The sequence below is a fragment of the Clarias gariepinus genome, chromosome 20 (assembly GCF_024256425.1).
Source record: "Clarias gariepinus isolate MV-2021 ecotype Netherlands chromosome 20, CGAR_prim_01v2, whole genome shotgun sequence".
Lineage (NCBI taxonomy): Eukaryota > Metazoa > Chordata > Actinopteri > Siluriformes > Clariidae > Clarias > Clarias gariepinus.
The window spans coordinates 26126368-26198456 of record NC_071119.1 but is presented as its reverse complement, the minus strand read 5'-3'; the positions used below and the strand labels follow the sequence as shown (position 1 = coordinate 26198456).

At 35.6% G+C, this 72089-nt stretch overlaps 1 protein-coding gene across 1 annotated transcript; it reads right to left on the bottom strand.

The window, feature by feature from the left end:
- Nucleotides 1–62842: 62842 nt before the first annotated feature.
- Nucleotides 62843–66488, bottom strand: LOC128508561 (putative C-type lectin domain family 20 member A). Its single transcript, XM_053479926.1, has 4 exons — nucleotides 66096–66488; nucleotides 65589–65927; nucleotides 63219–63310; nucleotides 62843–63071 (listed from the first exon to the last, which is right to left on the bottom strand). The coding sequence occupies exons 1-4, from the start codon at nucleotides 66433–66435 to the stop codon at nucleotides 62934–62936; spliced, it is 909 nt and encodes a 302-aa protein (XP_053335901.1). The 5' UTR covers nucleotides 66436–66488; the 3' UTR covers nucleotides 62843–62933.
- Between the last annotated feature and the right edge of the window lie 5601 nt (nucleotides 66489–72089).

The following is a 72089-nucleotide window of genomic DNA, read 5'->3' as shown; positions in this document are numbered from 1 at the left end:
AGTCAACAAAATAAAAAAATAAACCATATTTATTTAATGTGTTTAGATAAGGTGGCTTAAACAAGGACACTTGTGGCTTCTCCAAATGGAAATTACTCTGTCATGTGTGATGTAAATCCCTACTTATTTGTTTGCTTTTTTAAAAATTCTGACAATTTATTTGTATAAATGATTTGCGTAATAGGTGCCAGTTCACCAGTTTACCTATTTAAGTAAAGCTTTCTAGAAGAGAAAGTGTTGTAAGGAACAGGATCAGACTTATTAGATCAGTAAGTATAAATGTTGAATATTTGTTATTGCATGGATTATTGGTTTAAATTATTGGATTACCTGGTTATGGTCATATAGTTCTCTCTTTTATTTAATAAAAAAGTTTATGTAGGGGTGTTAGTATAGTACATATATTTATGATACTTTCTTGAAAGAAGATATTGTAAAAAAGAAATGACTGGCTACATGTCTACAATTTCTAATACCATTAATAAATACAATTTAATATTTTTAAATGTGCTACAGTATGTTGTTATAAGGTGTTGATTGCTATCCTTTCTGAAACTGTGAAGCTGTAAGCAGATATTGTTATGCAAAAAAATCCACAACACTGGGTTAGTGGTTTAGTGATTTATTTTAAAAATGCAGTAATTTTGTCTGATATTACAGCATTTGCTTGCGCTTGTCTTTCGTTCTTGACTAAATGGCCATCTACTCCATATTTTTTCTCAACCACTTTAACTTGTTTTCCTCTGCAGATACTTGTTCATCATGAAGCATACACTTGTTCTTCTCCTATATCTAAGTGGTAAGTGTATTAAACATGCACAATTTTCTTTATAGGCCATACTTTTATATTACATCATGTTATTAAAAAAAAATTAAGTTTACTTTTCTCTCTATGAGCCCCCTCACCCTGTTTTATAGGTATAGTAAACACTTCAGTTTAAAAATTATGGTAAAATATTGAAATGTTTTTCAAAAACAACTTGGCACAATAAATAAATTCAGTGTAAAGTAGCTGAATCAGAAATGTTTAGAGAAAACAACATTTTGATATTAATGTTGCTTATTTTTTTTTGACTAAATCTGAATTAAAATGCATACACGCATGTGATTCCCAGGTGTTTCCAAGCTTATAACAATATTACTTAAGCCACGTTTTAGGTAAATCTGATCCCTGTGGTCTTAGTGAAAACAGTTGCTCTGTTGGTTAAATGTCATGAACAGCTGGTTTGAGCTGGTTGGTAATGTCCATCTACATCTTTTTTTTAACTGTGGACTAGTTGGAATAATTTAGGGAAACTACTGACCAAGGGTGACTACTACTACTACTACTGTGAAACTTGTGGAGTTTAGAAAACAAACTGACATGGATTATCAAAATTATTGATGCACTTCAAAACCATTTTAAGGATAATATGAATGTCAAATTTATTGAAACCCTCTTTAGTTATTATACCATAAGAGAGCATCAAAGTGAAAATACAATCCAAAACAAATGTATGAAAGGTTTTAAGAGAGCAAATGCAAATTTTAACATGTGCAAGAGAAAATTAGAGTGTTAGAGAGTTTGAGTAAGAAAAAATTATGCTAGAGACAAAGAGAGTTTGTGAAATGCAAGCTTGTCATAAACGGTGTTGGAGTGTTCACAAGAGAGAATTTGAGCAGACAATTGAATCTGAGCATGTGTTTAAGTAGGTTTAAGTAAGAATAAATACAGTTTAAAAGTCTATGCAAAAGAGTGCTTGAAAAAGTGTTTAAGTGAGCAAAATATAAATTCAAACATGAAGGAGAGAGTCTGACTGAGCAAAACTAAAAAGAAAAGTGAGAATTTGAGTATATGCAAGCGAGTTTCAGTGAGCAAAAAAAATACAATTTGAATGTGTGCTAGAGAATATTTGAGTGCATGAAATTTTAAGCAAATGAAAAAAAAATGTGCTTAAAAGCGTTTGAATGTAGGCAGAATTGTGTACATTCTATTTATTTTTCTCACATCTACGCTATTTATTTGCCTGGACAGAAGATAAACTTAATATGTATCTGTGTGTGTATGTGATTTTACCTAAGTATCATTACTATTGTATTATACAGTTTTAAAATAAAATCTCTCCAACAGGTCTGATCTCGGTTGCTGTATCCATCGTGCAAACTGTCCCTTACAAATATAGTCTGGTCATGAAATCAATAACATGGTATAATGCCCAGAATTACTGCAGGGTGATGTACACTGACCTGGCAACAATTGTAAATGCTACTGATTGGCTGAAATTAGAAAAAGAGGCAGCAAGCAAATATTTCACAGGACCTGCCTGGATTGGATTGTACAACAATATCAATACCTGGCGCTGGTCTTTAAATGACATTCCACTGAAAATGATCACTTATACCAACTGGTCCCCTTGGTCTAGTAACTATGCTGGCAAAACAGCCTGTACTTTTGTAGGTGCATATTATTACTGGTGGGATGGATTATGTGAAGAATCATATCCTTTTATATGCTATAATGGTGAGTCTTTTTCTAGATGGTGATTTGCTTAATTACAGTGTTAAGTTGTGTGTGATGGGTTACAGTGTGTGATGTTTAAAAATTACATTAAAAGACACATTACATTAAAAGAAGTTCCCTCTTTTAAAATGTACAGTTAAATTACATCCATTTGTCATGAGTTTTCACGACTTTGTTCACCCCAGGCATTTGAACACATAACATAAATTAGAATTTTTTTTAATAGAAATTAGTGTATTTTATGGAACGTTTATACACTTCCGGTCATTGGAATTACACTCCTTTCCCACACTTGAAATGCAGGTGTTTTTGAGCAGACAGACAAACACACGCATACAGGCCCTTCTCAAAAAATTAGCATATTTTATCCGACCAATAAAAATAAATAATTATGTTCAGTTATGCACTTAATACTTGGTCGGGAATCCTTTTGCAGAAATGACTGCTTCAATGCGGCGTGGCATGGAGGCAATCAGCCTGTGGCACTGCTGAGGTGTTATGGAGGCCCAGGATGCTTCAATAGCGGCCTTAAGCTCATCCAGAGTGTTGGGTCTTGCGTCTCTCAACTTTCTTTTCACAATATCCCACAGATTCTCTATGGGGTTCAGGTCAGGAGAGTTGGCAGGCCAATTGAGCACAGTAATACCATGGTCAGTAAACCATTTACCAGTGGTTTTGGCACTGTGAGCCGGTGCCAGGTCGTGATAAAAAATTAAATTTTCATCTCCATAAAGCTTTTCAGCAGATGGAAGCATAAAGTGCTCCAAAATCTCCTGATAGCTAGCTGCATTGACCCTGCCCTTAATAAAACACAGTGGACCAACACCAGCAGCTGACATGGCACCCCAGACCATCACTGACTGTGGGTACTTGACACTGGACTTCAGGCATTTTGGCATTTCCCTCTCCCCAGTCTTCCTCCAGACTCTGGCACCTTGATTTCCGAATGACATGCAAAATTTGCTTTTATCTGAAAAAAGTACTTTGGACCACTGAGCAACAGTCCAGTGCTGCTTCTCTGTAGCCCAGGTCAGGCGCTTCTGCCGCTGTTTCTGGTTCAGAAGTGGCTTGACCTGGGGAATGCGGCACCTGTAGCCCATTTCCTGCACAGGCCTGTACACGGTGGATCTGGATGTTTCTACTCCAGACTCAGTCCACTGCTTCCGCAGGTCCCCCAAGGTCTGGAATCGGTCCTTCTCCACAATCTTCCTCAGGGTCCGGTCACCTTCTTCTCGTTGTGCAGCGTTTTCTGCCACACTTTTTCCTTCCCACAGACTTCCCACTGAGGTGCCTTGATACAGCACTCTGAGAACAGCCTATTCGTTCAGAAATTTCTTTCTATGTCTTACCCTCTTGCTTGAGGGTGTCAATGATGGCCTTCTGGACAGCAGTCAGGTCGGCAGTCTTACCCATGATTGCGGTTTTGAGTAATGAACCAGGCTGGGAGTTTTTAAAAGCTTCAGGAATCTTTTGCAGGTGTTTAGAGTTAATTAGTTGATTCAGATGATTAGGTTAAAAGCTCGTTTAGAGAACCTTTTCATGAAAATCATCAATATTAAAATAATTAAAAGGCTTGAACTACTTCAGTTGTGTGTAATGAATGTAAAATATATGAAAGTCTAATGTTTATCAGTACATTACAGAAAACAATTAACTTTATCACAATATGCTAATTATTTGAGAAGGACCTGTACACACACACACACACACACACTTTATGCCCCTTTTTGGCTGCCATGTCAACCCCTTACAAGAAACTATCAACAATATAATTTTTACTCCCTTGGGAACCACACATGTTAAAATATGAAACTGCAACATTGTTTCAAACATACAACTTTCATGCAGCTCTGAAAAATAAATCTTCTTTGAGGCCTTACAGTTCAGTCTGTGATGGCAGAATGGCCAAGAGATATACTGCTTGAAAATCTGTGGAATTCATATTTGACATTGACAGTGATCAGTAGGAGGGAAGCCAGGGAGACAAAGAGAAGGGTTTAGGGGAGAAAGTGTCAGAGTTCGAGGATGACGTGGAGTACACCAGACTAGGAAGAGTCTGACACTAATGAGGATAAAGACCCAGCTGAAGGTGTGGTTTCCCACCTGAAAGAAGAGGTTGGCTACCAAGAAAAAATGTCATCAGGATGACCCCAGAGTCATCCCTCTTGTGAGTGGATGACATCAAGTCCTGTTTTTAACTTTTAGTCACAGACTTTTCAATATCATCAATATGTTGGACTATAATGGCTTTGTGGTTTGAAGGGAGATCAATCCATGCTCGAAGGGGGATGTAAAATTAAAAGAGGAGACTGTTCCTTGAAGGACTTGGTAAAAACATGATTCATTCTCAGAAGCAACATCCATGCCAACCAGAGAAGGAGGTGGCAAAAGAAAGAGGTGCCAAATGCATGCACCAAAAGAAAAAAAATGAGCTTTATGTGCCACAGATGGTTTATGTTTTTTTAAAGAACAGGCAACGACCTCAGTATATTACTCAACATGCTTATGACAGAATAACACTAAGGAATATTGGGACGACATTAGTCTTTTCAGACCTATATAAAAAAATGGAAATATGTTCATACAGTATTCGTTTCAAGCATTCGTTTGTAATATAGATAACTTTCCCTTGTCAATATTCAGGTTTTTGTTTTCAATAAATAAATCCTACTACTGTACTCAGTTTTGACCGGGAACACAAAAGATGTTATTTTGTGCCACAGTTTAGAAAATTGTAATGGTTTTAAATAATTAATTTGGGAAACATTTCAGTAAAGTATTCTGTAATAAATATTAAAATAGGGTTTATCTCAGTTTTTGTTTAGTCAAAATAATATTTATATAATTTATTTTTTCCTAAAAGATTTATTCTATGAGCTTAGGTAAATGAGGCCTGCAGGACATACAGGACAAATGCCCAAAACAAAAGGTTTACAAGTTGATTTAATTTAAAATGATTGTTTACAAGAGATCTAATACATTGCAATACATATACAATACATAAATAAAATAATAATAGTATATGCATTATTGTGAATGTATTATAATGGAATAAAATAAGTTTAGTCAAGAGTGACCAGGAAAATTATGAGTGTGTGAACATTATAAGAGATTTATGACTCAAGCTTTATGTACAAAGTCTTAAACTTAAAATGAATGTCAATTATTAAAATGCAAACAGGAAAAAAAGAAATAATAAATAAACAAATAACTAAATAAATAGAAAGAGGAGCATTTTTATTGTTTTGTACTGCTAGTATATTTTCAGTGGAGACAGGTGTCAATGACATTCTGTTTATAATTGTATTTTGTCCGATATAAACTATGCTTTTAAACACCATTTCCTGTTTCACAGCTCTAGGCAGTGGTTCAGACAGATTTGTTGGCAGCTCTAGCATACATCTGACCTGGTCTGGAGCTCAGGCTTACTGCCGAACACATTACACAGACTTGGCTAGCTCTCTAAACAGCTCAGACAACACAATTTTGGGCCAGATACAGGATATCCAGGGTTATTCCTGGATTGGGCTCTACAGAGACACTTGGAAATGGTCAGATGGGACAGTTTCAGACTTCCCATGGGCTCCTGGACAAATCACTCATTATTACGGCCTTCTGAATTGTGCAATGGTTTCTAATGGACAGTTCAAGCAAGAAACCTGCACCACTCCGCACTATTTCTACTGTTACACCTGTAAGCCTTTTCCTTTCTGTATGTTTTACTTGTTGCTTGTATTTCATATTACATTTTTATATCCACAGGTGTATGTATGTCTATAAGCTTTTAACACTTGTATCTATACCCTATTAGCTGAACAACTGGCCTTATGTTAAACAGAATGGCAAATTAATTGTCTCAGAGTGGCGATTGTTTAAATGCATATGATGGCCATGTATTGGGTCACACATAACTACAGCAAATTTTTCCATCACAATGTGTGTGTGTGTGTGTTTTATTCCACAGTTCGACCAGAGAGGGAACAGCAGATAATGAGACTGCAGGTGGAGTCTGATGCAAGTGTGTTTGATCCTGCTGTGCAGTCGGTCATTTTAGAGCGGGTAAGTCAAAAGATGCCTCTGAAAATGTGTGCAAGAGAGCCTCCTGTGTGTACATGCACTGAGATTTAATCATGCCATACCCAGTTTTCATGCAATAGGCTCCAGACTCCAACCCTCACATGATAAGCAGCACAAAAATAAAAATAAATTTTAATTGCATTTTTGTTATTAATTTTGGCCTTGTTGGTAACTTTTTTTTATTTCTCTATTTAAACTGAGGAACCTTTTTTTTTTTAGATTAAGCAGAAACTAAAAGAGAATGGCATGTTGGAGAACATTAAGGTAACCTGGCGGGTGCAACCAAGTGGAAACGTCTTCTACAAGAAAATATAATAATGAGTTCTAAGTGTAAATGCTTACTTTCCATTCAGGTGGAATGCAAATATACCAGGGGGCTTTTAAAGACGTAGAATGTAAAGATATAGAATAGATTTATTCTAGAGAGAGGGAGAGAGAGAGAGAAAGAGTTGGCCAAATAAAAAAACACTGTCTGGGATGTAGGCACTGGTCAGAAAGTTCACATAGCAAACCCCCGCAAAGTCACTATGCATATAATTATCTCCTGATTGTGAGAAGGGTATGATAGTAAGGGAGAATATTGTATTGTAATTTTTTTAATTGAACATATTTTCAGAAGTGTTTGATCATTGGAAGTCATCAGTTTCAAGTAATAAATCTTTTAAACTTTTTAAAAATTGTAATAAACAAGTGTATATTTGAAAACAACGTTTGGAGAAATACAAAATATTTTCCATTGATGAGTAGTGGTTTTCTTCACGGGGAAAAAAAAAAAAAAAAAAAAAAGATACCAAATGTCATGCTTTGCTTACTTAATGTTCTCTTAATCATTTTTGTTAGCCTTTAGGTGTTCTTATGAACTATAAAAAAATGGTACAAGATTAAGCTCAATGCCCTCACACACTGTTTAGTGCTCCATTTGCACACAGCTTTTGTGTGTGATTAATGCTTCATAAGGCGGTAAATGAGTGTGAATTTTAACCAGATTACACATTTATAATTTCTCTTTAAATGGAGAAAGAGTGCAGGTGTATGGTTTCATTATCAGTTCTTTCGGGCACATTATAACATTATTAAATCCCTAATGGCTTACTATTAAAACATCATCATGTCTTAACACTTCTTATTGCCTTGTGTTAAAATTCACTGTAGAGTCATATTCATGACCTTACGGATTTATTTAAATCATTAACTGATTGCTACACTTGAAAAAATTTATTTAAGTGGTATTGATTGCGATGACTTTGGCGCCAATTTCAAATCAAGAGACATCGGGTGAGGTTGGTAGCGAATTTAGCTAAGTGGAATTAGACTTAAAATGTATTTTTTTTATTGATGACAATGTTCATTAGACTAATAATGCCATTAAAATTATTTGGCTTCAATCATCAATTCTTTATTCATAATAAGTCTTTGTCTTTAATCAATACATCTTCATATGTCATTATTTTCATTGAACAAGACTTTAAACATTTTTAAAAGTCTTTGTTTTCCAAAAAAAGTTTTATAAGTCTTCATTATCAATCAGGAGTCTTTGTAAGTACTTTCTGTTGATCAAGAACTTTTTGAACAGCCATTTTACACAAAACAAAAGAATGAAATAGGCGAATGAAATTATCGTCATCATTATCATCCCCTTTATTCGACTAATTCTACTAATTTCTTTCATTTAATTTTTAAAGCAGCCAGTGCCAAGAAAAATTATAAATAAGGTTAAGTAAGGTTTGATGTTTATTTATTTCATATTTTACTTCAATTACATGTCGTTTCTAAATGTTTGGATTGTTTTTATGTGCAACAATATGATTGCAATACAAAAATATGACCTTAAGAACTCCATAGTGAATTAAATTGCCTAGGCTCCACTGTACTTCAATGCTAGGGTCATTGTCATGATGCATCACCCAACTTCCACTAAGCCTCAGAGTGTGGACAGGAATAATTTTGCCTGTGAAAAAGTTAGTAAAATGTAAAACGCTTCTTTAAATAATTAAAGGAAAATTCTGCCCTACTCATTTTTTAACATAAAAGGACAACAATTTGTGAAACCATCAATGCCATCTGTGTTTGCCACTCAGATGTCCAAAGAGTGTGAAAAACGGCGTTATGCCATGTTGAGGAAGTAAAGAATTGCTGCAGAGAAAATCTAAATAAAAAACAAACAATAAAAACGATTATGTACACTTAATATGTTTACAGACGGACAAAGGTAGAGAGAGAGAAAGATAGAAAGTTTTATTTAATATAAAAATTATTTTTCCCAAACACACAACAAAACACAATCAATAACATTACCATTTATACAGTAGGTAGTCAACAAGAATGCCTATTACCACCGTGCTCACCACCGCCGCAAAAAAAACGGCAAAAATAAATCCATCGCATTTTAAAGTCATTAATAAAATGACCGCCAGGTGGTGCAAAGAGATATTTTCAGTTGCCGCAGTTTTTAAATGTAATTAGAGCTACAGTCTAAAAAAATTTCAAAATATGTTGTATTGAAAAAATACTACAGTGATGGTAATTTCCACATCTACTGTATAGTTTACTGTTGTCATGGTACGCCAGGTTATGTCCCCTCGAGCCAAACCTTAATCACCTGCGACTCCTCTCCACCTTCGGTTCTGCGTCTTCTGTTTTGCCGCCTCATTCATTCGGCCCGACCACACCTGCTCCGTATTTTCATTAATCATTTTGTTCGATATAAGTCTTGCACAAGCAACCACTCATTGCCGAATTATTGCGTGCTCCAAGCTCTGTGTTTTTCATGTCTGGTGTACTTTGTTTGCCTAGAATACTTTGTTGTGTTACAGGCTGTTGACCCATTTTGCCCCCCTGTTACGTCTCTTTGGGTAAACGATTTGGAATTGTTTACTACATTGCATACTAATTACCCGGCTTTGATCTTTTGCGTTCGTTTCTGATTTCGACTCTGCCTAAACCCCCAGGATTCCTGCAACTCTGATTACAGATGCATGTTTTATGAATAACCAGCGCATCAATTAACAACCTCGATCTCCACAGAGACTCTTGTGTGTTTTGGTGATGTTTTAGTTAAGTTAAGGAACTACATGTCCCTGGATGCACCTCGGTCAGGTGAAGGGAACTCTCACCTGAGCTAAGGTTACTAATTAGTTTGATTTGGTATAAATAGTTTGTTTATGTTGAGCCATTTGTGTAGCATTAGTAATTGTTATAGTTCTTCTTGGTACAGTATGGTTGTTTTCATGAAAGTGTTATATTTAAGTTTTCCAGGTGCTCTAAGTAAAGAGCTTTCGTTTTCTTATACTTAAATATATTTTAAAAAAGATTAACTTGAACTACTCATCTGAGCCTCTGCATTTATGCTGCGCACACGTAGACAACCACAACGTGACAAAACTGTTTTATAGCCTATCTCTGTTTGTATCTGTTCATTGTTATTATATTTATATTATATATGTTCCATATAAAGACATTAAACTTTAAATATAGAAATAACAAAAAAAATACATTCAGGATAAAAAAAATTAAAATAACAAAAATGTAAAAAATAAATGGTCTTACATTTATGTAAATGTTTCATAGGATTACGCCAATTTTTTTTTTCAGGAATTTGTTGTATTAAATCATAGTTATGCAGTATAATCAGGGCTTCTTAATTTGCTCTTTATTCTACAGTAAATACTGTAAATACACAGAAGTTTGTGAAAAACACAAAAACAACCATAATGCCCTACAAAGTATCCAAATCCTCCCCGAATACAAACAAACGTGCGACACAGCCTTGCTCAAGAAAAGAGTTGAAAACTGAATCTTCAAAGATGTATGGATTAATGTATGTTTATTTTTCCTGCCGAAAGTTTAAACAACCATGGTGCTAATTAAAGCAGGCATGCAAAGTTCCACTATGAGATAAAACCCGAGTCGTTAGAGTAAACCCATCCGTAACAGTCTAAGTGAAGCTGGGTAAGATATTCAAACTGAGAGTGTTAGCTGCTTAAATCAAAATATGGGGTAAACTCGATGCTATGAACAGTTAGGTGTCAGATGTAATAATCTACTTTACACAGGAAGGCAAAACATTTCAAGAATTCATTTCTTTGTATTAATAAGTTGGACAGGAAGTTCTGCCATACAAAAGGACACGCAGACATGTACGTGAACTTCAACCTGAAATAATATCACTGATTAAATTATCTTTTAGCTTTTACTCTTTATCCATCAACAAAAGTTACTAATGCTAGTTTTATGTAAGTACTCTACCACAAAAAAAATGCTGCGGTTACTTTGACCACAAGCTGGCAGTATGACTTCATGCCACACAAATCCAAGCAGAGAAACCCAACCTAGAGATGCTACAGATCAAAAAACCTAGATTTAGAGTTAGAAGGTGGGGGTACACTACGAAAGGAGAACTGCAATATTAATATTTATTTAGTAATATGATGTTAGGGTGACCATTATAAATTATGCCAGATATGCCAACCTCCTAGATGGTCATTTTGGCTGTAATAATCTCCTGATTGTGAGGTTAAATGTATGATAATAATAGCGAATAAAGAGGAAGCTGTGTGTTAGTTCACTGTTTATGAGGTTTTATTGTTATGGGCCTGGTTTCCCGGTCTGGACCAACCTTAACTCACTCTTAGTGTTGTTTCAGCTCAAGACGCTAATCATTTTTAATACTGAACAGGTGGCAAACAATTTAGCTCTAAGTGGCTAAGATCGTATAAATGGGTTATCGTGGTGGTGTCCAGAAAGCAAGAGATATGGCAGTGAGATTATTGGATACAGCTGTTGTGCTAAACCAAAGACAGCGCCGTCTGCAGAGCCATGTGGTTCATGTAAATTTTTTCCTTGGGCAAAACTTCAGCCCCTTTTATATTTTGCCTGAAGTGGCTATTTAAAAAAAAAGTTTCGCCTTTCAAGGCAACAGATTATGGAGCTTCTTGACCTGCTCAGACCTGCACTTGCCAGGCCAACGCGTCGTACTTGCGCTTTATGTCCAGCTGTTTGCTGCTTTTTGTTTAAAATATGTTTTATTGATCATCAGGCATCATCCATGACTGGATGGACTTTTCTTTTGACCTGTTTTATTTTATGATGAAATTTGATTTAGTTAAATGAGAAAGTAAAATTGGGAGTTTCAAACCCTGCATCCATTTATTTTTCTAAATGATTGTAATGCTTAAAACCTTTACTCTGTTATCTCATCATATTCATTCCATAAGTGCGCTATACAACCCCAACCACTGACATGCTTCTTCTAAAGTTGTATAGGTCTACACATTAGAATATCTCTGTCAAAAATTAATTAAAGAAAAAGTATAGAAGACCGCAGCTCTTTGTCAATCAAATATGATTGTATACCCAGTTTGTTCGACCACCACTAAGGGTTACATGAAAATATTAGCGACAGTTTGGTGATTTAATTTATATATTTGTCTGTTATGGCATGCTATTGATAAGTTAACCCATGTCAAAATAAACCTTATTGAAAGAATTTTGTACATTGTTTAATTTGCATAAAAAGTTCTGTCTTTCCTAACGTTGTCATGAAAAAGAAGTTTAAAATCGGTTCCCGAGCAATCAATGTCAGCTAATTTAGTACCTTTACTGTAGACAGCGCTTTGTAACGTCGGACGTAGTGGGCGACGAGGCAGTGACTTAAGAAGACTCGTAAGGGACAGTTCGGGAAACAGACTTAGAAAAGTAATCATTTTATGTAAGATATATCTTAAGAGTCTTCTTAGCAGGCTAAGAGCGTGCGTTATTGGGAAACCAGGCCATGATTGTTACTGATTTTGTATCAGTCAGTACAGAACTGCTTTGCATTCCTGCTGTTGTTTGTCTCTGATCCTTTTTCCTTTTTTTTTACATCCACCATTAACCATGGTTCCTTCTGAATTATAAATTTAAACGGACTTTTTCCCCCAGTTTGCTCAGTTCTCCAAAAATCGATCTCTGACACTCTATTATAGCCTTATGGGAGGTAAAAACAAATTCAAATGGAATCTGGAAGTGGAGAAGGCACATGATGGTGTAAACTAAAGATTTGTGTTGTTTTTAATGTTTCCCCAGATATTCATTGTATGCAACAAAACTTAGCTTTTTTTTTCATAATACCTATGAAATTACTTGGGGCAACAACAGCAACAACAGTCATTTGTTATTTTAAGACATCAAGGTCAGATGTTCTGGAACAGTTCTTTAAGAACACTATTATAAAGTGCATTTGTAAAATCACTCAAGCACCATAATGAACCTGGCTTTAATGAAGACCTTCCCAGAAAACCAAGACCAAAAACATACCTCTGCTGCAGAGGAGAAGTTTATTTAAAGTTCAAAATAGATTATGGCATATTTTAGATGCGTTCAGCATTGTTTTACAGTGTAGAAAGAAAAAAAAAAATCAGGAAAGACCATAAAGTTGTGTCCAACTTTAAACTGGTAATGTGCAATATGTACTTCAGTATCATTGCAAGGCAAAATGTTTTAATAAGTTCAATTTTATTCAATTTTATTTGTATAGTGATTTTAATAATGGTCACTGTCGCCAAGCAACTTTACAAAATAAAAAAAATAAATAAATAAAAATGTGGATAAAATGTGAAAAATATTTATAACTCATTACATTTAGAAAGTGTGAGGCCAAAGTGCTAAACACTATGCAATGTTTTAATTATTATTATTATTATTAGTAGTAGTAGTAGTAGTTATAGTAGTAGTAGTGGTAATACTAAATTTTATAATATTATTTATTTATTTATTTATTTATTTATTTATTAAATTAGGCAATGTGTTTTTATTTGTGTATGGAAATACACTAGAAAAAAAACATAGATAGAAAAAAAGAGGGAATATAGATAGAGACTTTAATTGCTATTTAAACTTTTTCCCAGACACACAAATGATTGATATGATATGATATGATATGATATATGATATGATATGATATGATATGATATGATATGATATGATATGATATGATATATGATATGATATGATATGATATGATATAATATATCATATTATACAACAAAAACATCAATAACATCAGGTACCATATCTCCATTTATTTTTCTTTGTGTTCAATAAAACAACATTTTGCAACACTTATCTTTAGTGAATAGAAAATGGAAATTAGTTTCGACCAAATGCCCAAAGGTTAAACCCTTGTGTTGACTTGCCGTCTGTCTTTTATCTCAGGAGCTTGGGTGGCCCTTTATGCCGTGTATAAAGCTTAGGAAAATATTTTATATAATTTACTGTTAGCGCATACCTTTTAAGCAACTTGGTCATTTTTAAAAGATATTTTTTTTTTGAATAAAAATAACATAAAGTAAAACCATTTATTAATTTATTTATTCATCTTTTATCCACTGAAAATCTTGTGTACAGGGTTGTGGTGGGCCTGGAGCAAATCCCAGAGGACTTACTAGGATAAAGAACATGTGACAGACTTACTAGCAGCCTGGAACATGTGACAATCCATTGCAGGCCACACACATGCGCGCGCACACACACACACACACACACACACACACACACACACACACACACACACACACACACAATTAAAAAGACAATTTAAATATTTATGTTTTTGGACTGTGGGAAGAAACCAGAGTACCTGGACAAAACCCACCAAGCACGGGGAGAACATAACTATATCCACTCAGACATGGTGCTGACCACTACGCCACCAGGCCATCTGGGGAAACATAATTGTAGACCAATGACCAGAGACATTATTATTGTTGTTATTATTATTAGTAGTAGTATTTATTTATTTATTTATTTATTTATTTTCTATGAATTATATTCCTTATATTCCAACTCTAAATACATAAAATACCAAAATATATAATGGAAAAATATGGTTGGACAAATTTGACCAGAAAGCAGAAAGTGGGTGCAAGAATATTTAGGTTTAAACAGTAAAACATTGTCTGCCATGAATGATGTAACTCCCCCATTTGTATTGTTTTTAATTCTAAAAATTGATTTGCATAAATAATTTGCATAATAGGAGGCTAGTCACCTGTTTAGCTACTGAAGAAGTGAAGGATTGTAGCAGAGAGAGAGAGTACACCAAGGAACAGAGACAGATTTGCAATTTAAGGTTAGTTTGGATCTTATAAATGTTTTTATGTATACGAATTATTGAGGATAGAAAAAGGGTCTCTGCTCTTCTTCAAATAGTTCTCTCTCCTCTTTAATAAAACTTTTGTAGTTACAAAGATTTATGGTTCTTTCTTAAAAATTTGTTTTAAAATGTATTTATTTGTTCATTTTATTTATTTATTTATTTATTTATTTATTTATTAAGAAATTCAATAGAAAATGTAATGCCTACATGTCTACATTGTTTATATATAAAATGTTTATTACTATACTCTCTAAAACTAAAGCCATAAATAGCTATTATGCAGAGAACATCCTAACATTGAGTTACATTTAGTTTATTAGTGTGGATGTATCATGGGAACTTCATTAATAGTAAAAATTGATTGGAGTGATGTATTTATTTATATATTTATCTATGTATATTTCTGGTGGCATACATCCTGCTTTGTTTTTCTTTCGTTATTCACTAAGCAGCCATACGCTCCAAATTTGCTCTTATCCTCTTTATTTCTCCCCTCTGCAGATATCTGTTTACCATGAACAATAAACATCTCCTGTATCTCAGCGGTGAGTGTACTGAGCACACACACTTATAAATACTTATGCTTTTTTAAATTCAATCCTCAGAATGTAATATACAGGGGGAAGGCAATGTTCTCAGCACTTCATGTAAACCAGTTTCACCATGGTCTTTGCGAAAACAGTTGCTCTGTTGGCAAAATGTGATAAACAGTTGATTTGGTTACACATGTAAACAGTACTAATGTTGCAGTACATGTGTTTTAACTTTGGACTAGTTGGCATATACTCTCTCTCTATATATCTCTCATTATGCAAAAACTTACAGGTGTTAAAGCATTTTCCCTATTGTCCTGATCTCGCTTCATCTGACTTTCAAAAAAACAGACCTATGAGGACGAACATTCACTTTTGATGAAGAAGTGGAGACAGTGGTGCAATCCTAAAACATTTTAGAATGATGGATTATGAAATCATGTTGACTAATGGGCAAAATATTTTGAAAATCATACTATGTTGAAAAAAATTTAAAAAATTTAAATGTATTGAAAATATACAGCCAGATATTTTTTGGGGGGATATATGTGGATATTTTTTAATCATTTTTTAATCAATTAAATAAAATCTCTTCAACAGGTCTGGTCTCAGTTGCTGTATCCATGCTCCAAACTGTCCCTTACAAATATAGTCTGGTCATGAAATCAATGACATGGTCTGATGCACAGAGTTACTGCAGGGTGATGTACACTGACCTGGCAACAGTTGTAAATGCTACTGATTGGCTTAAATTAGAAAAAGAAGCAGCAAAAAAATATTTCACAGGACCTGCCTGGGTCGGATTATACAGTCCTACAAATAACTGGCGCTGGTCCTTAAATAATGTCTCACTGAAAACTGTTACTTATACCAACTGGTATGCTGGCGGGCCTGGAATATTTGCTGGCAATGGACAAGAATGTGTTTTTATAGGTTATTTGCATCTGTGGTGGGATGGATTATGTACACAACCAATGCCTTTTATATGCTACAACGGTAAGTCTATAACTGATTACTGTAGTTATAGTTTTATGACTTTGCTTTTAAAGAGAAAGGAAAACCAACCTTCCTAATGTAAAATAGCTTTATATGCAGCAAATGACAATTGACGAATAATGCATTAGAAAGTATAATGTTTTTGTTCTATATCTGTATTATCTTTTTAGGGAAAATGGGTGCCAATAAATATGTGACAACTTGTTTACAATTGTGTTTTATTCTATATTAATTATAATTTTAAACACTTTTACTGTTTCACAGCTCAAGCCACTGGTGCTGCCAAGTTTGTTCCCTTCTCTACTCCTAAGATGACCTGGCCTGAAGCTCAGACTTACTGCCGAACACATTACACAGACTTGGCCAGCTCTCTTACCAGCACAGACAACAACTTGTTGGGGCAGATAAAGGATGCCCAGGGTGATTCCTGGATTGGGCTTTACAGAGACAATTGGGTGTGGTCAGATGGGACAGTTTCAGACTTCCAATGGGCTCCAGGACAAATCTCTAATTTATATAACAGTAACAATTGTGCAATGGCTTATAGTGGACAGTTCAGTCAAGAAACCTGCACTAACCTGCACTATTTCTTCTGTTACACCAGTGAGTCTTTTGCTTTCATAGCAGCTCTTTCAATATTAAGGCGATGGCACCTCAAGGAAAATGTCTTCTTCCATTAATTTATATATGCAAATGTATCTATCTAAAATGCGACACTGATTCAGTGTTATTAGGTGTCAATGTATTCCTCCATGAAGACTAGATAGCAAGAAATATGATATTTAATGTGTGTGCATGTGTGTGCATGTGTTCATTCCACAGTTCGACCAGAGAGGGAACAACAGATAATGAGACTGCTGGTGGAGTCTGATGCAAGTGTGTTTGATCTTGCTGTGCAGTCGTCCATTTTAGAGCAGGTGAGTTTTAATATGTTTCTAAAAATGTGCATTAAAAATTATAAACAGCGCTCTTGACTATTATAACCTATTGCCAAAGTGTTAATAATATAATAAAGATCATTATAATCATTCCATTACTGGATAGAAGCCTGCCTATTGACATTGGAGGAAGAGACGTATATCACATAGTTCCGCCTACACTCTCTCATATGCACAGGGATATTGCAGCTCAAGTGCACCGACACGATGCTCCGCCCTTTTGTTTTCTTCAAGTAAAGAGAAAAACTATTTGCATAATCTGGTTGAAATTAACACACGTTTACAGGAAGTGGGGCATCTATCACAGCTGGAGCCTTAAAACAAAAATTATTATGAGAAAATGTGTACATGCGCGCAAAAAAAATAGTTTCACAATCATACGCAAAGCACAAACCCACTTTATATCCCGTATCTTTATTCTTCCCTTTTCCTTTCCCCTTCTTTTGAATCAATAAAATCTTATTTAACTGTATTTTTTTCCATTATTATTATCATTATTATTATTATTATTATTATTATTACCTTTGCTTTTTGCTTTCCTTCTAAATTAGTTTTTATCTGGTGTTACTTTATATTTTAACTGTGTTAATATATTATATATGCATATATATTTTTTATCTATTTTTGTTGTATTTTTGTGACTTAATTCTAAGCTTTGGCAGTACAAGTGTACAGTATGCAGGAGCCCTAATATAATCCCTGAGTTCTGTGGCTCCTGCATTCTGCATTACATATCATATTGTGTGCGTTTTGTTGTATTCTTTCGTATTTAAGTGTGTTTCGCCAGAATGTTCTCATGAAAACAAACAGTGATGCACTGTTTTGTCTATGATTAAACTTAATGCAAATAAGTCATTTTCTCTGGTCTTGAAAAATATACAGAAGCTGAGGTATGCAGGGTAAAGTATATGGTTAGTGTTAGACAAAATGCCTGGGCTTGCATGGTGGGGGTGTTGTGTGCCCTTATTTTCAGAACCTCAGTCCAAACTTTTTATTTAAAAAAAAAAAGTGGCTATACCCAAAAGAGGCTATATTTTGCTACCAAATCTAGACTTGATGCAAATTTGTTATGACTTCAGGGGAACTTGACAGAGGTTTTTTTGGACAGATTTTGCATCCATGTGGATTTGGTAGCAAATTTGGCTCAGTGAATTAGGGGTAAAAAAAAAAAAATATATATATATATATATATATATACAAACCGGATTCCAAAAAAGTTGGGACACTATACAAATCGTGAATAAAAACTGACTGCAATGATGTGGAGGTGCCAACTTCTAATATTTTATTCAGAATAGAACATAAATCACGGAACAAAAGTTTAAACTGAGAAAATGTATCATTATAAGGGAAAAATATGTTGATTCAAAATTTCATGGTGTCAACAAATTCCAAAAATGTTGGGACAAGGCCATTTTCACCACTGTGTGGCATCTCCCCTTCTTCTTACAACACTCAACAGACGTCTGGGGACCGAGGAGACCAGTTTCTCATGTTTAGAAATAAACTGTTCAATCGTCTTGGGCCTTCTTTGTTGCACCTTCCTCTTTATGATGCGCCAAATGTTTTCTATAGGTGAAAGATCTGGCCATTTCAGTACTCGGATCCTTCTCCTATGCAGCCATGATGTTGTGATTGATGCAGAATGTGGTCTGGCATTATCTTGTTGAAACTGCAGGGTCTTCCCTGAAAGAGATGACGTCTGGATGGGAGCATATGTTGTTCTAGAACCTGAATATATTTTTTTGCATTGATGGTGCCTTTCCAGACATGCAAGCTGCCCATGCCACACGCACTCATGCAACCCCATACCATCAGAGATGCAGGCTTTTGAACTGAGCGTTGATAACAACTTGGGTTGTCCTTGTTCTCTTTGGTCCGGATGACATGACGTCCCAGATTTCAAAAAAGAACTTCGAATCGTGACTCGTCTGACCACAGAACAGTCTTCCATTTTGCCACACTCGATTTTAAATGATCCCTGGCCCAGTGAAAACGCCTGAGCTTGTGGATCTTGCTTAGAAATCGCTTCTTCTTTGCACTGAAGAGTTTCAGCTGGCAACGGCGGATGGCACGGTGGATTGTGTTCACTGGCAATGGTTTCTGAAAGTATTCCTTTCGGAGGATCGGAGGGAAGCTGGTGCAGTGCGTGGTGTAATTAGCGCAGAGAGGTAAGTGGGTGCTGGGCTATTTTTAGCTTTGTAGGCAAGCATCAGTGTTTTGAATTTGATGCGGGCAGCTACAGAAAGCCATTGCAGGGAGCGGAGGAGTGGGGTGGTGTGGGAGAACTTGGGGAGGTTAAAAACGAGACGTGCTGCTGCATTCTGGATCAGTTGCAGAGGACGAATCATGGACAGAGGCAGGCCTGCCAGGAGTGAGTTGCAGTAGTCCAGTCTTGAAATAACAAGGGACTGAACAAGAACCTGAGTAGCCTGTGAAGAAAAAAATGGGCGAATTCTTCTGATATTGTAAAGAAGAAATCGACAAGAGCGAGTAAGGTTAGCGATGTGTGGGGAAAATGACAGATGATTGTCCACGGTTACCCCAAGATTGCGAGCGGTGGCTGAAGGAGTGATTTGGTTGTTGTCCATGGATATCACAAGGTCTTGAGGATGATAACTGCAAAGTCTTTGCAATTTTTCGCTGAGTAAAAAAAACATTGTGGGAAGTGGTAACCCTCTACCCATCTTGGCTTCTGAGAGACTCTGCCACTCTGAGAAGCTCTTTTTATACCCAATCATGTTGCCAATTGACCTAATTAGTGTTAATTGGTCTTCCAGCTCCTCGTTATGCTCAAATTTACTTTTTCCAGCCTCTTATTGCTACTTGTCCCAACTTTTTTGGGATTTCTTAACACCATGAAATTTTGAATCAACATATTTTTCCCTTAAAATGATACATTTTCTCAGTTTAAACTTTTGTTCCGTGATTTATGTTCTATTCTGAATAAAATATTAGAAGTTGGCACCTCCACATCATTGCAGTCAGTTTTTATTCACGATTTGTATAGTGTCCCAACTTTTTTGGAATCCGGTTTGTATATATATATATATATATATATATATATATATATATATATATATATATATATATTAAATCTTGATTATGTTTTTCAGATCAAGCAGCAACTAAAAAAGACTGGCATGTTGGAGAACACCACAGTGGCCTGGCGGGTGCAGCAAGATGGAAATATCTTCTACAAGAAAAAAATTTAATGAGCCCTATATCTAAATGCTCATTTTCAGATTAAATAGATTACGAACAAATTGTTTAATGTATCAGGGTTTTTCATGGTAATCATGTTAATCATGATAAAGATGAGGTTAGAGTTATAATGAAAAACTAAAAAATTAATGTAATCTTCTATTTAGTAAACATGTTTATATGTACAGTAGGTTTGCAAGATTCAAGGATATTTTAATTGCTATGATTTTATTTATTTATTTATTTATTTATTTATTGCAGTGTGACTTATGTTATTGATATTTAAATAAAAGATTAAGAGCACATTACACTGCCTGGACAAAACAGGTGGACACGCCAAGATTTCTATGGTGCACAGTGTGCTGGTAAAATCATGTGTAAAAATTGTGGTATCACTTTACAAACAAATCCTACGTTATTTTATCATCATAAATTTTAATTGCAATTTTTTTTTTTTATTAATAGCTGGATATCTGGATCTTTGATTAATGCAGGATGCTTCTATATCAAAGCACTCATATATTAAAGTGCAACAAGAAATTATGAAAACTCTGATTCATTACACAGCCCAAACTATTAATATAAAAATAATTAATACAAATTTAAAGTAAAAATAACACACACACGCTAACAAGATCACAAAAAAGTCTCTAGGATCTTCTTGCTTTTGCGTGAATTTAACAAGGAACCTCTCTTAAGACACTTGCTTTTGCCTCCTTTTGAAAATTTTGTGGAAATGTGACGTCGCATTGTTATTAAACAGATTCCTCTACCACACTGCTACAGCTTTATTAAGTTTTTTCTTCACGAGGGCCAATGTTGCATTACAGTTACTAAATAACAGTCTATTGACATAAACACAAAATAAAAAAGCTGCTTTATGCATGCGCACATACACGTGGTCACAATGTTATAGTCAGAGAAGTTGGAGAAGTTACTCAAAAAAAGTAATCTACTACAAATTACTAATTACTACTTAAAAATTGTAATTTAATTACATAACTGATTATTACAAGTAATCAGATTACTTTAAAATTACTTTGAAAACATCTGTTATGGTGTGGGCCTGTGATCAGCGTGCGCCTCAACCTGTTGTCACTCCTCTCTCACTCTGTATGCGATAATTTATGTGAATGGATCTCGAGCTTTCTCCGTGTTAAAAATCCTCTTCCTTTTTTCCTTTCCTCCGTCCTTCAACCCTTCTCCTTCCCCTTTATTTAAAATGAAATTATGCCTTTTCCCGTAGGACCTCTTCTTGTGTCCGTGTGTCTGCGGTGCCACCTGTGCACATACATTTACATTTAGTCATTTGGCAGACGCTCTTATCCAGAGCGACTTACATTTTTATCTCATTACACATCTGAGCAGTTGAGGGTTAAGGGCCGCGCTCAAGAGTCCAACAGTGGCAACTTGGTGGTTGTGGGGTTTGAGCCTGGGATCTTCCGAACCATAGTCCAATGCCTTAACCACTGAGCTACCCCTGACCCCTAAAATGAACATAAAATGAACCTGTTGCAACATTAAATGGAAATCTACAAAGCTCTCTGTTAGTTAATTAAAGTGCATGCTCGTTAACTGGTGCTGCCGGCCAAAACATGATTTTTAAATGCGTTTTTTAATACATTTTTAAACTCTTCATTTATAAGTCTTGTAACATAATGTTTTTGACATTGGTAACTGCAATCAATTTACATGCATTTAAAATGTAATGCATTACATTATTGCGTTTTCAGGAAAAGTAAATTGGTTACAATAACACGTTACATATAACGGTTACAGTAATAATAATTATAGTAAACAGTACATGTGCACATGTACTGTATGTTGACTATATGGGTGACACACACGCACTGAGACTGAGCATGGAAGACAATTACCCACAATCCCACAGCGTGTGAGAGAAAAGAACCATTGGCTCAGTTGTGGTCACATGGCGCTTGGCGGACAAATTCATGCTTAATACTCGCTAGTTCATAGAGTTTTACTCGTCTTGCAAAATGCTCGCAGCACCGTTCACTGTTCTTCTTTCTACATCTACTGTTTATGTTTCTTCTTGTGCTGGAGTTTTTGATAGACATTAAAGTTTCTTACCTTAAATTGTGTCTCGTCATTATACACAAATGAAAATGTAAAGCAGTTCAGTGGTGGCTTAGTCAGTTAGGGCTCTGGGCTGCTGTTCAGAGAGTTGGTGTTCAATGAGATGCAAGGATAATGTGGAGTGAAAGGAAAAAAAGGAACTCTGTTTGTATAAGCTTTCATTCAATATTTACATTTATTGCACTTGGCAGATGCCCTAAGTTAAAGTGATTTCCATTTTACCTGATTATACATACTGTATGAGCAGTTGAGGGTTAAGGCCCTTGCTCAGGGCCCCACAATGCTAACTTGGTGGTGCTGTGGTTTAAACCCTTTGATTAGATATCCAACAGCTTAACCACAAAGCAACCAATGCCAATCATCAGCCAAGTATTTTCTGAGAGTAATTTAGCAAATGCTACAATGTGTGTAAAAATAAAAGAATTAAATTGGGCAGATTTATGTGTCCTGTTAGGGGAACATATTCAATTCAGGGAGTATACAAGAGAGTATAAGATTGTGGGGGACTAATGGTACAGGCTAAAAAATGATTCTGGAACTTGTAAATGTCACAATAATAAAAAAAGTTATATTACTTTTATGAGACACTAAACTACTCAATATAAAAGACAACTGAAATTGTTGCTGGTTTTGCGGTGATCTGGAGTTCCAGTTATCCATTAGTTTAGTTCATGTGTAAGAAATGTAACAATGCAGGTCTTACATTGAGCAGAGTGGCGCAAAAATACTCTCTACTGTTCTGAACAGGCAGAGGTGCGGCCTTTTATACATGCAGTCGCCAGGCACTTTGTGCAATCATTAGGTAGCACCAGTAAGGTATTAAGGCCAAATACAAAAAAAAAGAAATGAAATAAAAACAAGTGCGTATAAAGTCAAAAGACAGAGACAAATACCCAGCCTCTGCCTCCCTAAGACGCGGCGAGAGAGAGAGAGAGAGACGCATCGCTTCAGCAAACTTAAAACTCCCTCTTATATAAATCTGCGGTAAGGGAATAGGCCCCAAGAGGATATACCATAAGTTTTATTTTTATTTTCCAGAGCCCTGTCGGTTCTTGCGCAGACGGTAAACTTCTGTTTATTTTGTGTTGCCAGGGATTATGACAGGCAAATCTGGGAAAAGGCTTAAAACAGGTTGGCTATGTACTGGAGGGGCAGTTTATTATACAGATTTACCCGTCATAAACCCAGATTTAAGATGAAGGATAACTAATGGGGAAAAGGATTTTCTAAATAGCCACTGATTTATTATTTTAAGTTTTTATCCATAATAACATTCTCAATGTTCCGTGATATGTGTTTTAACACAAACAAGGCCTACAGAAAGCTAAATTAGTCATTAGTGGTAAGTCGCTTACTTGGCAAGTTTAGCTCTTTTTAGAGATAGACCAAAGGTGTAATGTAGCTTAATAGCAACCGTGTTTTAAATTTTATGCTGCTAAACAGGTAAATCTTTAGCATATTATTACCAAATAACGCTCTCATAAACCCACATAATGGATGTTTTGATACTAAATGAAAATTGCCAATGAAATTATCTAACGTTTCACAGCAGTTCTCTGGTACATTTAAAATATCTTACTAGATGTTCCGTAAGAGAGTCAGAGCAGTGCAGAGAGTCAGAGCAGATCCTCCATTGAATATTTTTTTGCAGCTCAGAATGGTTTCTCACTCAATGCTCTAATTTAAAACACATGATATGGGCAAATAAAACAATGAGTCCTGAGAATGGTCTTAAATTATTATTATTATTATTATTATTATTATTATTATTATTATTATTATTATCTAATGAATATTTTAAACATTATGAATAAAAGACGAATCTAAAGTAAGGGTTTTATAATGAAATGAAATGCAAATTTAATGGAAAGAAAAAAAGGAGCCAATGTGTTTTTCCCCCTGAAGTTTTCTTTCTTTGTTGTTTGTTAATGGAGACACACACAAGAAACCAAAACTAACGAAAAGTGCATTTTCATGATACCCTTTAAGAGAGAGAGATTTAAATGATATTTAAATTATTTTCTTCAGGCACACAAATGTTGTGTCTAACAAAACACCCTCAGTAACATCACCAACCAAATTCGTATTCCTTTATGCATTTAATAAACCAAATAACCAAGAAAACCAATAAATAAATAAATAAATATATAAATTTATAAGTAAAATAATTAAATGTGTTCTTACAATTTTGCAACACTTAAACAAGGGCACTTGTTTTTTGGTGAAAGGGAAAATGGAAATAAGTTTCTGGAAAGTGCCCAAAGATTTAACCCTTGTATTTAGTTGACATCAGCCTTTTATTGTTGGAGCTTGTACATTGTATCACCATGTCATTTCTGCCTGTTATACAGTGTATAAAGCATTTGGACATATTTAATCTTGTTTCAAATGGTATTTAAATAATTTTTAACAAAACATCCTCAGTAGCATCAAAACCAGCATTTATACTCTTTAATGTTTTATCTTAGCTTAAGGCAAATAGAAATAAGTTTATGGAATGGAAATTCGTTTATCTCTTGTGTTGAGTTGACGTCAGTGTTTTATCTTTGGAGCTTCAAGTGCAAATTAGCTCGGCCTTTTATATCCGATATAAAGCATTTTGGAGTATTTAGTACTGTATCATCTAGTGTTAGAGAACACCTTTTTAAACAAATTGGTGTTTTTCACAAGATTGTCAATTCTTTTTTTTAATTAATATTAAATAAAATTGACTTTTTTGGATACTGTAGGTGAAGACCTTTTGTTGAGTCTTCTTACTCACATGTCAGCTAAATATAAGTAATAATAAGTAATTAAAACTAGCTATAAATAATATTATGCAGTGCACCACATCAGAATAATAGTAAGCTTAATTCTAGTCATATTAAAAAATAGCTCTCTACAGTGTGTGATAGAGGTCGTAACCCAGAGTATTATTCTACTGATTTGTGTATTTAAAAAACGAAAAAAATTTGTTTAATCAGAATCTTGTCACCAGTTTTTAATTTCCATTTTCCCTTTCACCAAAAAACAAGTGCCCTTGTTTAAGTGTAAGAACACCTTTAATCATTTTACTTATTTATATATTTATTTAGGTATTTATTTTTTGGTTTTGTTGGTTATTTGATTTACTAAATGCATAAAGGAATACAAATTTGGTTGGTGAAGTGACTGAGGGTGTTTTGTTAGACACATTTGTGTGCCTTGGGAAAATAATTTAAATATCATTTAAATCTCTCTCTCTCTCTTTCGTAAAGGGAATTATGAAAATTTACTTTCTAATAGGTTTGACTTTTAGTGTGTGTGTGTTTTCATAAACTTGAGAAATCGTTTAGGCTTCTTTCTTCCTTTCCTTCTTTCTTTATTGTTTGTTTTTTATTTTTTTAAACAAACCCTTACTTCAGATTTGTCTGTTCCCTTATCAAAAAAAAAAAAAAAAAAGCCAAAGAATGGCTAAAACATGCTTTGAGGTTTAAGGGCTAGGGTTCTCTGACAAACAGTGCCATCTACTCTAAACTATTTTTTATAAACTTTATCTTACTCTTCACATACGGGTAGATGGAGGGGAGGGTTAGTAGGTTGGATCTCTCAAATGTGAAATTAATGAAAAATAAAATGAATATAAAATATTGTGTTAAAGGACATATCTATTTGTTGTAGAGTAGACCACTTTTGTGCAGCAGGTAATGTGGCCCGCTGTGCTGGCTACCACCCAGGTATATTTTACACCAGTTATATTATCGTACAGTTAACCTTTGTGTCCCTAGTTGATCAACATGGCTAACCTTTTAGAAATGTGTGCACCTTAATGTATTTATTAAAATTAAACTGGAAAATGGCAAACTAACTTTACATTCTGTATAAATGTAATTACTATTGAAGAACAAAATACAATATAGAGATTTTTTTTTAGCAAGAAGCAATGTGATAATGCTTGTGTTCAGTGATTTCTGTATACATTTATCATTTAAGGCCAAACCTGTTTTTTATTATAGATTTAAGACAAACCCAATAAAGCCTACAGTACATGTAGATTCTAATAATACACAATTTCTCCCACACATGCTCTAAGCCTGCAAATGTGGCCAGACCTCTGTGTCAAGTCAGCAAAAAACACTTTACCAAGCATCATTCTTCCAGACCTTACGGTAGCACACCACCTACTTTGTCTGCTGCAGATAAAATAAAGAAGAAGACCAAGGAGAAGATTGTGAGGATGGGTTTGACTTTTTTGTGGCTAATTTAAAATTAAGTGCTTAGTTATTATTGACAAGGAGTTAGAATATGAGTTAAAACCACAGAATATAGAAAATAACACTAGTAGGGTTAAAAGTTGCTTCTTTGTTTGTTTTTTAATGGTAAAAATCGGTCAGCTGTCTACAGTATTGGTCTGGTCCTATGTTAACCATTATATCCAGGAGCTACAGTCTTTGGACAAACTTGTTTGACAACCACCACGAGAGAAGACTGATATAGCTGGTGAGAAAAAGTTTCTGTAGCTCTTACATACAGCAAGCAACCAATTTTCCCTCTAAGATTTTTCATCTTCTTTTTGGTTGATTCTCTTCACTGAAAGATTGTCACAATGCCGTGGCCTTTGTGTAACTCCTGTATAAACCATACTTTGAGTTGAGCAGTGTGACACTTGATATCTTTGTCAGGATGTGTGACATTGTGTATCAGCATCATTTAGTATAGTGATTTGCCAGATTTTGCAGTTGTCTGTTATATTGTAATTTTTTTATTTTTTTTATTGTACTGCCTTCAGTGGCTGTAATTTGGGCATTGGCTGTGAATCAAACTCGGGCCTTCCGCATAGCAGGCGAAAGACCTACCACTGCACTGAGACACCAGCGCCCCAATCACTTTACTACTTTATATTATTATTTGGTGGTTATTTGGTTTACTAAAACATCAATGAGTACAATGCTAGTATGGCTGGTGATGATCCTAAAGTTGTTTTGTTAAAGATGACATTTTTCTGTCTGGGGAAAATAATTTAATTATCATTAAAAATTCTCTCTGTTTTGGATAGATTTGGTTTCTAGTGTGTGTGTGTGTGTGTGAAAAAATAACTTAACAACAAATGAAGATTTGAGGATATAAGGTTTTATTATACAAGTTAAATAAGTGAAATAAATATCTGTTGTATTGATTTTCAAGAGGTAAACAATGGAGTCAATGTGATTGTTTAGCTCCAGGTTGTTGTACCTGCGCCAGACAGCCAGCTGCTGTTACGACCCAGTCTAGGGTTGGGCCGCACAGCGATATTAAAGGTGAATGAATAATGGTAAGCTGGAGAAGGAGTGTGGTACTGTTTCAACTCAAAAACGAAACACACGTAATAGATTGTAAATTATATATTGAATAAAGTACTATACAAAATAACCAGTGTGAACTTTAGAGTGGACCAAGGCCAAAACAACAAACAGAAGAACTGATTAAGGAAAGCTCTAACTTCCTTACAAAAGAAAACAGAAATAAAACACAGTTTGCTAAACTACGTCCCTATCCATAAACAGTTAAGTAAAACCCCCTCCCACACCCAACACAAATGGCGGCCACACCCCCACAACCGGTGAAAAAAAGAGAAATATATACATAAAACACTAACACCTTATACAATTACTATACATTTACTTACATACAAAAGATACTAAGTTTCACAGATTTACTAAGACCCATGGACCAAATAAATGAACCAAAAATCCACACATCAACCACCAAAAAATAACAAACACAAAACAGGCAACGAATCTGCTGAGTAGTCAAAAGCCACCACCAGCACTGACTTCTGGGGTGGTTAAATACTGTCGGCCAATGATGATGTCATCGGGCGGTCACACAAGCTGAGGAAGAGAGTTGCAGGTCCTGGACTGGAATCAGGAATGGACTGACCTGCACACAGGAGACAATACATATATACAACAAAAAAACAACCTGCCCCCAGCAGGTTGTAACACTGCTTAACCACTCTTCTTTATACAGATTTGTCACCATCTTTGATGATTCCTATAATTATAGTGCAATGCATAAAGAGAGCTGTATCTGGACTAGTAAATTCCTGTAAACTCCCCTGATTTTCGGATATATTCAGAAAAACTGAAAATGTTCCACAAGCAGTGGCGGTTTTAGGCATGGGCGAATGGGGCACCTGCCCGGGGCAGCATTTTTTCATGACAAGCGCTAAGCGGTTTTCTATTATCTATGATACCTGTGCCGCCCCTGATGCTGAAGGAGCCGCACAGAAGGTAAGCGAGCGGAGAGGAGAGGGGTTGGGGGGTGCAGAGTACAGTTCACCTCTCCAAAATCAAACGGACAAGGAGGGGGGGGGTTCTAAATTATGTCAGTGACACCTGACTTTCTTACAAATAATGCACATTTCATTCAAAATATTATAAACACAGACCAATAATTTGCATCTTTTTTTCATTTATTTAATTGTGTGAAATGGCTAATAAAAATAGGTAATAAAAAACGATTATGATGTGAAGGTGAATTGGTTTAGTCTTGACTTCTGGTCGTGAGTGACAGCGTTGGGGGATGGGAAATCTGTCAGTTGTCGAATCATTGATTAAAAATAAATACAGCGATGGAGAGAAAAAGGCCAAAGCTGTCAGGTGCCCAATTTAGGAAAAAAAAAGAAAAGAAGATGAGGAGAAACGGGCAAAAGATAAAAATATGCAACAATGTTCTCTCTGTATGATTAAGGTATTTATGTCATTATGTTAATTAGTGGTATATAGTTAACTCTTAGGTTTGTTAGACTTCTTTCTTATGATGCTTGCTATGCTTCCCTTGCTAAAACACAATAAAAGCCTAATATGTAAACCATCACAGAAATTTTAATGGTTTCTATTAAATACCATTATGAACCATTAACTTTTTTTAGTGAAACCATTACAAAATTTCTTATTGTAGTGTGTTTTGGGCATTTTTCCAATAGGATTTACCATCCCACCCACCAATAGAATCCATATACCAGCAGACATTGTTATACTTACCATTAAAACCAATACAATTCCTATTATAACCAATAAATCCATTCTATTTTCTATAATTTTTGGGCAGGGTTCTATTGTTTTTTTAGCAGTTTATACAACATGAGATCTAATTTAATTTAGAGGAGCGGAGAAGAGCTTTTCCAAACTAAAGTTAATCAAGACATACCTGAGGTCAACCATGTCTCAGGAACGGCTCACTGGCCTTGCTGTCCTAAGCATTTATCATTCAATAGGGGAGCATATCTCATATGATGCCATTATTGATGACTTTGCATCTAGAAAGGCCAGAAATGTCAGATTTTAGTTTCAGTTTGTTTTCTGTTCTGCAGTAAAATAAATAATTTAATTTTCTTTAGTGTGATTTATTCTATATTTATTCTATATTTTTGTATATTATTCTTAATAATAAAAAAAAACTCTTAAATAATATTTGTTTGTACAGAGTATATTTATTTAAGTTATGAGTAGTTTATATATTTTTTGCAAAAATTGTTCTGTTACGAAAGGACAAGTAGTATTTCTACAATAATATGTGTGGTGTATACAAAATGTGAGCCTCACAGGAGTCATGAATGCGGTATATTTCTTGTCCTCTTTAGCCATTGGTATGTTATAAAATCCAGACGTCAGGTCCATCATGCTGAAAAGAATGTTTCCGCCTAAAGCAGCTAAGCAGTCAGACTGATGAGGAAGTGGGTGTGCATCTTTTATCGTTCTCGCAATTTATCATCTGAAGGCTGTGCATACCCTCGGACCACCATCATCACTCTGCAATATGGTAGTCTGAATGGGCGCTCGTCCATTAACCGAATGCGATGAACAGCTTCCAGTCGCTGTTTGAAATCTGTTGACGAATCAGATGGGCGCTGACTCTCCTCCCTGATTACTTCTGTTTGACTCAGCACTCGGAAAAGTTACAAATCTTCCACAGCGATACATGGGAACATGTCTGCCAATTTTCGATTTCTCTCAAGAGTGATCGGTTGGTCAGAGAAGTTAATGACTTTTACCGGAACCCATCGATCACGCCACAATGGCCTAGAAGTTGTTGGTTCCACTACAACTGTGGGATGGAACCACTGGAACATGGGAACATTTTTCGGCAACTTTCCCCAGATAAGATGTTCCTGTCTTGCTAAGAGAGTGACACACTGCTGCACTTTGATTGTTCCTACCTTGTCTGGCAACTCTGAGCCTTTCCACCGACATGTGTTGGCCATCTAAAAGTGTTGACATCTAAAACCTGTTTACATCCTGATGTGTTACATCCATTGATGGCCTTCATGCAATGTGCAAAAAATTTGATTACATTAGTGCCAATGATTAGATCATCCCACTGGCCGGGTACAACAAAAATAGGGATTGGCAGCTCTCTCCATAAATTTTTTATTCAATTTCATACATACATTTTGGTCTTGTGACTTTACCCCCGCATCCTACTAAGATGACTTCCTGTTGATGTGGTGTAGATGTGGGCAATACATTCTCATTTAACATTCTTGTTTCTGCCTTGTCGCTAAGGGTGCAAGTCAAGGAGCCTGTATCAAGCATCCCCTTTATTGAAAACACATTATTTATACTGTCCGGTGCATGGAATAATTCGTCAAATACCTAAACTGCCTGGACATTTTGTGCTATCACTTTGTACCAGTGGGCGTTTGTGCACATGTGTTTTTATAAAATCGGTTGAAATCATCACTCTCTAGGGGTTCTCTATTTGTGCTCACGTGTCCCCCTTCCAGACCTGAGCCATCTGGTTTAAACCTGATGAGCCCTGGAAAGGTGTCTGACTAGGTCTGGATCTGTCACTTGTGCAGTATCTTTTACTATGTCCAGGCTAAAAGCATGCAAAAGACAAACGTTCTCTTCGACAGTGTGTCACAGTGGCGTGATCATGAGATCTGCATACACTACAGATCTTGCCTTGGGACTGGCGAGATGGTATTTTGCTATTTTGTGACCGGGCAAGATCAAGAAGATTAATTAAAGTTCTTAAACAGCCATTATCACTCTGTACAGTAAGTGTAGTGCTGTCTCTGCTACATTCACCAGGATCTGTTGGAGAGCCAACATCCACTTCACCACTTTCATAGGACGTCTGAACGTGAGCAGTGACGTGCTTCATAGCAGTATAGGTTTAGTCGACATTTGCTCTTTCAGCTCTGTCTGATACCGTTCAAGCTGTTCTCGAATCTCCTGTGATTGAATCTTCATTTTTTTAGCTTTAAAACAGAATACTGCAGCAAGAGTGGCGTCAGGGCAGTACTTCACGAACATCATGGCTGCTTCTTGACATGGATTGTCCATTCGTCTTCCAAGTCTCTTTAAAGCTTACTCTGCTAGGTCAACTGCTTTATACAGCCGCACCCAGTATTCAACAGCATCTTCTCCTGCTAATGGAACAGTACCATAAAAGTCAGCCAAGGGCATACACGAGTAACTAACATCACTGAAATGTTGTTTCAAAATGTCTATGATAATCTTTGGATTTTCAACTAGGTTTAAAAATGAATTACAACGCAGAGTAACTTTAACGACATCCTTAGCTTTACCCATCCAGTTAATCCAAACTTGTCTGATGAATCACCACGGTAAACTGGGGGCTCTTTTGCGTCAGACTGCATAAACAACCTCATTTCAATCAGGTTTAGTAAGGGCATGTCTGAAAATGTCTGGGTTTGTGCACCCCTATTTCCCTTGTCCCCATAACTAGCCTCCTTTTAAGATGCCAACATTGTCTGTCCAACCTGCTGGACAATTTTTGCTATTAAACCTTGTTGTCAAACCTTTATGTTTGGAGCAGCTAAGAGCAAAGTGTCGTTAGTTGGACTGGGAATGTTATTAATTTCACGTGTGGACCATGTTCTGTTCACTTTACTCTCTCTTACATTTGGGGTAACTGGAGTCTCACTCAAAATATTACCCCTACCAAAGCCCAACCCAGTCTCACACGCATCAAACTCATCCATGTTTAAACTAAATGCCATATTCAGTAACGAAAATTATTTAAATAAAATATACATTTCCAGATAAAACACACACTATTTCAAAAATAGCAAAACATTTAAAAACAAAAAAAGGACATTGGTCAATATTAGAAACTCCAAATGTTCATTTGTATTCACACAGGTTGTTTTTTTTTTTTTTTTTACAAAAGCGGAGAACTTTAATGCAGTGTCCCTCGGTGACCCAACTGGCATAGATCCTGAAGCAAATCTTGATCTAGGTCACGGCACCAATGTAACCGGTCTGTCGCTGACTGCTGTCACTCTCTCCCACGTTGTGTTTAAAGAAAACCAGGACACTTTCTACTGATGTTCACCGAACCAGGTTTATTGTTGTACTCTGTCCATCTGTGTGAAAAGCATCTAACTCTTACATGCACTGATGTCAAAATGGCGTCAAGACAGCCGTAATTGTCAAAATGAAAGTCTCTAAATGGTCAATAACAAAAAACAACATATTTTGCTAAAAAAAGACAGAAATTAACCAAAAAAAAATAAATAGGAAGGATTTTAGTAAAAAAAGCAAATAGTGCATTACACTAAGATTTTATTCACTATGAACCCGCTACACACACATATAAATTATGTTGCTCAGTGGAAGCATATATAGATAAACAGCAATGGGCCTAAAACAGAGACCTGTGAAGCACCAAGTTTTACTTTAGTGAATAGTGACTGTTTACACCTACAAACTAATAATCATAATAGTCAAAAAGGCCTTAAGCTAGGAAAAGACTAGACCATTAACTCTACACAAGTTTTTAATTTATCAAGTAAAATAATATGATCAGAGGTGTCAAAATCTGCACTAAGGTCAAATAAAACAAGTAAAGAGACATTTTCTTGATCAGAGCCAAGAAGTGAGTCATTTACCATTTTAACCTTTTAGTTTTTATTTACCATTTAGTCTTTGTGCTATGGTGAGCCCCAAATGCAGACTAATATATTGATGAACACTAATGCAGACTAATATATTGATGAATAATTCACCTTTTCCTTTGAGGAACATTGCAACTCAGACGATCAGAGGTTGCATTTTGAACAGTGAATTGATCCCGCCGAAGATTCTAAGGAGTGAGTAATTTAATGTTATAATGCTTTTTCTAATCATATAAAACTTACATTCATTTCAGACTATATTTATAAATAGTTTGGGCTAGCTTTTGCAGCTGGACATTGCTTTACAATGTCCTCCAATGGTTTGTGTATAATGTTAGACCCTGAAGTGGAATATAATTAAAATGGATAAATACTCTTTGCATTTAGAGCTTTTTTCTGGGTTTCAAATGTGATACTCTCTAAATTAATTTGTAATATATTTAGTTCAGTTTTGCATTTGTTTATGCATAATGCATTTATGCATCACTAGGTCCCCCCGTGTGGTTCTGGGATTTTTGTTCAGAGTTCTTGTGATCTTTTTGACCCCACAAGGTGAAATTTTGCCTGGAGACCCAGATTAAGGGAGATTATCAGTGGTCTTGTATGTCTTTCATTTTCTAATAATTGCTTCCACATGATTTCTTCACACCAAGCTGCTTACCTATTGCACATTCAGTCTTCAGCCTAGTGCAGGTCTACAATTTTGTTTCTGGTGTCTTTTGACAGCTCTTTGGTCTTAGCCATAATGGAGTTTGCAGTGTGACTGTTTGAGATTGTGGACAGGTGTCTTTATACTGATAACAGATACAATTAATACAGTTAACAAGTGGTGGACAGAGAAGAGTCTTAAAGAAGAAGTTACAGGTCTGAGAGCCAGAAATCTTGCTTGGTTGTAGGTGACCAAATATTTATTTTACCAAGGAATTTACCAATTAATTCATTAAAAATCCTACAATGTGATTTTCTCAATTTTTTTTTTTCTTATTTTGTCTCTCATAGTTAAGGTATACCTATTATAAAAATTACAGGCCTCTCTCATCTTTTTAAGTGGGACACAGTATAACTAATTCCAGACCTGAGACAGTTTCAACAATAAATGCTTTAGATGTGAGAGATCTAATACTGAACAGTCCTTCAGTGTGGTCTGATTTTGTGGTCTTTATACTTTCTGGGTATTTTAATATTTTTGTTAAGCTCAGGGAACAGAAATAGTCTCAATATGGTGAAATGACTCTGTGCAGCTGGGAAACTGTGGAGAGAATTGGGTTAGCCTGTTTGTCTGTGGTAGTTCAGTGACCATAACATCCAGCAGGTATGACATGTCGTCACATTGCATTGGGATGGGGTCAGAGCATACTACTGCATTGCCTTTGCTAATTTAAACACCTCTGTGAGGTTACTCTCACTAACCTTCAACTAACAAAGGCATACTGTATAACATTAGCTCCAGCATGTCCTATATCTTTGAGAACCTTTGCTGGCCTAAAGCCCTGAGATTACTTGCTATGTCTGGTCCTCTGGCCACTTCCTAACCACTTCCACTGGTACCCCAAACGCCTAGCTAATTTCACATACCTCAGTATAGAGTCTGTTATAACTAGAGCTATTTCAGGTTCATGAGTAGGTGCTTCACTTAGGAAAAAAAGTCAGAAAAAAATGACTAAACATCTTGCACTTCACACACCAGACAAGCAGAATGCTAACCATGAAATCATACCTGAGTCAGGATTTTGTTGTTAGTGAATGGATTTCGCCTGTTGTTTTTAAACAAAGAACCTACAGTAGCACATTTTCCAAAAAAAAGGTATAGCGGAAAAAAGGCAATATTGAAAGGTGCAATAAACAACTATAAAGATAAACATTTGTTTTCAAACATAAAAAAAAACTATTACATAAATAAGATGTCACTTAAAAACTTTACCTAAATTAGAAGACACCAGAGTTAAGGGCCAAAAATTTAAAAGGGTTGAAGTTACACAACATTCCACACATAATTAACCTGCAAAACATACTTTTACCACAAGATGGCAATAGGAATACAAGCAAGACAATCCCAATCATTGAAGTAGAGGTTCTATAGAGCAAAATCCTAGATTTACAGTAATTCCCCTCTTCTTTGTCTTTCAGCTGTTTCTTTTCAGGGGTCGCCACAGAGAATCATCTGCCTCCATCTAACCCTATCCTCTGCATCCTCCTCTCTCACACCAACTAACTTCATGTCCTCTCTCACTGCATCCATAAACTTCCCCTAGACCTCCTTCCTGGCAGTTGAAGCCTCAGCATCCTTTTACCAATATATTCACCATCTCTCCTCTGAACATGTCCAAACCACCTCAATCTGGCCTCTCTGACTTTATCTCCAAACCATCTAACATGGGTTGTCCCTCTGATGAACTCATTCTTTTCTCCACCCATTCCAACCTGCCTGTACCCGCCTCTTCACCACCTTTCCACACTCTCCGTTGCTCTGGACCGTTGACCCCAAGTACTTAAAGTCCTGCACCTTCTTTATCTCTGCTCCCTGTAGCCTCACCGTCCCTCTTGGGTTCCTCTAATTCGCACACATGTATTCCTTTTTACTGTGGCTAACCTTCATTCCTCTGCTTTCAAGAGCATACCTCCACCTCTCCAAATTTTCCTTCACCTGTTACCTGCTCTACAAAGCACAATGTCATCTGCAAACATCATAGTCCATGGAGACTCCTGTCTTACCTCATCTGTCAACCTGTCCATCACCAGAGCAAACAAAAAGGGTCTCAGAGCCGATCCTTGATGCAGACCCACCTCCACCTTGAACTCTTCTGTCACACCTACAGCACATCTCACCACTGTCTTACAGCACTTACTGTGTGTCAGTGTTTGAGTGTGTGTGTTATGTGTGTGTGCGTGCGTAATTTGTCACCGTGCCGGTTAACTCTCTCTCTCTTTCCTTCTCTCTCTAGCCTTTAATGTTTGTGTGTGTGTGCGTGTGTGTGTGTGAAACAGAGAGGGGGTGCTTTACTCACACACAACCGGCACGGTGTCAAATTACGCGCGCGCACACACATAACACACACTCAGCAGCGCAGGAGAGAGAAAAACACGGAAATGAAAACACTTAAGGTAACGTGCAGGTTAATTTGTTTTATTGTTACTTTACATTTTGTGTTAATTATTTTTATGTATTTGTTTTTTTGGGCTGTGGAACGAATAATTTAAATTTTTATAATTTCTTATGGGAATCTCATTTTTCTTAACATTTTTCTTAACTAACTATGACTATGTATTTTTTTTTAAATGTCATAAATCAATCTGCCAAATGCACCATCATGGTGTTTCTTTGCTAGCCATTCATTCCACTCAATCACTGCAAGGAGGTCAGAAAGCAAACTCTCAGTCCGATTTCCCCTAAGCCTCCAAATCTGCTCCTTGTAGGATCCCCATGCCCACTCAATATGCTGGGTATGGGCACCAGTGTGGGGATCTACGTACCACCTGCTGTGGTTGACAGTGTGATGGTTGTACCCTAATGCAGGGAGTATACAGTAGGCATGCCACTCATAACTGATAATAGATGACCCAGGCCTCACATGATGGGCAGTCAGGGGGACAAGATGGCTTCAAGATCTTCTTTCCATAAGACATAGAATAGGTTTTCCCTATCTTCTCTTCTGATTTAGCCTTACATCTAACATCCCAACGACCCACTTCTTTCTTTTCCATCCATTAGTCATTCTTCCTCTACCATACTGATAGAGAAGAAACACAACAAACACAGACATAAACAGATCTGTACATCATAATAATAGTAATTTTAGTAATGAACATTTTTGACATTGACATTTACAAAGGAGATTTAAAGGCTTAGTTATGGTCTCATCAGAAAAAAAATGTGTAATGATGATTTTAATTCTCTTAATGTACAGGGACATCTAATCAAATTATAGTACAGTTGTCTCATTATGTGATTTTATCTTTGTGGTCTTGTGTGCTATTGCTGCTAGCTGTGAGCCTTATGTATGTATATCTATTTGTATTTATTTTAACAGCTCTTAGAAGAGAGGCCACAGGTTTCATCCAGGCAATACCTTTGTTTTTAAATTCCTCTAGTGACAGCTCTGATATTATATCTGACTCATTCTCTAAGACATCCTCATCAGATGGGGACAGAAAGAAGAAAAGGAAGAAGAAGAGGATAAAGGTGAAGATCAAAGGGAAAAAGTATGGAAAGAAGTTAAGGAGGTCCAATTATGCCATTTTAAAAGGTTGCTAATATTGCTTAATGAGTCTCTTAAAACAGGTTTACATGTATGCAAGGTCAAAAAACACTTTAGTTTTCTCTAAAAATAGAATTAATTTTACCCCATTTCTAAATGATGCAGTTCGAAGATTCAGTCTGTCTAAACCCCTCCTTTCCATGAGCCTGTGATTGGTCAGATGGTGCGGTGATTTATGACTGGTCAACTGATACAGCGTGTGCCGGAAAACGAAACGCCCATGAACATAACTGAATGCCGGCTCTGGAGACCCGTCAATACAAAGAAAAGATGAAGTAGGTTTTATCGTGTAACAACCAGCTAATTTAATATTACCTGTGGCTACAAAAATCGAGAGGTCTTTTATCTTTGTATCGGTGTTGCGTTTAAAGGCCGGTGAGCAAAAAGGACAAACACAAACAATTAGATAAAGCAAACGTGTATTATACAAAACTAAATAAAGTAAATGAAAAAGGTCCACCACAACCAAACAAAGATATAAACAATATTTACAAACTATATATAATAAACAATATGTGTATGTGTGCGAGTGAGTGGAAAATGTCTGAAGTCCGTGTTTATTGTATGTGTGTTAAAGGAGTATAGTTCGGTCTTACCAGGGTTAATGAAGTCCAAGAGGCCGATGACGGGGTATATGTCCAGTCAAAGATAATACGGTTAAAAAATCTTCGGAAGAAAATGATCCACAACAATCTCTCCTTCTCTCATCCAAACGCCAGCGCTAGTCCACCATTACTACTCATGCATTTTGTGTGTGTGTGATGCTCCGTGTGCAAGCGAAGTGCGCATGCTCCGGCCCTTACTCTTCTGCATTTTTTCCCTCGGGGCTTGCCGTAGATAGGCATGCGCACTTCGCAAATGTTAGAGATCAGTTTTGTTGAATAGTGGAGAATAAACAGTTAAAAAGGATTTCGTGTGCTCTCGTTTTTTATTGTTTTTTTTTATATTACAAAATGTTTAAGCGATCCTGGCATGAATGATCAGTCACATTAACAAGAGTGTGGTAACGTTAATTGTAAGATGGCGGGCAAGTTGTTTGTGACGTAGAATTTGGGCGGGCACATTGTTTGCGACGTAGAACGTGGGCGGACATTATGCAAATATGTCACGGAGTGACGTGGATCCGTAACAGAGCAAAAATAGATTTGACAACGACTTGTTTAGGCGAATGTGAATCGATTCTTTTTTTCATTAGACAAAAACTCCATTTATGGTGCACTGTCAGTGTCACAGGTAGTGCAGATAGTTTATGTTCACATACAGCTACATGACACACTGCGTGGAAGAAAATATTAGAAAAAGCATAATAGGACCTCTTTAAAGAAAATGGAAGCAAAGACATGTTAGAGAGGTTAGAATGCTATTTCTATCCTTTCCACTAATAATGTTTTAAATATGCCACTGTTTACGACTGCTGTACAAGTGTTTCTGTATTGGCTGGTTCTTTCTGCATGATTACTTAATTCTGGAAGAAGTTACAGCAAAGTACATCAACTACCCTTAAGAGAAATATTATTTGGTAGCTAAAGTACAAAAATACTAGAATATTACAACCAAATGCTAATATTTTCTCTAAATTACAGCTCAAAACCCACAGCAAATGGTGGCCCGATGCAAAAAAATTCTTCGGCACTTTAAGGAAGGGACCACGTCAGCTGCTTTCAAGCATGTTGGGGTGAATCGGAACACAGTGGTGGTCACTGCTCCAATAGCAGAACTGTACATCGCTGCACCTGTCAAATATCACTTTTTCAAAGTTTAACGTCATATACTTTTTCGATCATTTGTTGAGTATATTTGTTTTAAATTTAACTCTTGGGTTTAAAATGTAGAATTGACTTGGATTTTACCAAACTGAAAGATTTTATGTGGAATTTTTGTTGCACTTTTTTACGACCATGTTTACATTTGCGAGAAACCTTTTCACTATGTTAACATTTTTTGCTATTTTTCATTTGGTAGTTTTTTATATGGAATTGCAGAATTTATTTTTTTCTATTTTATATCAAAGACTAAGTTGAAGTTACATTCTTTGTGTGATTGAAGTTACATTCAATCTGTGCTGTTTCCTTTTTTCTGCTGAGCCCATAACTGAGCCTTTAAATCTCCTTTGTAAATGCTTCACAAAACATAAATAGTCCTCACTTTAGATTAGCTCACAACAATAGTTAACTAGCAAGTACTAAATGATTTTTAACTATCTGAATAAATTATGATTTATATCAGGGATGTGTGTTTATAAAGCATTTGTTAACTGGTTTATATGTAATTTAATACTTCTTTGAAAAATATTAATTGATCATTGATAAAGCATCGTCAATACAATTATCAAAGACATTATAAATATGCTTTATGATCAGTATTAAAGCATTTATAATGGCATTTATAAAGTGGTTGCTAATGCTTATTAATGTGGAAGCGATGCTTTCTAAATGATGAACAAAGCATTTACTCATGTTTAACTAATGCTTCATAGTGTGCAGTTATTATTAAAGTGTTACCGAGGCTGGGTATTATGATAATAGAGTCAGACCACTAATTAAGGGCTTTTTTTCAGCATATTCTAAAGACTTTGGCTGCTTTCTATTCCAAAGTGTACTTCCCTCTAAAACTCCACCATTCGGAACACCCTGCGAAGTTACCAGCGCAGTTGTCACTTCCTCTGTGTGTTTGAAACATATACATCTCGGATACCTGTCACTGCCGCTGTGAAAATTTCACACTACGGATTTTAAATATTGAATACTTATTTAAATAAAAATTTATACCATTATTAAAAATTATATTGAAACATGTATAACTTGTAAATACATTATTAATTAATAATAATAATTAATTAAAATGTAAGGAGATTTTTTTTTAAAGATTACTAGCCTATATAATACTAAGGATTTCGTGATTAAATTAAAATTTACAATTTTTTGTCCTTTTAATATGATGTTGTCGTCGTTAATAATGCTAATAAATATATAAATCGTTTTTTCAGCTCCATTTTTTCATGCTCCAGCGAGACACAATAACTTATAAGAACATTTTTATTCCTTTTTCTGAACTGAAGACCTGTTGTTCACATGTTCCCTACAATGGTCGCAGGTTCCCTTGAATTAAATTTTTTTTTTTTTTTTGGAATCACATTTAACACACCTTTTTAGTGCAGTTAAGGTCAATATTTGTTTGCCACTTTATCTGCGAAAATGATATGCATAATTTTACTTCAAGGAAACTTGACATTGTCATCCTAGAATATGGCCATGCCATCATGTAAACTATTTATGGAATTTGGCAGATGCCCTTATCCAGACTGACTGACATTTTATCTCTTTATACCGTACATTCGAGCAGTTCAGGGCCTTGCAACAGTGGCAGTAGAATTTGAACCTGGGATCTTGTGAGCAGTAGTCCAATGTTTTACCCACCGAGCTAACTCTGGTCTCTAAAGTAAAAATGATTCTGTTTACCTTGAAATTTTATGTACACTATACTTTTGGTTTAAGACAAAAAGGTGTTTTTGAAATGATATAGCAGTACTTTATAGCTAAATAAAATTTATATTTATATAACTAAATATATTTACTATTTGGATCTGCAGCTCCTCTACAGTATGTCAGCACTTTAAGCTGACTATATGGTTGTTCTACTTTTGATCAATGAAAGATATTTCCCTTATTGCTTATTTGCAGAATTATTAAATTATTTATATGTGATGTAATAATGTGTGTAATGATAATGCACTGGTGCTGATTAATATAAAACACCTATATTATTAATAGCAGACCATGACAAAACTAACTCTATAATAGTTACAAAATAATTACAAAAGAAATACATTTACAATATTTCAATATATATTACAAATCAACATTCATTCTTAATGCTTATAGATACAGAAATTAGGAACAAAACTCAATAATTAAGTTTATTACTATTAAAATAAAAAAATATGGATAATTGTAAATTCTATTCTATTTCAAGCAAATTTTGTTTGTTTTAATTATTACAAAAGGTGATAATTAAATATTAAATATTTGAAATAATGTTAGAAACTGACTGGGTGAGTTACAAACAGAGCTAATTTTCTGACATATCTACTGATTAAAGCAAAAATGTTATAGCCTAAATAAAAAAATTCAGCCAGGTTTTAATATAATTAACATAAAGGAGAACATTTTGATTTTACAGTTATTTTTTACAGTCCTTTTTTCTTCTTGTGGAAGATGTTTCCATCAGGCTGGACACTCCAGGTCACAGTGGTGTTCTCCAACAAGCCATTCTCCTCCAGTTTCTGCTTGATCTGAAGACCAGAATTAGGGTTTAATCACTTAACCCCAAAAAGGAAAAGACACACCAGGAAACCAACAAGTATTAAAGGAGGAGTAGTCTTGAGGATAGGGAGCAATTTCTCATATTGAGCTGTGAGAAATAGTAGCAGAGTTATTTTATACACAATTTGTTCAAATTGAGACATCCTGTGAATCACCTGGTATAAAATAGTCAACTGTACAGCAGGATCAAACACACTCCCGTCAGACTCCACCTGCAGTCTTATTATTTGACTCCTTCTTGGAAAATCTGTGAAATACACACATACAGGTTTATTATTGTTCTTTAAGATTCCCCCAAAAAGACATTCTAATTTCTTATTGTGGTAGGGTAGATAATCTATCCACTTTTGGCCCTGTTTGGGATGTAGCTAGCGGACCAACGAGGTGTAAGTGAACATTATATTTAAGGAACCTTATTTTGATGGGAATCACATGGTGATGGGAAGTTTGGATCGTTTTAGTGAATCAGTTCTTTGAATCTCGTTCTTCAAAATTAACAAATCTTTGTTTGACTACAGTGACATTGTTTATGCAGTATTTAATATGGTTCAAAACAGCTGCTGTATACTCCTTAACATCAGTTATGGAAATATTACAATGCAGCTAAGGACACACAGTGTTATGATAACCAGAATGTGCAACTCTCATATCTTTTGGTCCAAATCGTTCTCTTAAATCTATTGCATGGCATAGCGTCTATGGGAGTCAAGTGTCCATTTCTGACTAGAAGACTCAAAGGTAACTACTCATTTCTGTTTCCTGTACATAACCTTTGGAGGTTTTGCACAATGAATGAATCACTCTCTGTGATTAGACGTTTTTCTAAGTCATGTTGAAAACTCGTTCAAAAAGAATTAAACCGGTGTTCAGGTAATGGCATGTTGTGGTGATTGGCTTGGTTAATCTGTGCCAATTATAAGTTGACTGGAGTGGGGCTGTTGGAGTTGGCATTGCAGCAAGTTTGTGGCGGAGTTCGCTTGCAGGTACGTTTGAATTTTACTGATATTTTAATAAAAGATATTGGAATTGTTGCTCACATCTCACTGCATTTTGTATCTCTTGACTTGATAAAACGTTTGCCCGCTGGAAGTATTTCCAGGGTGGAATAATTAGATGAGATAAAATGTGATTTAAGGTCTGTGGGACCCTACAGGGGTGCCACATTCTGACAATATTATTTTAGACATACATTTGTGCATGGCCAATATGAGCAGTCACCCAGAGTGGCAGAAAAGGTTGGCTGGGGCAAAAGCACATTAAGAATGTCAGTGATGTGGGCATGATTTGTTTCCATTGCTTATTTGCACATCAATTGCACAGCCTAATTTATTTATTTATTTTTACATTCATTGATATATTCCTATCTTACATACTATTTTATATAATTTTACAGTTAATTTAATATAATTTCTTCAGATTGGCTCTGGCTGCACTATATAGTACTACACCACCAGACCTTAATGCAAAGTTCCTCTCGTCTCAGGTGCCATACACCTCTGTTCATCCAGGGTTTCTGGTTTGACAAAACCGAATGCTTTATTTCATCAACAGGTCAGAAGGTGCCCATCAACAGCTGCAGGACTTCTTTGAAAGAACAAACTGGGATATTTTTGACCACCCAGATGTGAAGGAGTATACAGCAGCTGTTTTGACCCATATTAAATACTGCATACACAATGTCACTGTGGATTAGAGCATCCAGTTTTATCGAACCAGAAACCCTGGATGACCAGAGGTATATGGCACCTGAGGCGAGAGGAACATTGCATTTAGATCTGGTGGTGTAGCACTATATAGTGCAGCCAGAGCCAATCTAAAGAGAGGCATCTCTGCATTCTTTATTTTCATGACCTGTTTTATTTAGGGGGATGTATACTGGAGCTAGGAGCAGGGACATACTGTATGGTCAGACTGGCCCAGATGTTTTAGCTGGATAAGCCTGTAGCCCTTTTTAATGTAGGAATAAATAAAATGTTTAAACATCTTTACTGGCACATTTCACATGCTGATGTAATTTAGGGAGAATGTATTTAAGTCAGTGTGATTAAAGTCCCCAGCAATATCATGCACAGCTTTGGGATACTTGTGCTGCTTGCACAGACTTGATACAGTATGACAAGGAATAGCTGAGAAAAAAATACTTACTAGTGTGACAGAAAAAACAGAACAGATTGGTACAGGTTACATCATTAAATTGGTCATTATAAATCATGGCACAGTTCTCATTTCCTCCATAGTTATCAGGTCCTCCAGGAGCCCATCGGAGGTCTGTAGCATTGGTCCCATCTGACCACTTCCAAGTGTCCCTGTATAGCCCAATCCAGGGAAATGTAAGTCCTACCAACTGAGCGATCATGTCATCGTCTGAGCTGCTAAAAGAGCTGGCCAAGTCTGTATAATATTTTCGGCAATACGCACGAGCATCAAGCCATGACAGCCAAGGACTATTGATGTTGATAAATTTGCCGGCACCACTGAATTTGGCTGTGGGGAAAGAAACAAATAATAATAATAATAATAATAAATACAAAAACCCACCTTTCTCAGCACCTGTTCCAATGAAAATATGTCATAGGTACAATGTAAAATGTGATAAATCACGAATCAATAAGTCAATGATATTGACTTACCATTATAGCATATGAAAGGTCTTAGCTCTGAACATGGTGCATCCCACCATCGACCATACGGACCTATAATACCACAAGATTCCTGTCCAGCAAGATTATCAGGCTGTCCAATGACCCAGTTGATGTAGGTGACCCTGTTCAGTGAGAGGTCGCCTAAGGACCAGCGCCAGCTATTGATATCATTCCACAACCCGACCCAGACAGGTGTTGTCAGACTTTTGCTTTTTCCCTCTTTATCAAATCTTAGCCAATCAGTATCACTTAAGATTATTGCCAGGTCAGTGTACTTTACCCTGCAGTAATCTTGTGCAGCAGTCCATGACATTGATGTCCTGATCAGTTCATATCTGTGAGGAACGGTTAGCAGGATGGAAACTGCAACTGGAACCAGACCTGTTGGTGACACTTTTTTTTTTATTCCACAGGAAACATTAACTAGTATATATTTGAAGTGTAAAATGTTTTTTTTATGTTATTAGAGCAGGAAATTTGTACATAAAGACTTGGAAAAATATGCCTAGATTGTAGAAAACTACAGATTCACCAAGGTATTGAGGAAATACAAGCTTGCCAAACAACAGCTCTTTTATGAAAGAGACTACTATTTAATGTCAAAAAAATCTTCATATTCACCAATTAGCCATAACATTAAAACACAAAACATTTTGCCCAGCATAGTGTAGATTCCCATTGTGCCACTGGTCTATCTCTTTGTCACACCAGTGCAGCTCTGGTGCTGTGGTGTCTAGCACCAGAACATTGACAGTTGCATGCTGGATGTTCTGGTACTTTTCTATCATGGCCAGCATCGACTCTTTCTAATTGTGTTACATTGGCTTTTGTGTGGGTTTGAACTAGACAGGCTGTCCGTTGGACGAGCCTTGGCTATTTAGTGGTGTATAATTGTATTCACTTCAACTGATCATTAATGATGAGGTTAAGAGAGTGTTGTAACTAAGCTATAAGTAGTTAATAATATATATATATATATATATATATATATATATATATATATATATATATATATATATATATATATAGTGCAATAAATAATTTTAAATAAACTGATGTTATGGATGTCATATTATATATATATATATATATATATATATATATATATATATATATATATATATATTATATTCTATAAACTATACAAATAACTATATTCACTGCAGGGTTAGTGAATTTCAGTATGAAACATTAGAAATAGTAAGTATGGAGGAAAAAATAAAAGAAAAATGTAAAATTATTAAATCAGTAATTGCTACTGTGACATTTATCATTTTTTATAGTCCTTTTCTCTTTTTTTTCTCTTTATAGTTTTTATTACTGTTGTTCCTCATTACTGTTGTTCCTCTTTGTGGTTTTCACACTCAGCATTGGACTTTACATGTTTAGTCAGGAATGTTTAGTCAGAAGTAGAGTGGTAAGCAAATGTAGTATTTGTGTATTGTTTGTTAAATGAAATATGTTCACTTTTCTGCCCAATGGTAAAGTTGACATTTGCATCAAATTACTTTATATCAATTTGTGGGGGTTTTTTTTATGCTTTTTTTCAACTAAACTGTCAAATAAAATGTGATTTATAAAAACAGCTCTCACCAGGGAAACACATAAGAAGATAAGCATCTAGCTTCATGATGGATGGGTCACTAAAGAAAAAAAGAAATTACAATACTAAGTATAAAATCACATACATAATAACTAATTTGTGCAACTTTGCAAATTATCATCTAATCAAGTTTTACATCATCATTAGTGGGTGTCAGGTTGGCAGGGAAAGTGGTGTCTGACTATAGCACCTATTGGCCATTGCAGGCCATTATTGCAGCTTAATAATAAAAGTATGGTAAAATAATTATGTTAAAAGCAATATTTTATATCACAAGCATTAAGATACTGTACACAGATTTTAAAGTACTTTGGTACTTTAAAATACATTATTACAGATTTTTTTTTCAACAATTTTGAAAATGCAAAAAATAACCAAGAACCTTTTTTTTTGCAGAACCAGATATGAACACTATTACAAACATAAACAATAGAGTTTAATTATTTTTCTATGATATTCTTAAAACTAAACTGTATAATTTCAGAGCCAAATTTGAGCCAAAAACAAAGTTTTGATTTGCCTAAATAATGATGATGATTAAAAAATTTAAGTTACAGCATTAACAGTTAAAAACAAAATAAAATGTAAAAAGCCTTGTTTACAGTGTACTGCAAATATGATAATAATTATGATCTCCTTTCAGAGAACTGGAACTAATAGTTTTTACCCTTATTAATTGTATAGTTTTTAATGTAAAACCATATGACAAAATCTCTGCACATCTGCAAATGGTCTGATCTTTTAACAAGTTCCTCAATTTAAACATAAAGTTGACCTCGGCATACGATTTTGTGGATGTTTGACTTACAGATCAAAATTTGCAACAAGGGTCTTAAGAATGTTTTAAACACTTATATTAATTAATTAATTAATGTAACAGGTTTGATGAACAGGTGATGGTTAACCGGAAAAGAGACAATTTCATTGGAATAATGGGGAAAGGTAAGGGTTAAACTATGGGTGGATGGGAAAAAGGGAGAAAAGGATGCATGTGTAGGTTTTATGGATAGTGCCCTGCTGTAATGCAAGCACAGGCTGTTAAGCAGTGGCACCAGGCGGAGTGGGCCTGTATGGCTGCAAGCTTCCTTGACAGTACCTTTCGTGATCGCCGAACTGGCTCCTCCCAGCTTCTATTAGTGTAGCGCCAAGCGGGGATCTCCTGGACACTCCTCGTCTGCCAGAACTACGATTCGGAAGATCCCAGGTTCAAACCCCACAACCACCAAGTTGCCACTGTTTGGCCCTTAAGCAAGGCTTTTAACCCTCAACTGCTCAGATGTGTAATAAGATAAAAATGTAAGTCGCTCTGAATAAGAACTGTAAATGTCTGGAAGGCTTTCCTGGCTGGAGCTGGAAGCCTTTTCTCCTTATGTTACCAGAAATCCTCTCGTGATTTGGAGAGAAAGTCTCGCGAGAGTAAAAATGTGAAACCAAAACAACTGATGGGGCAAAACATCATATGGAAACAGAGTATGACGTATACAATGCCATATAAAAAAATCTGCAGCCCTATAAAAATTCATTATGTGCAATTGGACATATTGGTATTGGTATCATTACTTCCCATGGGAAAATGCATTTCACCATGCGAAATCTGCCTTAAGAACTCGCCTCTGGAATGGATTAAATTTGTATACTGAGGTACAACTGTACTTGCTAAAACTAGTTGTGTGATTACTTAGGATTTAAAACAAATTCATTCTAAACCCATAATAATCTGTATATTTAAAGGCACATACATATTGTTGGAAAATGGCATTATGTTTTTATTTGTAATTATAAAATGTAATGATCAAAACTTATTTTATATATATTTAAAAATGTAATTTGAAATTTAATGACATAAATATGTAAAAAACATAAATATGTAAATTTGCACATTTAATTTAATTGTACAGCACATCTATTTATAAACCTGAACATATATAAATTCAGATTTGCTGTATTTTACCAGCATATGATCCTAAAATTTAAAAAAGGATTTATATATATATATATATATATATATATATATATATATATATATATATATATATATATATATATAAAATTACAATGCCTCGATCTAGCATTAATATTTTAACACTGGGGATTTTGCTAGGGAAGACATAGTACCTTATCCACAAAGTTCAAATGGTGTCCCTAAATGTAATGTAAATGTGATATTTATGCATAATGTATAATGCTTAAGTTATCTAGCTTTCTATATGGTAACTCATCAATGAATTAATAGATAAATGTAACTAAACATGCTGCTATTTAATTTGTTAAAACTAATTTATTACAACCCTTTAAATTAGCTTGTTTAAGATAAATGTGTACAATTTCTAAAAATAATTATGCACATTAAGCATTAAAATATACCTGAAATATAAAAAATATGAAGTCTTCTGTTTCTTCAATAGGTTCCTTTTAGATATTCACTGTTGCACACAAGTCTTTCAAAATATTATGTTTCCTTCACCTGTGCTTTTCTACAACTTGAAAATATTACTACGTGTGACGCAGACTGATTTCCATGTTTCTTTTCCTTAAACTCTGCACTCCTTATTTAAACAAAAACCAAATATTCATCCACTGTTTTCAAATTTTAGCACAAAAAGGAAGTGAACATGTCCATCAGGTGACTTTAGTTTGGTGGACCATTATGTGTAAAAATTAGTACACCGTTTTTTAATTCTATGTGTTTTTGTGTAAAAAAAAATATACTATTTAATTATGGAGGGTCTTAGTATTAAGCAAATACACCCTCATATAACTTTTTACACTAGGGCATTATTAATTTATTAAAGAATTAGGCCAAAAAAAAAAAAAAAAAAAAAAACATGTGGCCAATACTAAGAACCCCCATCATTCTATAGCTTGTAGGTCATAGTTTAACAGCAATAACTTAAATTAATGATTTCCTGTATGACTTTAACGGTAGGCATTTGTCAATAATCAGATACAACAATTAGTTGCTATATTAAAACATCCCTGGCTTTTTATCATAACTATGAGACAGGATTTCAGGGCAGTGAGGCAGTAAATAAATAAATTAAAATAACTCAAAAACACCAGGTCGAGGCTAAGTTCTTACAGACCCTACAATGTTGTTTCTTGACAAATAGAAAGTAGCTCTGTCTCTGTGTTTGATTTGGGATTACCATGTATAACAACAACTCTAAAAAACTATAAAAACAATGTGACTTGTTTTACATAGGGAAAGCAGTGTCATGTGAGACTATTTCATAGTACACACTCTGTTCAGCAGTAAAAGTACCAGTACTGGAACTCAGTATCAACCCATTTATAGTGCAGCGATTGCAGTCTTTAGATCTTGGCTTGAAGCAGGTGTTAAACCTTCACACCAACTATCCAAGCAAATTATTCACACCGAAGTCTCATTGAAGATGAAATTAAATTTTAAACTAAAAATTAGACAACAGAACTCAATGTTATTTTCAAACGTTCTACAAGCAAAGACTGGAAGCAGCCACCTGCAATGTCCCTCATACTTCAAGTCCGCTCTGCCCCATGACACTGAGAATCTTTGGACTTTGTTAAACTTTTGGTTGTAACTCTCTCTCTCTCTCACTGTATAGTACAATGTGTTGGACAGAATAAGAGAGAGCTACATCAGATAACCTGGTTTCCACAATCAGCTGATCTAAATCCAAATGAGTTAGACAAGAGAGTGAAGGCAAAGCAGCCAACAAGTACTCAACACCTTTGGAAAGTCCTTTAAGATTGCTGGAAAACAATCCTAGGTTATGACCTCATAAGCCTGACTGAGAGAATGCCAAGAGTGTGCAAAGCTGTCATCAAAAGAAAAAGGTGGGTAATTTGACTTAGTTATTAACCTAGTTAACCCAGTGTAAGTATGTATCCAATGATGTAACCATTAAAGCACTTTTTGTAAGTCGCTCTGGATAAGCGTTTGCCAAATGTTTGGACACACCTTCTTATTTAATAGTTTGAGTATTTGTTGGCTGCTTTTCTTTCACTGTCAGCCCAAACTTTTTCCATTTCCTGTTCTCAATTTACATGCTTCCCCTGGGAAACATCATTAGAAGGCATGGGATTAGTTTCCATTGTTATGCTGATGATACCCAATTATACATCTCAACAAAACCAGATGAAATACCCAAGTTGTCTAGATTAACAGAGTGTGTCCAGGACATAAAAGATTGGATGACCAATAACTTTCTTTTACTAAATTCAGATAAGACAGAGATATTGCTCATCGGCCCAAAAACCAGCACACAACAGCTTTCACAATTCAGCCTGCGTTTAGAAGGATGTACTGTTACTACTAGCTCAACAGTAAAAGACCTGGGCGTGATATTAGACAGCAACTTGTCTTTTGAAAATCATATTTCCAATATCACAAAAACAGCCTTTTTCCATCTTAGAAATATTGCCAAACTTAGTATCCTATCCGTATCTGATGCAGAAAAGCTAGTTCATGCATTCATGACCTCCAGACTTGACTATTGTAATGCATTACTAGGTGGTTGTCCTGCATCCTCAATAAACAAGCTACAGTTAGTCCAAAATGCAGCCGCCAGGGTTCTTACTAGATCCAGAAAATATGATCATATAACACCTATATTATCATCCCTGCACTGGCTACCTGTTCAATTTAGAATTAATTACAAAATAGTACTACTTACATACAAGGCTTTAAATGGTTTAGCTCCCTCATACCTAACCAGTCTTTTGATACGCTATAATCCACCACGCTCCTTAAGATCACAAAACTCCGGACTTCTGGTAATTCCCAGAATTTTTAAATCAAAAGGGGGCAGGGCATTTTCATATTTGGCTCCAAAGCTTTGGAATAGCCTTCCAGACACTGTTCGGGGAGCAGACACGGTTTCCCAATTCAAAAGTAGGCTCAAGACGCATCTCTTTAATCTGGCATACGCGTAACTCATCCCATAACCTCATACTCCAGTACACCTATCCTGAATGGCAACTACGCTAATTCTCTCCATCTTTTCTGTATTTTTCTACCCATCCTGAGACATCTGGAGATTGTGCCAGCTTCAGTAGACAAAGGCCAACCCTGCGAGGTTTCTAAAGCATCTTGAGAAGGACCTGCTCCAGCTAGATTCTGCTTTATGATGGCTGGAGCTACACATCCTGCTCCTGTGCTTCCAGTGATCCAGACCCCATCTGCCCTCTGCACCTACTGCTGAACTGAATCTACACAACTTTTGATATATTGAACTTTCACCTGCACAACACACTTGATGTTATTTCTATCTGTTATCACCCAGATGAGGATGGGTTCCCTGTTGAGTCTGGTTCCTCTCAAGGTTTCTTCCTATTGCCATCTCAGGGAGTTTTTCCTTGCCACTGTCGCCGTCACCCTTGGCTTGCTCATCAGAGACATTTCATTCATCATTCATTCATTTAATTATTATCTAGACACATTTTTCTCACACATACACACTTCCAAATATTTTCTTTTCTTTTCTTTCTTAAAAAAAAAATAAATAAAAAAAAATCTTTAATTTTTTTTCTTGTGAAGCTGCTTTGGGACAATGACCATTGTTAAAAGCGCTATATAAATAAAATTGAATTGAATTGAATTGAATTGGATTATGATTGGGTCATTGTGAACTCAGGGTCATCTAATGTAGCACTCCATCACTATCCACCTTGGACATATAGCTCTTACATAACCAAGAGGTCTGTCCAGGGTCACTGTTCTGTAGTAAGACATGTAATTCCACTAAATACAAACCACAAGGAAACACATGTCACTACAAATGCTGTAACAATGCTGGTTAAGTGTGCCCTTAATTTTGACCACATCACCAACAGTGTCACCAGCAAAGCACTGCTGCACTATCAAACCAGCTGTTCCTACTTTCTATGTCTAAAAAAAAAAGACATTGTGGTTAGAACCCTGACTCTCTCTCACTTATTTATCGTCCATACCACTTTATCTTGTATTCAGGGTCACAGAGACTTTGAGCCTATCTCAGGAGGCTTAAGGGCACGAGGCGGGCTACACCCTGGACAGGGTGCCAATTCATCACAGGGCACACACGCATACACTCACACAAACACTCATTCACACACTACGGGCAATTTGAAAAAACAAATTAGACTAATCTGCATGTCTTCTGACTGTGGGAGGAAAGAAGACTCTGAGGCTGTGCCCACAAAAAAAAACTGGAAGGGGACGGTCCGGCCATACCCCGAGAGCAGAACCAGCACGAGCGAACTGCGTAGGAGCTGCTGTCCATGCAGGCTTATGCTACCACTCTGCCCACTGCCACCACTCACTAGCCTGTGCCCACATGCCAGCGGGGCACCTCCCCCCATAACTGCACGTGCTGGTTTAACAATTTACCATTTATTCCTAAATACATTATCCTTTTTCCCGTAAGTTCTACCTCATATCCGTGCTTTATGGTGCCACCTTTGCATAAAGGGTCGAACCCATTACAACTATGAGAAGCATTCATGTGGGCCTCAATGTGCTACGTATATGGTACTCAATTAGTCATGATTGATTCATACATCATTGGAGTTATATTATTGTTTTAATAAAAGGAAACTCTTAATTTTTTGTCAGTGCAAGCAATAAATATTCATTCATTCATTCTTCATTAATTTATCTTCTATATCGCTGTTGTATAGGGTCTCTTAGGGGCCTTGAATCTATCTCTGGCACAACACAGGGTACACCCTGCAGCCAGTTCACTGCAGCGAACGCACACATGCTTATACACACTCTATGGGCAATTTGGGAACATCAGTCTGCATGTCTTTAGATTGTGGAATAGAACTGGAGTACTGGGAGAAAACACACCAAGCACAGGAAGAACATATACTGTATATTAACTCCATGCACACAGACCTGGGGAAAGAATCAAACACTAAGAAACCATGCCAGTAAACAAAAAACTAATTATTTAAACCCTTCAGTGCTGAGTCATTTCTCCTTTACCTAATGTTTTTTGCTTTGGGGTTTACATTCAAAAGACCAAAGTGGGTAAACTGGGCCTGTCTGGGGCTTTGGAAGTGAAGAAGCATTTACCAGATATGATCCATATGTTTAAAATCTATATATTTTTTGTGTTTATGAATTTGTTAAAAAAAAAAAAAAAAAAAAAAAAGAAAAGAAAATTAACAGATAACTATATGCTGGTGGTGATCGTTATGCTCAAGGAAAAAAACTGTTCTGAGAAATCATAGGAAGCCCTACGTTCTCATGAACATCTTTTTTATCATGAGCAAATGTAAACTTTTCACCACATTTGTACAAATTTTGTACAGAGAGGATAGATGGGTCAAGAGAGAAATAAAATAAGCCATCTACAGTACATGCAAGTTCACTTTACAGAGTTGGAGGTCGTAGGAACAACCTGTTCCCGGTAAAATCCAAGATGGTGTCGCTGAGATTGGTTGTCATCACGACCGCTTCAACCGCTTTGCTTTTGTCTTTTAATCTGTTTAAGTAAATTTAAACTGGTATAATTCACCACTGAGTACATTAGGTACAATAGAGATATGACACTAAGCAGCGGCCCCAGAGCACATGCACACCACACACCTTTGGCTGGCTATCATCCTGCTCACCAATGTCCAGTCACTAAAAAACAAGCCAGATGATCTCAGGGGTGGGGTTAAGGTCCAGAAAGACATTCAGGACTGAACTATTGCAAACTGCATGAGGGAAACATAGCACATAGCACCAACCTCAAATGCACAGCACTGACCTTTTATCAGCACATTACCTGCTTCACCAGGGGTAAAATAACACTGGACCATTGTTACACCATAAGCAAAGATGGCTAAAGGGCATAATATTGCTCTGTATTTAAGAAATCCGACGACGCTGCCATCTTCCTCATGCCAAAATATAAACAAAGGCTTAAACAGTAAGTTCCGGGTCAGAGAGAGTTAGCATGCTGGATGGACCAATCAGTGGCCACTCTACAGGATGCATTCGATGGCACAGACTGTTTACAGAAGCGGTTGTGGGATTCATCTGGAAAATAGCGGATGAAACCATGCAAAAAAAGACGATCACAAAGTACCCTAATCTGCATCTTACAATGTTTGGAAAGCGGTGAATGAGGACACTATGAAACAAGAGTCACAGACCCAACAGAGTGACCTTTGAGGCCTGTGGCAGGGACTTTGGACAATAACGGACTATAAAGCACCAACATGGCAGATGAGCTGAAAACCTTCTACACTCACTTCGAGGCTGCAGATGACAATGCTAACAGGGCTAACAAAACTAACTATACTAACATTGATAGTGGTTCTAATAACTGTAGACAGAAATCACTGGAAACATGTTTATAATCTCTGTTCATGATGTGTGTAGAGCAATCAGGAGAGTGAACACCAGGAAAGCAGCATCCCAGGTCAAGTCCTCAGAGCTTGTGCAGACCAGGTAGTACCTGTGTTCACAAAAAAATTCAACCTCTCTTTACCCCAATCGGTAATGCCCACATGCTTCGAAGAGTCTATCCTTGTTCCTGAAGAAACCCCATCCTGCTTCTCTCATTGACTATCACCCTGTAGGCCTGACCCAAGTGCTTGGAACGGCTGGTCAGAGACTTCATCATCTCTTCACTACCGACACACTAGATTCACTACAGTTTGCATACTGTCTGAATGTATGTCTCAATTAATGATGCCACTTCACAACTCGTTTATACATCACTCACTTACCTGGAAACTAGGAGAGGAAATTATGTTAATAGGCTCTTTATTGACTACAGTTTAACATTTACACACACCCTATTTTAATTTCTACGTATCACTGTGTTCAGGAAACACTTAGAACAAAAGGTAAAAACGTTAAATATGAATAAAAAAATGAGCACAATGATAAAACTGCTTTTAAAATAAACAGAGTCAACGTGGGTGTGTAACAAACAGAGCATTAAATTATGTTTGTTCAATTACTTCTCATTATTGTCCTCTACATTGCCCTACTGATTTAAGCAAAAATGTTGTGCAATAAATAAAATTTCAGTCACTTTGAAACCGTCTTGATTTGATAGTAAGCATTTTGACCCTACATTTCATAATTTTACTTCTTGTGGAAGACATGTCCATTTGCTTCCACGTTCCAGGTCACTGTGATGCTCTCCAACATGTCATGTTCTTTCAGTTTCTGCTGGATCTAAAGATCAGAATCAGGATTTAATCACATTAAACAAAAGAATACTTGTCAAGGAAAAGCCAGAAGATAATAAAGAGTTAAAAGGCTTAAATAATAAGAAGTTAGGCAGGTCAACAGGGAGAAATGCTAATGTCTGTTGGTTATATTTTAATGTAATAATCCAATCCAGAAGTTTGGTTTATAGACAATAAGTATGTAAATTTTAATTGTGCTTTTTTAAATAACATTAACATTCACTATCAAATTTTGTATATTACTTGTTTTGTATTTTACACCAAAGGCTTACATATGCCCACAGGGACAAAAGACCAGCATGCCAAAAATGAAATGTCAATGCAGCACAAATCACCAAAAGCAAATAAACAAATGCTGGCCACTACAGAAAGGCACTGACCACCAGGCCCTTCAAACTTCCCACATCTCAAATTCTTCTTGAACAACTAAGTCCAATCCACAAAACAGAACGTCACTGCACCTAAAGGATCCACCGCCAATGTCTTGGTGCCAGATACCATGGCACACTCTCTGGTTTCGTGTGTAGTCATGCACCAAGGGACCGGAGCCACCAAACAGATTTGGGATATTTGTGGATTAGTCACTATAGCAGCATAAAGGCCGTTGTCTTATATCATATACAAGGTAATAAAAACTGCACTAGACACATGGCACACCACCTCACCTGTCCACAAGAGGGCACCTCAAGAGGACCTTTACCAACAAATAATATAATTATATAAATAAATAAATAAATAAATAAATAATTGTATTTTTATCAGTTTAATGAAGGGAAAAATATGAGTAAGATATATGAAATATGTGCTGAACAAATAAAAATATATATATATAATAAATACTTTATTAATCTCAGTATAAGTCAACCAACCAAAAGTATTTTGTAAATAAAGAAATATAAAGAAATACATTTAGCTTTATAATAGATAAGCAGCTAAGGGGAATTCTAAACAACTGTATTTAAGGATAAAATACAAAGAGATTTGTTGGTGCAAATTTACAAATGATTCTCGATTAAGCTAATCAATCATTAAAATGATCAGGTGTCACATTACCACCAATCACAGTGCCTGATCCGTGTGTGTGCGTGTTTTTCTTTCTCTTGCGCTGAGTGTGTGTTATGTGTGTGCGCGCGAAATTTGACATCATGCCAGTTCACACACACACTTTCTCTCTCTCGTTGTTAGTGTGTGTCAGTGTTTGAGTAATTTGACACTGTGGCGGTTCACTCTCTCTCTCTCTCTCTCTCTCTCTCTCTCGCCTTTAATGTGTTTGTGTGTGTGCGTGGGTGTGTGTGTGTGTGTGTAAAACAGAGAGGGGGTGCTTCACTCACACACAACCAGCACGGTGGCAAATTACGCTCGCGCACACACACATAACACACACTCAGCAGCGCAGGAGAGGGAAAAACACACACGCAGCGCCTGTGCGCATAAATGGAAACACTTATCTGTCGGGATTAATTTTTACTCTTTTTAAGGTAACATGCAGGTTAATTTGTTTTATTTTTGCTTTATATTTTGTGTTAATTATTTTTATGTATTTCTTTTTTTGGGCTGTGGAACAAATAATTTTATTATTTTAATGGGTTATTAATTAATTAATTTCTATTATTTCTATGGGTAAATGTTTTTATGGCTTTAATGTATGAGTGTTTTGGAATACAAGCCCACTTCCGGAACGAATTATGTATACTAATGTCATGCTTTTAAAAAGAAATTTGGAATTAAACTTTAAATATACTTTAAAAAAGGTTTGTATTATAGTACACTTTCCAAAAATATATTATATAAAAATATATTTTAAGTAAAAAGTTGGTCTAATTTTTAAAGTACTGTACACTTATTTAAAAAATTTTTTTCAATTTATCTTTAGTATATATGTTTTTTTTAATATGCTCGAAATAATCATTGTAGAAATGTACAGAACATTAGAATACAAATTTTAATATATGGTAGTAAATTTAAATGTACTAATTCATACTTATTTATGCTTAGATTTTGTGCTCTACTCTCTTGTGCACACTAAATCTCTCTCTCTCTCACCTCTCAAACTTGCGCACTGAAAACCACTTTTGCACATTTAGGATAATTTCTGTGTGTTTAAACTTTCTTTTCTGCGCTCACTATTATAAAGCTACACCTGCACGAACAGCAGCAGTGTTATACTGTAGCTCTGCATCTATTCCAGCCAACCAGAGACTAAAATTGGCACGATAATCAGAAACTGGAGGCGGGCAGATTCGGACTGTCTGTTTTCTGATTGGCTCCCCAGTCCTCCGCTTCTAGTTTGAATTGACGGCTGAAAAGCTGCATCGTTGCATGCGTTAGTTGTTTTCGTTAATATTTAATTTTCCTTGGCATAAGGTAAATGTAATGGTTTTTGTTAGGTATTTTAAAATTAAGTACATAGTTTAAACTATGGAATGTATTGTCTAATGTGTTATTGTTAAATCTTATGTACTTTGCTTGAGGTATAATGGCTCCGTAGCTCTCGGCCTGTTTTTTAGTCTCTGTGTAACAGAATCAACACACCAGGTTTAAACTAATACTGTACCTGTATACTCTAATAATAATGTCTGTCTGTGTTTAGACTACTGTTTAATATTTATTTTGTGCAGTTTTTTGAACGCAACTAAACAATAATATAGTTTGCTTTTTTGTAACCTTGTGCAAATTAAATCTGTTAAACACATAAATGAAATCTGTCTCTATATTACTGTGTTTTAAAAACATGTTATAGTGTAGAAACCTTTAAAAGACACCTTTAGTGTACTGGTAACCCATTTGTTATACAGTATTATAGAAGAGTGTGTACTATATTACAGTATATAATAAAGTATATTTCTCAACTGCACAGAGTTTTCCGGGAACTCACCAGCAGAAGTAGACTAATGATCATGAATGCGTCTGGGAAAACCTAGAATATTCAGAATCTAGAACACTTTACACCCCTTGAATAGAGTGAACTAATTTCACTCATCTCTTCTTCAAAATTGTCAACCTGTGAATTAGATCCTATACCGACGCATTTTCTCAAGCAGATAGTTCCAGCAATAACAGAATCCATGTTGAAAATAATTAACTTTTTCATTCAGCAGAGGGTATGTTCCCAAATCCTTTAAGTTAGCAGTTTTAAACTAAGGAACCTAACCTTGACCACTGTTAGCTTTCCAATTACAGGCCGATATCAAACCTCCCCTTCATATCTAAGATTCTGGAAAAGATAGTAGTTAACACAACTATGTTCATATCTACATAAAAATAGTATAAACAAACTGTATCAGTCAGGATTTAGGCCTCATCACAGCACAGAGTCAGCACTTGTTATAGTAGTAAATGACCTCCTATTGGCCTGCTATTGGGATCAGGGTTGCGTGACTATACTTGTGTTACTCGACCTCAGTGCAGCTTTTGACACCATTCATGATAGTAATCTGCCCGCCTCCAGTTTCTGATTGGCTGGTATTGCTACTTTAGTCTCTGGTTGGTTGGAATATTTGCAGAGTTCTAACGCTGCTGCAGTTTGTGCAAGTGTAGCTTTATGATATTGAGCGCATGGAAGAGAGAGATTTCAAACGCACATAAATGATCTTAAACGTGCAAATGTCAGTTTCAGAAGGAAAAAAACAAGTTCAAAAGCGAGCACAAGAGAGATTTAGCGCGCAAAAAAAAGAGTCTGTACTGTAAGCACGCAAGAGGGAGAGTGGTGCATTAAATATAAGCATAAATAAGTACATATAAATAAGTATATTTAATACCCGGTAAGTTAGATATACCCGGCTTCAGAGATAGACTAATGCTTATATACGAGTGTTATATTGCTTAACAAATTTGTATGAAAAGCGCATTAAGTAAATTCTCAGTTAATTAATGCAGATGTCATTAGACAGACAGACTGTGGTTAACGCTAACAAAGTTCGATTGGTAACATTAGCACAGGGAGTTTATTTACATTCCAGAATTCCCAAAACAGTATTTTACACACTCTGCTGTAAATAGGTTTATTAATTTCTTTTATTTTTATTACAACTAGATATTCTGTAAACTTTATTTACCTTTGTCTTCACTAAATTCTCCTGTTGTCTTTAAGCAGAGCTCCGCTGTGGAGGATTGGGGGGTCAGACGGATGACGGTTGGCCTTTTGGAGCTACTGGAGGAGCCTGAACAAGCTGTTGAGGGAGCTGTAGGAGGGATGACGTCACAGTGCATTCTGAACATAGAATTGCAAAACGTCTGATAATTTGGGTGAAACAAGGACTTAAACTGTTCCATCTTTGAAAGTTTTTAAAAAATGATATTTTAATATAGAAGAATAGAGACTGATAAGCAGCTGGTGTTATCCGGGTATTTTAATGACCTTTAAGCAAATTACAACATGCATTCACCTGTTTTATACAAATTACTTTTTTTAACTTTGACAAATTTTAAAAGAACACATTTTTAAGTCATGTTTGTGTGTTTTAATTGTTGTTTTTTTTTATATATATATATATTTACTTGAACCAGTTACTTCAATGAGAGACAACTTTGTTTTAAATAGTCAAAGATTTGTGCTAATAATAATTATTATTAATAATATTATTATTGGTCATAGAAACAAATGAAAACAACAGTTAAACACTTGATCATATGTATCTGTGTTAGTTTGTGCTAATGTAACACATAATTATTTTTTTTCTCAGTATAAATACATGTTTTGGGTTTTAAAAACTCCATCAAAAGAGCAAAGACAAACTTACGAGGACTGGAAGGAAAAGAGAATTACATGGTGCTAATTGCTTGGTGGAAGGGGTTCTTTAGACTGGTCTGTGCGCAAATGTGTTTGTGTTAAAGACAACTGAGAATTGCGGAAGCACTTAGACACACCTCTCCATCCACAAATGCTCACCTGTGGCACTTTAACAGTTGTCTTATAAATCGTTGATTAAACCTATGAACACAGCGGTTCAGCATCAGTCCTAAACACAAGTGCAGGGTCTGTTTTTGTCATTAATTAAAATACATTAATATGTTAATAATTTACACAATAATAACATTGTTTATTTTGCTAAATAAGGTAATGAGCTATATTTAAAATAGAACAAACCAGGAAGTAAATGTTCCATACATTACAGTACTGTATATAACCAAGTGCCCTAACAAACATAGCAACAGTGTACAGTACAAACAGAGAGTGTGTGCTGGTGGGGATTGGAAGGTGAATGAAGATACCTCATTTACATAACAAAAGACGGTCAGAGGTGTGAATGTGCATCTCTGCTTTGCCTCTAACCCTCTGGAACTTTTTAGTTGTTTTAGTATTGTTTACAAGTGTGAATGATTTTGGGGATTTAATCTCACTTTTAGGATAAAGCTCCTTAATATATATAATTTTTAACTCAGACTAGTTAATGTGGTTGCTAACGCTAGCAACCTAACTAAATGCCTGCGTCATTCTAGCACTACAGTTAACAGTTTAGCGTTCATTCATCACTTTACCATCTTCGTCACCCTGCAAACATTTTACAAAGAAAGTTAGAAAGCTCAGACGTCTTAGCCTTTTCTTTCATACACAGGTGGAGTTCTTTAATTAGCTAGCAGCTATTCTCAGCTGAATTATCATACCTCAGCCTGAAAGTTTGCGTGTAACCTTAACACGGTAACAGTAATAAATCTTACATATAGTAATATTTTTTCAGTCATATGTGACTTAGTTGAGTGAACATGTGTATACAGACCTTGTATTTATCGTAATTTTCCCTTAAATGCACGATGAGAATGAACTGTCACTAGCCGTGTGGGAGTTCAAAAGAGAAGACACGAAGCTGACTGACAGCCTGAATCCACCGGTAACCTTTGGGGGAGGAGCCAAGCAAACTTCAACCCAGCAGCTGAGTTATACAAAAACTACCCAACTCTCTGTAAATAACCCAGAAAAATTACCCAACAGAGGCAACACAGCGCTTGGGTAGAAAAAACAACCCGGCGTTTTTTAAGTGTGTAGGCCAGGAAAAGCTTGGTGCCAGATTCTTACAAACAAACGGTGTTATAGGAATCACAGTGTGACTATTTGAATACATTTTCTTGGCCAACAAAAGTAGCACCTTTCTCCGGTTTTAGATTTACATTTAAAACAGGACTCTATGTTGGAATTTTACAACTATAAAAACAAAGAGTCCTACTTTACATGGGTGTAAAGTTTGTGACCCAGGACCGCGTCGTCTGGGAAGTTCAGGAAATTAGCTGGTAAACTGTTCTTTTGAGGGCCGGTCTTTATGACCTACACAGCAAAGTGTATCAAGATAACAACCTGATTTAAGCAGTGTGATGGTGATTATGTGTCCAGGAGTCAGCAGGAAGCAGGTGCTGTGTCGTTATTAAATGCTACAGTATGTGCAGTAATGTACTTAAATAACCCACCATAAAAACTGAAGGTTTTTTAGCTAATCCTCAGGTAGGTTTAACCCTGTTTACTGTTTAACTAGCCAGCCATGGCCTTTAGAAAGATTTTTACAGAATTTGTCTAAAAGACCTAATATCTTAAATGAATAAAATAGATGTCAATTTGGGTGCTTTATTCACTAGGTTTTTTTTTTTCTTATTAAAGCCTTTTGAGTATATAATAGTAAAGTCTAGTAACTAATATAAGTTTATGATTATTGTGTGATTGTAAATTAAATTACAGTACAAAACATTTTTTACTCCATCAAGCTAGACTACTTCATTTAAGTTTTTTTACTGCTGCATTACAAAAAATGGAAAGTATTGTGGTGTGTGTGTGTGTGTGTTCTTCATTAGTCAGCACCTAACAAAAGTGTCCCAAAGACAGAAAACCAGTAAACCGGACTCAAAGTCATGGGTGGCCCACCCAGGTGAAAAAAAACGTATACTTTTGTGTATTACAAATATATTCAAATCTTCTTAAATCTTTTAACAAAAAAGTGTACCATCAGTTAATATATAAAAAGTTATGCTAACATCATGCTTTACATTTAACTTTAAACATATTAAAAAATAATAGTATTATAGTACACTTTCCAAAGATATGTTATAGGAAAATAAATAAAAACTTCAATAATTATTGTCAGGTATGTAAATTAATACATACACAGCCATATGCCTTAAGTATACTAAGAATGCTTGAAGTTGATCCACTTAAGCACACAAAACTATACTTAACACAACTCAATTTTTGTTTTTGTACAATTTAATTACAATTTAAATGCACTTAGTACATGATTAGTTGTTTCAAAATAGCAAAGTCTGGCTACAAGTATGCTTAAGTATGCTTTGGCATGCTAGGATTTATTATACATAGCACATCATTTTTATATATTTTATATTAAAATAGACTAATAACTAATAGAAAAATAGTTGGGAAAAAAAAATATATATATCCCATGTGCATTAGAGATGACTCAGAGCAAAAATAGTGTATATACAGGGCTCTGTTACATTATCTTCTGTATTCTGTATATTGCATAATCTTCTGTATAATAATTATTCTTTACTATGATAAACTGATGTATGTACTGATATTATTAAAGAATTATCAAAATTGCTTTTAAAATTAAAGTCAAAGTCAGTCTGTTACAAAAAGACCATAAAATGATATTCATTCTTCCTTTATTTTAGACAAATCTTGTCCTCTGCCTCAATCACATTATTCTTTTTCTTCTTGTGGAAAATATTTCCATCTGGCTGCACCTTCCAGGTCACTGTGATGTTCTCCAGCATGCCATTTTCATCCAGTTTCTGCTGGATCTGAAGATAAAAAAAAAACATTATTTATTATTATCTATTACATGAAAATACATGTCACAAAGAAGCCCAGAGTTAATAAAGGATTAAAAGACTTGCGGGTTAACAGAGACAAATGCTAACAGGGACATTTTACACCAAAGATTTTACCTGCTCTAAAATGAGTGACTGCACAGCAGGATCGAACACACTCCTGTCTGACTCCACCCGCAGTCTCATTGTCTGACTCTTTGTCAGGTAAACTGTGGAACACACACACATACAACTTGTGCATACTATCTTTTTAATAAATAATATAATAGATGCCTTCTATATAAAATGAATGGTTTATGTGTTAAATCCGACACGCAAGTGGAGAGGGAGCAGCTGCAGAGTGAGGAGGTCAGAGTTGCAGTGATCCTGAGGATATAGGCAGAGTCAGAGTCGAAAGTGGAAGCGATGGTTCAAAGCCGGGTTATCAGTTAACGTAGCGAACAATTCCGATTCGTAAAGCTATAGACGTAACCAGAAGGGGGGAAAAGGGTCAACAACGTATAAGGCAAAAGGTATTCTTGGCAAAAGCACTAGACATGAAAAACACTGGGCTTGGAGGACACAATAATTCGGCAACACGATCGTTGTTCGTTGATGAGTTATATAGAGTGAAAGCAGGGGCGGACTGGGACCAAAAAGTGGCCCTGGACTTCCTGGCCCACAGCAGCCCACACCATAATACACTGGCTCATTAATGTAGAGATAAATTTTTAACACCAGTTACAAGTATAAAAATAGAACACAATACAGAAATCAATGCTTTTAAAACATAATATTTGAAGTATCACCGAACATATATTGGGTCATATTAGTAAAACAAAGAAACGAAGAAAAGAACATCAAGTCAAACAACATATAAATCTATAAAGACAATATGTTAAAAAGAATGGCAATAAAACTGAACAGGTAAGCTGAAATAAAATCAGTAGCAGCAGTAGCTCACGCTGGTAAACTAGTTACTTATTTTAATTATTATGGTAGTCATTATTAATTCAAAATAAGGCTGAGAAACATTATTTTGAATTAATATTGACGACCATAATAATTACTAGCACAAGTTAATGCTGCTACTGATTTTATTCCAGCTTACCTGTTCAGTTTGATTGCCATTCTTTTCACTCGGCTCTGGTAGATCAGGGGAGACGTGTTGGTCATCATCAGCAGGCACTGGTTCATCATTACTGACCTCCTGCACATCCAGCTTACACTCATGAGTGATATATCTTACACATACCCCCTGCGAAAGTGTTTAGGTCAAATTCCACCCATGCACGTGTGACAAATATGCAAAGAAATAAAATCAGAAAGGGGCAAATACTTTTCCATGGCACTGCACATGTAGTCAGATTGTTCCACTGGGGTGAAACTGTGCCAGGTGGAGTTTTAAAATCATACTGACTATACACTGAATATGAATAACTTTGAATGATGAACTTATTGTTCTTTCCTTTGTTTTTTTGTTTTACAAATATGACCCAATACATATTTAGTGATACTTTTTTATTCTTTTCTCTACTTTAATGATCCAGTGTATTATGATGTGGATGTGGTGAGCTGCTGGATCCAGCCTCACTGTCCCTGACTGTAATGTTAGAGCCGTCAGAGCGGAACTGTAATTTTCCTTTACACCGAAGACAAAATCTGTTAATTTGAAGCATTTTACAGCATTTACTGTACCTCTAAAGCTATTTCTTATTTTCGTGTAACTTTCAGCTCCTTTTTTTTCTTCGTCCTTTTCATTCATTAAAATGATTATTAATTTGATTAAATAAATTCGCTGCATCGAGAAAGGATCAATATCTCTTCCTCCGTAAATTAAAAGTGAAGGTGTCTAATTAATATTGAGGGAGGGTAATACATCCGCGGTAACATTTGTAATGTTGCTCGCGGCAGCGTAACAGCCCATTAATTCATGCTGGTGTACTGATGAGAAGGACCGACTGGTCGATGCCGTTCTTTTATTTACTGCATTGTCAGGTTATAGTACAACCCTTCGGGTCGATCCCGCACTTAAACCCAACTAAAAACTACTGAAAAAGAAAACAAAACTCAGGCTCTATATCTCAGCTTACATCTCGCATTCGCGTTCACACACACACACACCGGACCTCATTACCCACAATGCATCTCCTGCACTGGACTACACTCCCGTAAACCACTGTCGTAAAATCAACCTCTCTCTCCCGCAGCAACACGCTCTTTGTGCTCTTTGTGCACCCGTGCGATCGACGCACTCCTCCATATGATTAGGAAATAGATGCAATATGATGGTTTTCGTCATTTTTTATATAATTGTGTACTGACTGGGTTGGACTACCTGGAAAACTCCCGGTACTCCAGATGGCCAGTCCGCCACTGAGTGAAAGTGATGAGTGAAATACCAAGCAGGTGTGCTCATGCCAGAGAATGAGGCGGCAAAACAGTTTTTTTTGGGGGATATGTTTCCCCTGATATTATATTAAAAGATATCATTAAAACAAAACTCACGTGTGTGACAGAAAAAATTATTTGGGATGTTGCAGGGGCCATCAATGAAGAATCCTTCGGAAACAGCTGCACAGTTATAATTTCCTCCAGCATTATTGGGTTTCCCAGGAGCCCATTGGAGGTCTGTAGCATTGGTCCCATCTGACCACTTCCAAGTATCTCTGTATAGCCCAACCCAGGGATTAAAGATGGATGACATTTGCGTTAATATAGTTTGGTCTGAACTGTTAAGAGCGCTGGCCAAGTCTGTGTGATATTGTCGGCAGTACGCCCGAGCTTCAAGCCAGGGCAGAGCAGCCTTGGTGATGATAATAAATTTGTCAGAGCCAGTAAAATTAGCTGTGAATTAAAAAAAATAATAATTAGTATGTCCCAGTTAGCACCTGTCTACACAAAAAATAGGAGACGAAGTAATGCTAAAGTTTTTCAACTCACAATGTAAAAAAAAAAAACGTAAAAAAAACCATCACACTAATATGAACCAAATAAATCAGGATATTGGCCCACCATTGTAGCATATGAAGGGTCTGTAGTTTGTACATGCATCATCAAACCAATTAGTTAGAGTGCCCGAATACAGGTAAACACACCCTGCTTTTCCACCAAGATTACTAGGACACCCAGGGAACCAGTTGGTATAAGTGACATTCTTCAGTGAGAGGTCGCCTAACGACCAGCGCCAGCTATTGATATCATTCCACAATCCGACCCAGGCAGGTGTTGTCAGACCTTTGCTTTTTGTTTCTGTCTTCAGTCTTAGCCAATCAGTATCACTCAGGATTGTTGCCAAATCAGTGTACATCACTCTGCAGTAATTCTGTGCAACAGGCCATGTTGCCGGTGTCATGCTCAGCTCATATCTGTGAAAGACGGTTTGCAGGATGGGTACAGAAGCTGGGACCAGACCTGATGGAAATAGATATTTTTAAATCACACAGTAAAGTTTACCTGGTTTGAATAAAGATATTTCTAATGGCTAAATAAAAGAATAGGTAATGTATAATTACCAGCAGTTTATTTTAGAGTCAAAAAGTAATTTTAATTGTTCCTTTTCCTTACGTATTGTAATATATAATTAGTAAGATAAAGAAATTGCTAAATATGTACTTAACAAGTGAATTAAATAAAAAAAAGTAAAGACTAAAAAACAATATCTTAATAAGCTGTTGTATTAAGTTAATCAATAAAAAAGTTTTTAGAACCTGTTTTCTTTTTTTTTTTTATATATATATATAAATAAGCTCTTACCAGTGAAGAACAGGAGAAGAAAAAGCTTCATGATGTATGGATAGCTGTCAAAAAACAAAAAAGTCACACTCTAATGTACAAAAAAATGTCAGCATAAATTTATTTGAGCGTTTTTTACATTTATAAACAGGGATTTATTTGTGCAAATTTAAAAATACTTCTCATTTAAGCTAATCAGTTGTAAATGTGGGAAAATAGTGTCATTGCTGGTAGTTTTTTCATGTCATAATCATGTATATTTCATGCCCACTCTGCTTCATTTAAAAATTCATAAGTACTCTTAGACAAAGATTTTATCTCTGTTTAAGGTAACAAACATCGAACCTTATATTATATTTTTCAGTACATAATCATATCTGCTTATACCTTTAGTCCTATATAAACCTATTTACAATATTGCTTGTTAATTACATTATAAGCAGCGTTATACTCTACACAATGGAAATATGGTAACACTTCAATAATATACCTTTTTTTATAAATTTAAATAAATGTGGAGTTTAAATCGTTATGGCAATACTAAAAGTAAGAATTAGCAATGCGTATTAAAACATACCTACATTATAAGAACCTGAAGGTAGTCGTTTCTTCTCTAGCTCTGTGTTATAACTTCACTGTCTGCACACAACCCCCTTAAAAACCTACCTGTTCACTTCACCTGTCCTGATAATGCTAGAAATATTACAACATGTGTGACGTGGACTAGTTTTCATTTTACTTCAACCATTGAACTCCAGACTCCTTATTTACACTCAACCAAATGCTGACCCATCAACCCCACCAGGTTGCTTTTAGTGTGGAATAGCCATGTGCTCCTAATCAGATATAACATTCCATATGGGCATCATTGTATGTCTGCTTGGTAAACTGATCACTGGCTCTTCTTGTTAAATGGGAGGTGGAATTTTGGACCATGATAAAAAAAAAAAAAAAAAGAAAACTGGATAGGAAATTAAACAGCATTAAAGAAGTTATGCATGATTTATTAAACACTAGAAAAATATTAGGGCTAGATTTTTACAAACATTATTTATTTGTTATGAGAATTAAGTTGTAACTATTTAAATACATTTTCTTGCCAAATAAAAGTACTCTTCTCCAGTGTTGGATTGACAAATGAAAAAAGACTTCATGTTGGAATTTTACAACCATAAAAACAGAGAGTCTTGTTTTACATAGGAAAAGAAGTGTCACCTAGGATGGTGATGGTGTTTATTGTGGCAATGAGGCAGAAACATCAGAAAGGAGTAAGACGGTGCTGTTTCATGAATACATACTAAGTGCTGTAATCTAGTTAAATGACCTCACTGAAGAACTAATTATTTTTTTAGTCTTTGTTTAATGCTAGAGTCCTGCTGCAGGTTTGTTTTTTTGTACACACAAGCATGCAGTTTTAGCCTCATGATAGGTAAAGAGCTAAAGAAAACCACAACAGCAACAACAAAATAATTATATAACACACTTTTAAGTCCAAAATAAAAGTGATAGGGATAACATACAAAATGATTTATTTGTGCAACTTTCCAAATGATTCTCTAATCAAGCTTTACATCATCATCATCATCATCATCATCAGCTGTCACATTAGCACCAAAGTCACACAATTCTAACTAACTACTCACATCTGTGTAGCACTCTTGGTATAGTGTCTATTGTACACAGTGTCATTTTTGATTGTGTGATTCAAGGCATGTTCATGTTTATCTTATGCATGTCTAGTCTGTCTATGTTATATAGCTCTCTCTCTATATATATATATATACATATATATGCTTTGTTGTCTACATGTGCTTCTTCTAAATATAATATTCACTTGCATCCATCTCCAAACCATTTGTGCCTTTAGAAAAAAAAAAAAAATTGCATATACTCTCAGACTCAATTACAATCATTATTTGAATTAATCTGTCCAACTTTACATCAACACAAACATATAACCCAATAGTAAATTTTTTATACATAATCATACAGTGCATCTGGAAAATATTCACAGTGCTTCACTTTTTCCACATTTTATTTATTTATTTATTTATTTGTATTTACTTCCAGATTTATTTTTTAAAGAGGACAGCACTAATCAAAATACAATTTGCAATGCTGTTACTTATTAAAAGTATGAAATAATGGAGTATGAAATAAATAGGATGTTTTGTACTGTGCACAGATTCAATAAAGATTTAGTAACACTTCTGTAATATGTGAATGATTATTTTTATATAGTATGTAAAATTAATTTTAAATCAATGTGTTACGTAAATGTTTATGAATTAGACAATTAACAGTATGAGCATTGTGCATTAAAACATACTGTACCTATCCTATGAGAATCTGAAGGCCGGCATCTTTTCTGTATTTCTGTTTCAGATTTTCGCTACTTGCACAACCCACTTAATCACTTACATGCTCAACTCACCAGCTATTAATTCTTGAAAGTCTATGGCTGCCAGGATTCACACCCTGTCTGCCGCCTTTTCACGCCTGTCTGCCGCTGTCACTTTTCCTCACGTGCTCATGTTTTCCCTAGCCCGTCAGGTGTGCACTGTCTGCACACCAGTTTCTCATTTCCTAGTGATTATTCCATCATTTAGGCACATGTTGTGTGTGGCTCAAACTACGGGATTATTGTATGTATCATATCTCGATTTTCTTGCGTTTTCTTTTCTTATAATCACGTTGCCAATTCGCTTTGTTTCTTGTTTCTCGCTTTTTGTCTCTCATCTCGTCGGATTTGTTCGCCTTGCTCTTTATCTTCCGGGTTTTGACCTTGCGGGTCAAAACATGTCTATGGACATGGTAAAGCAAGAGAAAGAAACTGCTGTGGCTGTAGCAAAGGCTAAAGCACTTGAAGCTGCTGTTGAGCATCACAGTACATTCTCCATTGAGGTTTCTCATCTTACCTTTCTCACCTTCCACTCCTTCTAAGTTGGTCTTTGTTCTTTAAATAAATCTTTAAACCTAAAGCATTTTAAAACAGAGGAAAAAAATGGGTCAATTAAGCACAAAATAGCACAGACAGTTGTTGTCATTTTCTTAAACATAATTTCCCAACTTGGTGTTATTAAGGATTCAGACAGACTGAATTTAAGAATGCACCCCTAGAAACCTAAACCACAAACACAAACACACACACACACACACACACCGAAGAGCAAAGCAGAGATGCGCACTCGCACCTCTGACTGTCTTTTGTCTTGTAAATGAGGTTTTCTCATTCAATCTTCCCCACCAGTGCACATACTCTTTAAATATCGATTATTACCTTATTCAGCAAAACAAACAATGTTTTTTTTTTGTGTAAATTATTAACGTATTGATGTCTTTTAGTTAAGGACAAAAATATACCATGCGCTTGTGTTTATGACTGCTTCTCAACAGCTATGTACATAGGTTTAATCAATGGTTTACAAGACAATGGTTAAAGTCCCACAGGTGAGCATTTGTGAGTGGAGGGGTGTGTCTGTGTGTGCTCCTGCATTTCTCCATTGGCTTTAACACAAACACATTTGCACACAGGCTGGTCTAAAAAAAAAAACCTATTCTGCACCAAAAAAACACAGTAGCACCATGTTATAGTCAGTATTCTCCACTAAGGTTTCTCACGTTACACTCCAACTTCCAAGTTTGTCTTTGCTCTTTTGATGGAGTTCTTAAAGCCCCAAACATTTATTTATACCGAAAAAAAATAATAATTATGGGTAACATGAGGACAAACTAGCACAGAAACATGTGATCAAGTGTTTAACTGCTGTTTTTGTTTGTTTCAATGACCAACAACTTTGTTTTAAATAGTCAAAGAATTGGGCTAATAATAATCATAATAATTATATTGATAAAATCAATAAATACTATTTAAAACAAAGTTGTCTCCCATTTTTCTCCCATTGAAGTAGTTGGTTCAAGTTAATGTTTTTTTTATACTCCAAAAAAAATCCTCAACAATTAAACCATGCAAACATAATTAATATATATAGTGGTGGCACCAGGTAAATTAATAAATAGGGCTTGAATGGATAAAATAAGGTTTACTGTGAAATCTTGACACGCCTTTTTGGCAGGAGGGGGATATCACGCCGTCCAAAGGGCAGCCGCACGCCATTCACACGCTATTCACACGGCCACAGCTATTTGAGGTGGCTCCTACCGTATGATCGTCATAATTTTATTTAATAAATAATGAAAACATTTTTACATCCCCGTAGCACCCTCACTGCACTGTACCACCACCCCTAGTAAAACCTTCTGAAGATGATCAATATATTTATTGCACGCATGCGATCTCTCCAGAAAGTCACAATCGCCAGAAGAAGCTCATTTTTGTTCTGTGGCTTAGCCTCACGTCTGACAAACTCCCTTAGTCTGTGCCAAACCATCTCTATCGGGTTAAGATCAGGAGACCTGCAGGTAAGGAATACAAGTAAGCGGAAATTGTGAACATTTCATAAACAAGTTAATCTAAAATAATAGAACACAGGGTGCAAGAAACATACTCGACTGGTGTTTTCACCCAGTTGATTCCCTCCTCAGCAATACACTGTCTCACCACTTTATGTCTTGGGTCATTGTCTATAGCGTAAATTAAAAGAAATGTTATAAAACACATTGATGATTCATGAACACTACAAAGCACATAAATCGTGCTAACAGAAATTACAAAATATGTTTTATTATTTTTATAATAACAATTTTTTTTATAGTAATATTATTTTTACCTGGAAGAAGCCATTAGGTCCTTTAAAGTGTTGTTGAATGTACTGTATGGCACCAGTGCAGATTTTATTATGCTTTCTTTGGAATAATGCCAGTCTAGAATTTCTGTAAATTTATAGTAAGTTAAAATAACTATTCAGCTACTGTATCTCGTTAAGTAAAATGTCCTGTACATTATATTGAACTAAGCACATCAATGCAAAGCAATCTCTTGATTATTACAGTTTTATTTTATTTCATATATTAGCCTACCTATCTGCTTTTTACCCTTCTCCTTTTTGTATGGGGATTTAAATGAAGAATAGATTTTCAGGTATGGGATAATGCTCAACAGTTGCACAATTAACATTTATCTTAAACAAAGCATGCATCGTCACGCTTGGAAGCTCAGTATATATATATACTAAAATAGGTACATCTGTATAAATAAATAGTTTAAATGTATCAATGGGAAACTTTAGAACCTTGGTAAGTAATATATACATCATTGGTGTCACGCTGTGATTCACATTTATTTACAGTAAGTGCTTTAATGTTCATTTTAAA

Coding starts and splice junctions, on each gene's coding strand:
- LOC128508561 (XM_053479926.1), bottom strand. CDS start 66,435: ATGACACCGGCAACATGGCCTGTTGCACAGAATTACTGCAGAGTGATG. Junction 63,311..65,588: donor TAATTTTTTCTGTCACACAC/GTGAGTTTTGTT, acceptor TGTGTTCCACAG/TTTACCTGACAAAGAGTCAG. Junction 63,072..63,218: donor AGTCACTCATTTTAGAGCAG/GTAAAATCTTTG, acceptor TTTTATCTTCAG/ATCCAGCAGAAACTGGATGA.